The sequence below is a fragment of the Bos taurus genome, chromosome 8 (assembly GCF_002263795.3).
Source record: "Bos taurus isolate L1 Dominette 01449 registration number 42190680 breed Hereford chromosome 8, ARS-UCD2.0, whole genome shotgun sequence".
NCBI lineage: Eukaryota > Metazoa > Chordata > Mammalia > Artiodactyla > Bovidae > Bos > Bos taurus.
Window position 1 is genome coordinate 54,201,829 of NC_037335.1, and position 72,089 is coordinate 54,273,917.

The window sequence follows — 72,089 nt, forward strand, 5'->3', positions numbered from 1 at the left end:
GATTTTCAAAACAAAAACAAAGGAAGAGAGTCCCAGCACATGGGTGTCTTGTCCAAATTGCCCCTGAAGCAAATCCTTACCTTTGCCCATTTGCTCTGAAGTTTGGTTCTAGGTTCAAAGATGGATTCATCTCCCCTCTGATGGTTTGAGTGAGATTTCGGGCGGTTGCAATTAGGAGAGCCCAGGGATGCAGCTAAGCGAATTGAGCACAGGCCATCCAGTGTTCCTCTAAATATGGACTAATGACAGGACTAGGCTACTACCTTCCTCCACAAGGAAATGGAGGATAGCAGGAAATAGTCTTTTGAACACTGGTCTAAGAACAAAGAAGAGCAATCTGGTTTCTGCTTCTGCCATTAAATGTGCTGTATGATCAGCGATGATTTACTTTCTAGTCCTCTGTAAGATGAGGGGCTAGACAGCACCATCCAGAGGGGCCTTTCAACCCTTATATATTTTTAAATACATTGCCCAGAGTTCAGTTCAGTTCAGTCGCTCAATTTTGGTTGGCCCTAAAAGAGGTGCATCTCAATGTGTTTGAATAAGCAAAACGTGAACCTGGGCAGTTCTGGCTCTTAGACTGGCTCCCCTGCTCCCATCTTCTGCTGTTACCTGTCAAATGGGATCTTCTCATCCAAAACTTTTACATCAGAAAAGGAACACCAGACCTTCTTAATAGTTTATTTCTTACTAAGGCCCATAAAGAAGAGCAAGCTGAACAATTATTGACTCAGTTAATTTAGCCTGCTTCAGTCAGTCAGTTCAGTAGCTCAGTCTTGTCCGACTCTTTGCGACCCCATGAACCACAGCCTGCTACGCCTCCCTGTCCATCTCCAACTGCTGGAGTCCACCCAAACCCATGTCCATTGAGCCTATAATGCCATCCAACAATCTTATCCTCTGTCGTCCCCTTCTCCTCCTGCCCTCAATCTTCCCCAGCATCAGGGTCTTTTCAAATGAGTCAGCTCTTCACATCAGGTGGCCAAAGTATTGGAGTTTCAGCTTCAACATCAGTCCTTCCAATGAACACCCAGGACTGATCTCCTTTAGGATGGACTGGTTGGATCTCCTTGCAGTCCAAGAGACTCTCAAGAGTCTTCTCCAACACCACAATTCAGAAACATCAATTCTTCTGCGCTCAGCTTTCTTTATAGTTCACTCTCACATCCATACATGACCACAGGAAAAACCATAGCCTTGACTAGATGGACCTTTGTTGGCAAAGTAATGTCTCTGCTTTTGAATATGCTATCTAGGTTGGTCCTAACTTTCCTTCCAAGGAGTAAGCATCTTTTAATTTCATGGCTGCTTAGTTATACCAAAAAAAGAAGTGTGCACATCCATGTGTGTGTGTGTGCACATGTGTGCAAATTGCCTTTTATTTTTGATTTCTTTATGTTCTAAGCCAAATTTGCTCTGTTGTAAAATTTTAAAAGCAAGATGCAAAAATAGTGCATGTAGTTTGCTACCTTTTGTGCAAAAGAAAGGGATTGAATAAATATATATATTTGTATTTTCTTATATTTGCTAAAGAAACTCTGGAAAGATCCAAAAGCAACTTGTAGCAACTGGCTACAAGTAGAGATGCAATGGGACCTAGATGGGTGGGAAAACTAGGACACTTTCACTGTAAAACTCTTATATGTTTGACTTTTGAATCATATGAGTATATTCTCTATTTAAAAAACATACCTAAACTGAAATTGTCTTGAAGGTTGGACATTCTCTTCTACATTCTGAATATCTAGAATGCTTAAATATTTTAAAGCAGTCATGTGTAACATTTGCCTCAGGAAAACTTTAAAAAGGAGAAAATCACTTTGGAACAACAAATGCTATCCAGATTTTTCAAGATCTAAGAAAACGAAGGCAAAATACCATATGTGTCTCCAGGTACCAAAGCAGTATGTAAACAAGCCAAGTTCAAAACACAGGGAAGAAGAGAAAATCTCCCAAACACTGGGCCTTCTGTATAAACACATCTCAAAATTTATATAGCTAAAAAAATTATATTGCACACCAGCCAGAAAGCTGCTCCTCTGAGCCATCTCCCTAAGGATGGTTTAAAATGTCCCTGTGGCACTGAGCAGTTGCAGAAACATGGAGGGCCAGCAAAATGGCAGCAGTGAACTTGGAGATAAATGACTAAAAAGAGGTGAGAAGGAGCTTGGGGTGAAAAGGGATGGTAGAAAGGACAGAGAAAAAATGGACAAGTTTAACCAAGGCTGCTTGAGATACCAGGGATCAACTCTGGGGCTGGCAGACTAGAAAGCAGCATAAGTACAAAGTCACAGAAATAATGTCTGTGGCCCTACCTGCTGTTGGGAGAGGATGCAGTATTCTGTGGATGGAGTGGCAGCATCCTGAGGACATCCTGAGGACAGGGCAGCATATGCCCATGCTTGTATGACTGCTCCTGCTCACACCCTTCACTTTCTAGATCTGTGTATTGCTCAGGTTCAGCTCTTATTTCTCTGAGTTTGCTCTCTCCTCAGAGAATTTAAATGACTTGACTGACAACTTTAAATCATTTTAATAAGGGGGGATGTGTGTAGAAGAAGGGTCATAGTCTCTGGAATAGATGGATGATTTACTGTTCTCTCTTTGGTCTGATTTCTCAGATTCTTGGTGACCCTAGACAGATATATGAGCTGGGTTTCAGCTTTTCCTTCTGCAAAGTGGGGGCAGAGATTACTAGTGGGACACAGGGGATAACATCTATGAAGCCACTGATGGCAGGACTGGCCCAACCTGACACCATCCCTTCAACCCAGGACCATTTTCCTCATCAGAAAGGGAAGGAGTTACACTAAGTTCCTGAGATCTACAATTTGAATCTGATAACAGATACCCCCAAATGTGTGTAAGACACACTGAAAATCCTTCGTATTTTGATATAGATAGACAGCCTTAAAGATGATGGTAATTTCATCCCATTTCCCAGCTCTGCAAACCTCCACCCCAATCTCTGGGCAATCATCTAGGAATGGCTTTGTGCTGACTTACAAGGGAATGTATCATAATTTTCCTATCCACTGCTCCAGGACAATGCTGGGAGAGACCCACTCTCAGATTGCATGTATAGATAATTTTAGATGACATTCCAAAATTCCAGCTCTTTGAGTCTGAGAAACATCGTGCATTACCACCTGCCCCACCCCCAGCTCTGCTCCTCTAACTACCTCTTCTTTCCCCATAAAACATGTCCTTTCAACAGCTTGCAACTTGCCAAGACCTGTCATAAATTTCAGGTAGTTGTGCAAAGTCAGAGAAGTGGGATTGGATCCAGTGCCAGTTGGATAGAAGTGATTCCATCATCAGTGGAAACACTGACCTAAAGTTCTAACTAAAGGACAACATGTTAGTACTAGATGCTATGATCAGCCTTTCAGCCTCAGCAGAAACACCTGGTAGAAAGATGGGCCTCAGCAGTTATGGGCTCGCAAAAGTTGCCAAGTAGCTTCTCAGGATCACCAGGGCTTCGTGGAGGGTTTCATGCCTATCCTCACTCCACTATTTAAAAAATAACCAACTTTTTAAAAAGTTGATTAAGTTTGGAATATTCACTATGGAAAGTTCCAGAAAAATAATGTTTCAGCAACAAAGACTGTCAACAATGCCATCTATTTCATTCTTTCTGCCTTTTTTAATTCACTCTTGGAGTATCAAGCAAGCACTCATCAGTATACCTGATACTGAGGTATAGCCATGAGCAAGTTAAGCACAGTCTCAGCTCTCAGAGAATGTACTTTCTAGAATGTACTCATTCTACAGTGAGTAAGTTTTAGTATTTCATTGACTAGCAAGTTATGAGAGAAGTGTCCCAAGAAATGAGATAAGGGTGGGCAGGGGGTACTTTTGATAAGGTGGTCAGTCACAGTGTGAAAAGATGGTGCCTCAATAGACTGAGAGATGGGCAGAGCCAGCCATGAGGAGGCTGGAGGGAGGGAATTTGGTGAGGGAAGGAGCCTGAGAGAGTCCTGGGACTGAAGGAGGAGTTCGGAGATTGAGCAAGTAAAAGGCTGAGCCAAGAGGTGACCAAGGACCAGGTCAGGTGAGGTCTTGTGGGCCTTTTAGGAGTTCAGTTCTAAATGTAATGGGAAGCTGTTAGAGGATTTCAGCAGAGCAGTTATATGTTCTACTCCAGGTATGTTTTAAAATTTTTATTTATTTACTTTTTATTAATTTTTATTGGATTACTGTTGTTTTAGTTTCTTGCTATACAGCAAAGTAAATCAGCTATACATGTACACATATCCCCTCTTTTAGTTTCCTTTCTCATTTAATTCAGCACAGAGCAGAGTAGAGTTCCCTGTGCTATACAGTAGGTTCTCATTAAATAACTATTTTATAGATAGCAGCTGTATATCAGCAACAGTTCAGTTCAGTTCAGTTGCTCAGTTGTGTCCGACTCTTTGCAACCCCATGGACTGCAGCATGCTGGCCTCCCTGTCCATCACCAACTCCCCGAATTTACTCAAACTCATGTCCATTGAGTTGGTGATGCCATCCAACCATCTCATCCTCTGTCATCCCCTTCTCCTCTCGCCGTCAATCTTTCCCAGCATCAGGGTCTTTCAAATGAGTCAGTTCTTTACATCAGGTGGCAAAAGTACTGGGCTTTCAGCTTCAGCATCAGTCCTTCCAATGGATATTCAGGACTGATTTCCTTTATGATGGACTGGTTGGATCTCCTTGCAGTCCAAGGGACTCTCAAGAGTTTTCTCCAACACCACAGTTCAAAAGCATCAGTGCTTCAGCACTCAACTTTCTTTATAGTCCAACTCTCATATCCATACATGACTACTGGAAAAACCATAGCTTTGACTAGACAGACCTTTGTTGGCAAAGTAATGTCTCTACTTGTTAATATGCTGCCTAGATTAGTCATGACTTTTCTTCCAAGAAGGAAGATTCTTTTAATTTCATGGCTGTAGTCACCGTCTGCAGTGATTTTGGAGCCCCCCAAATTAAAGGCTGTCACTGTTTCCACTGTTACGCATCTATTTGCCATAAGTGATGGGGTCAGATGCCATGATCTTAGATTTCTGAATGTTGAGCTTTAAGCCAATTTTTTTCACTCTCCTCTTTCACTTTCATCAAGAGGCTCTTTAGTTCTTTTCCACTTTCTGCCATAAGGGTGTTGTCATCTGCATATCCGAGGTTATTGATATTTCTCCTGGTAATCTTGATTCCAGCTTGTGCTTCTTCCAGCCCAGCATTTCTCATGATGTACTCTGCATATAAGTTAAATAAGCAGGATGACAATATACAGCCTTGATGCACTCCTTTTCCTATTTGGAACCAGTCTGTTGTCCCATGTCCAGTTCTAACTGTTGCTTCCTGACTTGCATACAGATTTCTCAAGAGACAGGTCAGGCGGTCTGGTATTCCCATCTCTTTAAGAATTTGCCACAGTTTGTTGTGATCCACACAGTCAAAGGCTTTGGCATAGTCAATAAAGCAGAAGTCGGTGTTTTTATGGAACTCTCTTGCTTTTTTGATGATCCAGCGGATATTGACAATTTGATCTCTGGTTCCTCTGCCTTTTCTAAATCCAGCTTGAACATCTGGAAGTTCATGGTTCATGTACTGTTGAAGCTGGCTTGGAGAATTTTGAGCATTACTTTACTAGCGTGTGAGATGAGTGCAATTGTGTGGTAGTTTGAGCATTCTTTGACATTGCCTTTCTTTGGGATTGGAATGAAAACTGACCTTTTCTGGTCCTGTGGCCACTGCTGAGTTTTCCAAATTTGCTGGCATATTGAGTGTAGCACTTTCACAGCATCATCTTTTAGGATTTGAAATAGCTCAACAGGAATGCCATCACCTCCACTAGCTTTGTTCATAATGATGCTTCCTAAGGCCCACTTGACTTCACATTCCAGGATGTCTGGCTCGAGGTGAGTGACCACACCATCGTGATTATCTTGGTCATGAAGATTTTTTTTGTGTAGTTCTTCTGTGCATTCTTGCCACCTCTTCTTCTGCTTCTGTTAGGTCCATATTATTTTTGTCCTTTATTGTGCCCATCTTTGCATGAAAGGTTCCCTTGGTATCTCTAATTTTCTTGAAGAGATCTCTAGTTTTTCCCACTCTATTGTTTTCCTCTATTTCTTTGCACTGATCACTGTGGAAGGCTTTCTTGTCTCTCCTTACTATTCTTTGGAACTCTGCATTCAAATGGGTCTATCTTTCCATTTCTTCTTTGCTTTTTGCTTCTCTTCTATTCACAGCTATTTGTAAGGCCTCCTCAGACAGCCATTTTGCTTTTTTGCATTTCTTTTTCTTGGGGATGGTCTTGATCCCTGTTTCCTGGACAATGTCATGAACTTCCATCCATAGTTCTTCAGGCACTGTCTATCAGATCTAATCCCTTGAATCTATTTCTCACTTCCACTGTATAATCTTAAGGGATTTGATTTAGGTCATACCTGAATGGTCTAGTGGTTTTCCCCACTTTATTCAATTTAATTCTGAATTTGGCAATACGAAGTTCATAATCTGAGCCACAGTCAGCTCCTGGTGTTGTTTTTCCTGACTGTATAGAGCTTCTCCATCTTTGGCTGCAAAGAATATAATCAGTCTGATTTTGGTATTGACGATCTGGGGATGTCCATGTGTAGAGTCTTCTCTTGTGTTGTTGGAGGAGGGTGTTTGCTATGACCAGTGCATTGTCTTGGCAAAACTGTATTAGCCTTTTCCCTGCTTCATTCTGTACTCCAAGGCCAAATTTGCCTGGTGCTCCAGGAGAAGGCAATGGCACCCCACTCCAGTACTCTTGCCTGGAAAATCCCATGGATGGAGGAGCCTGGAAGGCTGCAGCCCATGGGGTCGCTGAGGGTTGGACATGACTGAGTGACTTCACTTTAACTTTTCACTTTCATGCATTGGAGAAGAAAATGGCAACCCACTCCAGTGTTCTTGCCTGGAGAATCCCAGGGATGGGGGAGCCTGGTGGGCTGCTGTCTATGGGGTCGCACAGAGTTGGACACGACTGAAGTGACTTAGCAGCAGCAGCAGCCAGGTGTTTCTTGACTTCCTATTTTTGCACTCCAGTCCCCTATAATGAAAAGGACATTTTTTTTTTTTTTGGCGTGTTAGTTCTAGAAGGTCTTGTAGATCTTCATAGAACTGTTGAACTTCAGCTTCTTCAGCATTACTGGTCGGGGCATAGACTTGGATTAGTGTGATATTGAATGGTTTGCCTTGGAAATGAATAGAGATCATTCTGTCATTTTTGAGATTGCATCCAAGTACTGCATTTTGGACTCTCTTGTTGACTATGATGGCTACTGCATTTCCTCTAAGGGATTCTTGCCCACAGTAGTAGACATAATGGTCATCTGAGTTAAATTCACCCATTCCAGTCCATTTTAGTTTTCTGATTCCTAAAAGATCAACGTTCACTGTTGGGGGCTTCCCTAGTGGCTTTGCTGGTAAAGAATCTGCCTGCAATGCAGGAGACCTGGGTTCAATCCCTGGTTTGGGAAGATCCCCTGGAGAAGGGAAAGGCTACCCAGTCCATGATTCTGGCCTGGAGAATTCCATGGACTATACAGTCCATGTGGTCTCAAAGAGTCAGACACAACTGAGTGACTTTTACAGTGAAGAGTGTCAACAAATGTATCAGCAACAGCCATTTTTAAAAAAACACACACAGTTTTTCCAAATTGGATGGATGTTCCTGCTCTTTGGAGAATGGATTCAAGGGGCCAAAGTGAATGCAGGGAAACCAGGTCCAGTAATTGAGAAAAATCCATGGGAGCTTGGACAGGCAGGTGATAGAGAGAAGCAGATGGACCGGAGAAAAGTCTGGAGGTAGAGCAGATTTGCTAAGAGAGTGAATAAGGCAATGAGGGAAGATAAAACCTCCTTTGATACCTTGTGGAATGAGACTTAGTTTGGAGTATGAGAAAAAGGGGGAAGGCAGGAAGACCCAAGTCCTGCACTGGCTTCCCCTGCTGCCGCCCCCAGATATCCCTGGCTTTGCTGTATCACCTTTCTTTGTATTTGCTCTGCCTCCAGAAAGAAAAGGAAAGAACAAAACTACATTCAGATTATAAAAGTACAGAAGTCATTCTAAAACTGAGATGATGGTTTCTATAATAGAGAAATATAGATTTTGAACAGATGAGTAAACAAGTGTTCTGTGGCCTGTTTTCACATTCCATGTGGGACCCTGAAATGAATGAGATATCCCAGGTGAAAAGTGGGGCTTCTCAGGTGGCACTAGTGGTAAAGAACCCACTTGCCAAGGCAAGAGATGTAAAAGACACAGCTCAATCCCTGGATCTGGAAGATCCCCTGGAGGAGGGCAGGGCAATGCACTCCAGTATTCTTGCCTCGAGAATCCCATGGATAGAGAAGCCTTGTGGGCTACAGTCCTTGGGGTCGCAAAGAGTCATGCATGACTGAAGTGACTTAGCATGCATGCAGGTGGATAGTGCTGATCCAAAAGATGCATGTATACATGACTAGGTCCAGCACGCTGGGTGTGATGAATAGTCTGTTTACAAGCTAGAGAGGTGGTGCCAGAAATGTTGTTCTTTTCCTTTTTTTTAAAAAAAAAGGCAGTGAAATACATACATTTTCAGGTTAAAAAAACGTGATGCTTTTTCTATATCATAATCATTTTAGGGTGTCAGGAGATATAAGCAGTATTGTGTTTCCTGTGTTATGTTGCCCACTTCCCCTAAAATGACCCCCTTAGATATTTTATTTGTATGAAGTTTGCAGTGGAATGCTCTCTATATCGATTATTTGAAAATGAAGCAAAAGGGGGGAACTGAGGGATAAATAGGCAGAGCACAGAGGATTTTTAGGCAGTGAAACTTCTCTGTATGATACTATAACAATGGATACATGTTACTGTAGCCTTGTCCAAACCTACAGAATGTACAATACCAAGAGTGAGCCCTAATGCAAAATGTGGACTTTTGGTGATAATGATGTGTCAATGGAGGTTCATCCGTTATAACAAATGGACCACTCTGGCGGGGGATGTTGATAATCAGAGAGGCTATGCATGTGTAGGGATGGGAAGTAGTTGGGAAATCTCTGGACCTTCCTCTCAATTTTTCCTTGAACCTCAAACTGTTCTAAATAATAAAATCTATTAAATAAAAACAGAGAGAAAAAAAAGGATGAACTGAGAAGACATTGTACTAAGTGGTATAAGCTGGTCACAAAAGGCAAATTTTATATCTTCCACTTACAAGAGATACGTTTGTTACTGAACCAAATTTGGGTTCATTTGATACCAACCCCAGGGTTCTTGGTCTTCCCAAATGAATAGAAATTGGCTAGAGGCCAGAAAGCTCAACATTCAGGAAACTAAGATCATGGCATCTGGTCCCATCACTTCATGGGAAATAGATGGGGAAACAGTGGAAACAGTGTCAGACTTTATTTTTTGGGGCTCCAAAATCACTGCCGATGGTGACTGCAGCCATGAAATTAAAAGACACTTACTCCTTGTAAAGAAAGTTAGGACCAACCTAGATAGCATATTCAAAAGCAGAGACATTGCTTTGCCAACAAAAGTCCGTCTAGTCAAGGCTATGGTTTTTCCAGTGGTCATGTATGGATGTGAGAGTTGGACTGTGAAGAAAGCTGAGCGCCAAAGAATTGATGCTTTTGAACTGTGGTGCTGGAGAAGACTCTTGAGAGTCCTTTGGACTGCAAGGAGATCCAACCAGTCCATTCTGAAGGAGATCAGTCCTGGGTGTATTTTGGAAGGACTGATGCTAAAGCTGAAACTCCAATACTTTGGCCACCTCATGTGAAGAGTTGACTTATCGGAAAAGACTCTGATGATGGGAGGGATTGGGGACAGGAGGAGAAGGGGACGACAGAGGATGAGATGGCTGGATGGCATCACTGACTCGATGGACGTGAGTCTGGGTGAACTCTGGGATGGACAGGTGATGGACAAGGAGGCCTGGCGTGCTGCGATTCATGGGGTCGCAGAGTCGGACACGACTGAGTGACTGAACTGAACTGAGAGGCCAGAAAAGAAATTCGGGTAAGGCTTTTCTGGGGCTCCTGCACTGCTTGCTGCAGGAGGGAGCTAAAACAAGTGACAAGTTCCCTTGCACACTCCTGGGGGTGGGGCTCAGGTAGTGGGAAGGAGCTCATTCCTCATATGGGATGAGGGTGGGAGTGTGTCCAGGGGCTGGGCTAGAGGGACGGGTGGTTTAGGTGGTTTGCCCATCCCTTTGTGGTGTTGAGTGCAAAGGGCATGTATAGTACCCTGCTTTCACTTCCAGCACCCAGTTTTTGCTTCTGGCTCTTCAGAAATTGCAGTTGGGCTTTTTGTTTTTTTTTTCTTCTTTGTATCTTTTGGTCCAGAACTTGCCTCAACTGCACATACACACAGTTATTTTTAGTCCCATATAGTTTCTTTGTACTTTGTTGCTGGAGGAGAGGTTTGTCCAGGTGCAAGCATTGCAGCACTGCAGCAAAGGGTCCCAGGTCCCAGCTTATCTCACACTCACCTGACAAGCAGCAAAACTGATTTACTGATACCAATCTGTGGTGAAGGAAAGTATAATATTAATTGGAAAGGGTCAAGCAAGGATAATGGGCAGCTAATGCTCAAGCCCTGAACTTCTGGATGGCTTTCAAGGAAGAGGTTTTAAAGACAACATTAGGGGTGAGCGTTAGAGGTGATTGGCTTGATTGACTAAGAGGTGACAGGATGAAGTTTCGAAATCTCAGTCATCTACTTTCTGAGTCCAACCAGTCTGGGGTCTATGTGCTGGTGGTCAGCATGCAGTTAACTTCTACCTGGTGGGGGTTCTAATATCTCCAAAACAATTCAAAGATATGACTCAGAATATTATCTATAGTCCTTGAGGAGGAACTAAAGGTCCTTGACTCTGTTTTATGGACAAACTATTAAGATTTTGTCTTGCCTTCTTTTGTTTTTGCATTTTCTTTGTTTTGCAAAGAGCATTGAACTTTGGAACTCAGGGAAGGTCTAGAGGGCTAAAGCTTTCCTACAGACAAGAGGCAGTGGACTCAGGGACCTGTTTCAGGGAAGGCCCCTTAGGGTCCTGTTCCATTTCACTTACAACAGTCAAATTTAGAGACAGAAAGTTGAATGGTGGTTTACAGGAGCTAGGTGAGGGGGAACAGGGACACTGTTTAATGGGTACAGACAGAGTTTCAGTTTGGGAAGGTGAAAAAGTTCTGGAGATGGATGGTGGTGATGATTTCACAGCCATGTGAAAGTATTAATGCCACTGAATTGTACATTTAAAAATGTTAAAATGGTACATTTCATGTTATGTGTATTTTATCACAATAAAAAAATGAAGCAAAATAGGGTGAGGACATAAACTGAGGTAATAAAGTGAGTAGGATGGATATCTTTTCCTACCAGTTGGGGTCAGAATGGAGAGTGTAATAGGATTGTGACATTTCTTTTTGCTATACAAACTCTGATGAATCCCTCTCCCTGTCCTCCATTTTCTCTGGAAATGATGAGTGAAAAGGAAAAAGATCTTCATCTCCAGTTAGAAAAAGAGTAATAGAAGTAACTTCACTCATTCCAAACAAACAGGTTTCTTTCTTCCTCAGAGTTGCCTTCTCTTCTCTTCCTGCTGCTGCTGCTAAGTCACTTCAGTCGTGTCCGACTCTGTGTGACCCCATAGACGCAGCCCACCAGGCTCCCCCGTCCCTGGGATTCTCCAGGCAAGAACACTGGAGTGGGTTGCCATTTCTTTCTCCAATGCATGAAAGTGAAAAGTGAAAGTGAAGTCAAACACTGATCTGATTGGAAATGGCAGCAAAGCTCACCATTCATTCATATTAAGGGCTCAATAAAAATATCTATGAAAATTGATATTTACAAAGTATGCATTTCATGAGAATCTACCAAGAGGGGAGCAAAGTGAAAATGAAAAGTGTTAGCAGCTCAGTCGTGTCTGACTCTTTGAGACCCCATTAACTGTAGCCCCGCCATGTTCCTCTGCCCATGGGATTCTCCAGACAAGAATACTGGAGTGGGTTACCATTCTCGTCTCCAGGGGATCTTCCCGACACAGGGACTGGGTCTCTTGCAATGCAGGAGATTTTTTGCCATCTGAGTCACCAGGAAAGCCCTAGAGGGGAAAGGCCCTCATGAAATACAGGGGTTCCCTGAGCTATCTTTATACATCTGCACTGCAAAATAGGCAAGAATGACAGAATAATATTTTAAGGTTATATTTTCCCCAGTGTCTTCCCTTCTCCAAATAGAAACAAAGATGCTCTTTGTTGAATAAGGGGAAATACATGACAGAATACTATAAATAGTCCCTAGAAGGAGAGCTGGTGATCAGCAGGCTGCATCAGGCTTCTGAGAAGCTAAGTTTGATGCCTCACAATATTGATCTGCATATTACTGTCTGAAATTTGTAAACATTTAAGAGTTAGGAAATGTCACACAAAAATCTGAGTTTTTGGTTTCTCTTTAAGTATGGGAAGATAGCTTGAACAATCTTGTTTGTTCACTTGGTGACAACAAGCTGGATCTCTGAGCTGCAGCTGTTGCATTTAGATGGTGTATAAGTTAGGATAACATAGCCCTTCAGATTTCAGTGGCATAACCTAAGAGAAGCTTATTTCTCATGTGTAACAAGCCCAGATCAGGTAGTTCAGAAGCTGGGGCTCCTTCCTTTCTGTCTCCACCATCCCCTAGGACTTTAGAGTCTTCAATTTCAGCCTGCAGAACAGGAAAAAGGAAGTGGAGGAGCATACCATTTATCAACCACCTTGGTCCGAAAGTGGTATCCTCTGTTCCCTTCCATTGGTGGGTCCCAGCCACATGACCTGCCTTGATGCAAAGGGAGCTGGGAAATATGGAGCCTGACAAAGGCTCTACTCTATGGAAGGGGAAGCATACATGTGGGGTGGGTTGGTGCAACTCTGCCATAAATGGGTGTGTGCATTTCAATTTACCACAGTCTCACCACCGTCTTTTTATACCTAAGTGGCCCTGGCTGAAGGTGTTTGTAGACAGAATGTTTGAGGATGAAGCATAGAAAGAGATAGATTATTTCTAGAGTGAAAAAGAGACTTCCTTGGGTTGGGAGAGAGACAGAGACCCAAGAAAGAGACAGAGGTCAGCAGGTCCCTGAGTAAAGGGTCTGTGTGCCTTATCCATGATGTCATCTAGGACACTACAAGCCTCTCAGAGGAATAACTGCATGGCATGTTGTGGTAGACAGGATGGCAGCCACTCTTGTGTGTGTATGCTCAGTCTCTCAGTCTTGTCCGACTCTTTGTGACCCCATGGACTGTAGCCCAAAAGGTTTCTCTGTCCATGGAATTTTCCAGGCAAGAATACTGGAGCATGCTGCCATTTCCTACTCCAGGGGATCTTCTGGACCCAGGGATCGAACCCATGTCTCTTGTGTCTCCTGCATTGGCATGCAGTTTTTACCACTGTACTACTTGAGAAGCCTGGATAGCCACCCTTTCTCCACCCAAACGAGTCATAAAAGTGGTAGACAGCTATTGAAGTAGCATATAGACTTCAACAGTGGCAACAACTCAGCTAGATTTTCTGGGGAAGGAGGACCAAATGGACGAGTGCTTTCCTCTCTACTCCATGCCACGGAACTGTGTAACTCCCTGGGATGAGCTCCCCCACTCCCATAGTAGATTAGCTGCTTGGGGTCTACAACTAAGTCATTACATGCGATAACGGATACGTGACAATTCTTGCACACTTGAGTTTATGGATAGACATTCATACCCTCTATTCAATTTTGCAATTTTCTAAATGAATGTGCAGAGGAAGGCAGTGAACCTTGTTCATTTCAGCTTTTTCTGGAAACTTTGCCCTCCACCACCCAAAGCTAAAGCAGGACCTCCTATTCTAGCTCAATCCCTCCCACATACCACACTAAAGCAAACAAAAGTCCTAACCTTGTCAGTTTACAAACCTTTTCAAACTAGCGTGGTTGACACTGGCTGGTGTGATGGCGGAAAGCCCCAGAAAAGGCATTCTGTGTATTCCTGGTGTATCACTTTTGCTCAAAGATTTGGGAAAATATTTTAATAAGAAACTGGGTTAAATTAGAGAGTAGAAGGAAAAATTCACATTTTAAACAAATGATGAAATTCCAGACTTCGAAGGAACTTTTTTCTTGCAGGAAGGGGGCCTCCCTATTTCAGAGTCCCATGTGGGTCTTCACTGGAGTTCTTCTGAGAAGAACACTTATGTGGAAAAGTTTCAGCTGTGCTGGCCCTGTGCCTGGCCCTGGCTTGGGCTGACGCTCCCCAGAGGTATCGCTTTCTTGTTAATATCTCCTCACGTTTCTAAACTCACAGTTTGTCAGCGCCTGCGAAACCCGAGAGGTAATGCCAGGTTCCAGCTCGCTCTTTTCACAAGGGGAAACGGAGAATCAGCAACTTAAAAGGACTTGCCTGGGAAGCAGCTAGACTTCCCAGGTCAAAGCTCCTCTCAGCGTCCTTGGCAACACACGTCTCTTAATCCTGCTTTAAGCCTTGGCGCCTTGATGTTTTGCAGAGAACCTCATCTCCCACCCACCCACCCCCAGCCCATTTCACCCTGCAGTTCCATCCTTGGGGGCTCTGCCTCTCCCCTGTAGTATCTGGCGCCCATGGCGGGGGTGCTTAGGAAAGTTTAGTGAGTTAATGACTGCTGACTCAAACAAATGCATCACAGTCCAGTCTACGGTCTGGTGAAGATGTAGTTGGATGGGGGTGAGGAATGATTTACTCCGCATCTCCCCATGCAGCCCACGGAGTCTGAGGTCAGGGTTGGAGGACTGGAACCGGCCTCAAGGGTGCAGAAGTGCCAACGCATGTTGGCAAGGGCAACCGCTTCTAGCCGCCCACGGTTGTCGGGCGGGCAAGCAGCCGAGCCGACAGGCTGGTGCAATCTCCCGCGTGCCTTGCATTGATCAAAAAGGGTTGAAACAGAAAACGCGAGGTGGAGCAACTGCTCATGAGCCGTGACTGCGAAGCACGACCAATGGGGGATGAGAGTCCCATTGCGCAAACCAATCAGCGCAGGGCCAGCGATAGTGCAGGCCGCTACTGGCGCCTCTCGGAACTGAAAGAGAGCGGAAAGTCTTCGCCAGACGCAAACTTGCGCTGCTCAATCGATAGGTCCTCTCCGGCTGACTCCTGCCGTCCCTGCAGCAGCACCATGGACTCCCTGATGCCGGTGGTCAACTTCGGACCCGGGCCTGCCAAGCTGCCGCGCTCCGTAAGTCCCAGGGAGCGCGCGCTAGGACGGCGCTCCAGGCGGGAGCAGGCGCGTTGGTGGCTGTGCATCCCTGCGTGGAGGGCTCGGATCCCCTCTACCCTCCCCGAGTCCCCTAAATACTCTGCATGAGTGTGCACGCCCAGTTCAGGATATGTCGCGGGTGGGCCTTTGGAAGAATACTTTGGAGAAGGAAACTTGAAGTTTGCTTGCTCAGCTGCCCCTGGCGCCGGCTACTGGTGCGCCGCGTTCTGAGTTCGGCCCGCCGGGGACGTGCTGGCTCGCTGCTCAACACACCTGCAAACTCAGGCGCTGTGCCTTCAACCGGGTCGGACTAGGGGTGCGGCGGGAAAGAAAAAGTCTCAACTGTGCATTCGCCTTGCCCAGCAGTGCTGCGAGCCAGGCAGTGTTGAGTGGATGTGTGAATGGACATGGTGAATGAGTGGTGAATAGGGATCGTGTTAATTGGAGCGAAGTGTAAACTAGAGGCCCGTGCAAAACCCCTCAGGAGCAGTGTTGGCTTCAGCTAGCACTTGGAAACGTTGCTTTTCAAAAAATGTAAGTTTGAAAGACTTCAGTACAGCCCAGGCTTTCCCGCTTTGCTTCTCAGAGACTCCACCCGTCCCTAAACCTATTTTTCTCTGCTCTGTTTCATGCATAGATTTCTCCCTGTACTGGCGTGTACCCTAAAGGCATTCTAATATTCAAGCTGTGGTAGGCACTGGGCAGCTAGCCCAGTTCGCTTCATTTTGTTCTGGAGCAAATGAATGACTGAATTCTCCCCCGGGCCATTACCAGACCTTTCAAGTGCAAGTGTAACTCATTCCCTGCCTTCCAGCCCCCAGCCGGGTTCCAGCTCCTTCCCTAACCTTCAATACCCACTCCCCCCACCCCCATTCTCCTCCCCACCCCACCAGCTGTGAAGGAGGCCTAGTCTCTAATGTGCCTTGGACGCGTTGACCAGCTGCCCCTGCTGTTACATTTTGCATTTTCTAACCGGGATAACTCTGATAATACCTTGTAGCAACATGAGACATAGCCAAGTGCTTTTCAATTATCTATTGTTAAACAGAGTGGAAATATCCCTGGGCCAGAGCCTTCTCTGTGTTGTCCTAAGAGGAGAGAATTTTTATAATTGTAGACGGTAAAGAACATTTTGCTTTTCTCAGTGCTCATAGTAGCTGAGAGTACAGGGCTTACTTTTTTCTTAGTTATTGCAGTCTGTGATAGGTGAGATTTCCTGTCACAAATATGCAAAAGTTTCTGCTACCCTCACTGGTTTTCACCCTTCGTGTTTTGGAGTCTTTTGCATATTTGTTTCCTGTGTAATTTGTTCTGCATTTATTATAAAGATAATTGTTATTAATACAATTACTTATTATTTATCTTCCTGGAGGATTTATGCCTTCATATGTGCTCTCTAACCTGTGAGGGGGCAGCTGTTTCTATTTTTGTGTTTTCTTGAGTTAGTTGAATTATAAAGATTAGAGAAGTTTTGCAAACTTTTTTTGGCTGAACCATAATGAAAAATATATTTCACGAAGTGAGCAAGTACCTGCACATAATCAAAACAAAAAGTTTATGAAGTATTTAGCCTGATGACTACAACATACACAATTTTATATTATATTCTTCTTTGGTCTATTCTAGTTCATTAAAAAAAATATTGGTTGTGATCCACAAAATTATTGCATTCTTCAGTTTGAAAAAAATAAACTTCACTTGATTAGAGGGGTATGCTTTTTGGGTAGAAGTCTTTAAAGCTTTTTATAATGATTTTGGTTATAAACCTTTATAGATGTTCTTTTCAGAGAATACTATAAGAGAATTCTATAAGAGGAAGGGAGTCTGAAAAGAAGTTCAGGGATGACTCTATCACAGATGTTTGTTTATACTAAAGAAAAGGATTCACTATAAGTTTGTTTGATCAGCCAGTGCTAATGTGTCCAACAAAAACGATGACAAATTCTTAAGCCTCCTTTTTTTTTTGTATAATTCTTTCTTTATTGCTGAAATGTTTTTTCATACAAAGTTGCGATCTAGTTTAGGTTATGTTATATGAGATCTTTAGCTGGTATTTTTTAAGGCAACCTCCTTCGATGGCAAGATGCTTCTACAAAGTGTTTGTCTCACCTATTTTGTATACATTTTTAGAGCTTTTCTTTCTGATATTTTTACTTTATGGCAGTTCACTCATACTCAAAGATAGAGAGGGAATAATATAATGAAATTTATAGACCCAGCCAAGATTTAACAACTAAGGACACTTTGCTAATCTTGTTTCAGCACTCCCTCCCCTATACTCTCTTTCTCCCCTTCTGCTTCTAGGTAAATTTTAAGCTAGTTCCAAATATTATGTCATTTCACTCCTGTAAACGCTGCAGCATGCATCTCTGATAAGGGCTTTCTATTCTTCTTACTGAAATGTGTATGAAATATGTAGACGAAATAAGTACATATATGTGTGCGTGTGTGCATGCTAAGTTGCTTCAGTCGTGTCCAACTCTTTGAGACTCCATGGACTGTAACCTGCCAGGTTCCTCTGTCCATGGAATTCTCCAGGCCAGAATACTGGAGTGGGTTGCCATTTCATTCTCCAGCAAATGTTCCCCAACCCAGGGATTGAACCTGGATCTCCTGCATTGCAGGCAGATTCTTTACCATCTGAGTCACCAGGGAGGCCCGTATTAAAGTGTGTGTGTGTGTGTATACATACATATATAAATGAAATAGGTGTTTTTCTTTTCAGTGTGTAGTAATTTGCCTTTTACTTGCCTTTGGGAAAAATAACGATGAGGCACCTCTCTAGCAAGTGAGCTGTGTATTTGGGGGCAGTGGGTGGAGAATGAGCTTTGCCCTTCCCCCCTTTCCTGGCACTGAACTATTGGCCATAAGATGGGTCCCACCTATCCAGTTGCTCTTGTGAGGAAGAATGTGCTTATGGGATTGCAGTGATCTTACAAGATAGGTCAAAGGGCTGGATAGGGACATGCAGTTAAGTTCTTTTGTCGACTCAGCTGAGATTCTTCACCTACACACTGGGGATGAGACTATCACCTTCAGCGCTGTTGTTGAGGGGGCGATCAGTACCCCCATGGGTGTATGTGTGTGTGCTAAGTCATTTGAGTTGTGCCTGACTCTCTGCAGCCCTATGGACTGTAGCCTGCCAGGTTCCTCTGTCCATAGGATTCTCCAGGCAAGAATACTGGATTGGGTCTCCTCCTCCAGGGGATCTTCCCGACCCAGGGATTGAATCCATGCTTCTTGCATCTCCTGCCTTGGCAGGCTGGTTCTTTACTACCAGCGCCACCTGGGAAGCATCCCAGCCTTGTCTTAATTCACAGCAAGTGCTTCCTACTTCCTGCCCAACCCACCCATTCCAGTGGACCAAAAAGATGGAAAATTGAGTTATCAGTTTAATTTGGACATAAATTATTTTTTGTTGTCCTCTATACCCAGAAATTTTTGTGCTTTTGCTTTCAGAGAATGGCAAATGCAGTTGTGAGAGTCGCAAATGCAATTGTGAAGGGGACATTTTCTAGGGAATCAGATTTTTCCCAAAGTTATTCTTTAACTGATATTGACAGGTAAAGAATTGTTATTAGAAAACTTCCTACTTGATTTTTATTTTACTTTCAAGTGAGATTTTATCTCTAAATTTGTGCCTTTGGAAAAACTGTATCTTAGAATTGGTCATATTGCATAGTTTCATACTCAACTTGAATGTAAGTTGCATCATCGGGGTTTGGTGGGAACAGGCAGAGAGAAGGGACTGGCTGTGGCAGGGACAGATGCTTCCTCACAGACCCAGCGGGTGGAGCTTCTCCTTGCCCCTCCTCTTTTGCAGTTTGTGTGTCCAGAGAGAGTTGTGCATAGCATACTGAAATCATCTTATTTTCTTTTATTTTTTTTCCTAGGTGTTGCTAGAGATGCAAAAAGAATTATTAGACTACAAAGGAATTGGGATTAGTGTTCTTGGTAAGATTTACTTTTGGATGTTGTGAATGTCCAGGATTTAAAGGGAACTAACTAAAATGCATCATCAAACCTAAAATTTCTACTGGGTCTTCCCATAGGCATTTGTAGATGTATTTTTAAATTTTAATAACTTCTGTGGCATGTTTGATCAAAGCAATTTTGAAATCAACATAAATGCTGGTGAGGGGTTTATACATCTCAGCTTACAATTTCATAATCGGTTTTTGCTATACATAGGATCTGAGATCAAAAGATCCTATGTATTTGCATAATAGTGCCCAAACATTTATAATATTGTTTCACATTCTTTTTAGTTTTTGCTGTTCTTAGACATGAACTCATTGAATGTATAGAAGTATACAAGCCTTTTTTGGAAGATCTTGCATGTTAATAATTCCATTGTTTCTCTCCCCTCTGTTATTAGGAAAGATGACTTTTGAGTTCTAAAATGTACGTTTTAAAACCTTTAATTTTCTTTTTCTTTTTTGGTAGTTCCAGAGGCTACAGAGTATTAAAGAGATCGTAGGGTTAACTTTGTGTGCTATTGCTATTGAATTTTGTTCCTTAATTTGAATTAAGTGACATGTGCTTAAATTTCTGTGAAGGGACAGCACAGTATGGCATTTTGTGCTGTTGTCCTAAAGGGCAGCCTTTGCAAACAATTCTTGTTTGTGAGAAAGTGATGAGAAATCAGAGATTGAAGAATAAATTAGCAAATGGCTCAGTCAGTGACTATCGCCACTTGAAAAAAAATCATTCTGCTGTGACAATAAAGTTAAAATGTTTGCAGTTTGAAAATCAGTTTGGATTTTCTCTTAAAATGTGTGGTCCATCATTTGTATGCAATATAACTGACATTTCACTTTATTATTTTACTTGCAAATTTTGTAGTTACATCTTCAATAACTTTTGTTCCTTTGGTTTTGAACTGGAATATTTTTCTTGTTTATTTTTCCTTCCACAGAAATGAGCCACAGGTCATCAGATTTCTCTAAGATTATCAATAAGACAGAGACCCTTGTACGGGAATTGTTGTAAGTATAAAATTTTAAAGACAAAGTTGTGTTATTCTTGTTTGGTAATCCATATACGTAGGTGTATGTTGCATTACTACATTCTGCTATGTGTTCAGAATATTTCATTCTTAAAAGTCATCTTTTTAAGATTCTTTTAAAAGATCTTTTTAAAGATTCTCCCAGATTCACTAGATCAGTACATAATGCTTTTAATGTGATCCTCATCCTGCATTTGTGTGTTTATTTTTATTTTATGTGGTTTTTCCAAAGATTTGAAATCATTATATCTGGGATTTTTCAGCACTGTAGAAGTTAAATTGGATTAGAAGGGATTTAAATGACAAGTGGTCAGCATAATTAATTGTAATTTAGTTCACTGGCTTTTAAATTATGGGCCTCATACAATCTGTCAGAATCACCTCTTAGGAGAGATATAAAAAAAATTCAAGTGCTGGGCCCCACCCAGACTTGTCGAATCATAGCCTGTTTAGAAACTTCATTCTTAACAGGCTCTTTGGGCAATTTTAAGGGTTATGAACTCTGGGAACTGTTCCTCAAATGAACTCTCTTAGTTATCTGCACTGCTTTTCTTACCTAGAGGAAACTATATTCTTAAATAGATTGCTGCTTTAAGCTACAGTTTTATGCATTACATACTCACACAGACATACAAATATGGTCACCTTAGAAACACAATACTTATTTGTTTTCTGCTCATAACACTGGTGCATGTTCATGGTGGGAAGCTTAGGGAAAAAACTCACAAATTTAACTGGAATTGTCCATAACCCTACCAGTCAAGAATAATCATTGTTAAAGTTTTAGGGTTCATCCTTGCATTATTTCATTAACAAAATTGGGTTTGTACTAATTGTGTAATAACTTGCTCTTTAAATTGCCTTAATAAAATGCCTGAGATGGGGCTGACTTAGTGACATTTTCTGAGGAGCGTTAGAAGCCACCACAACGTGCAGGTCAGAGGCGCTCATCATCTGTTTGGCAGCACGCGGGGCTGCCTGCTGGGTTCCCAGTATGTTCGTGGAGCGATCTTGTCCTTCATGAATGCTTGGAATGTGGCCTGAGAGGCGTGCCATTTGACTCGCAGGGCTGTGAGCCTCCCCAGCCTGGACTTCTGGCTCAGCGTATGGGCCGGTCCCTTTGGAGCCCTGTACCCAGACCTCTGGTGTCCTTCCATCCAGTTCTTGGCCTTGTTAACTGCATCTGAATAACATAAACCTGGAATCCTGCTTTGGGTTGCTGTCCTCCCAGCTGCCAAGAACCTGATAGTTAGCGCCCCCAAGGCCTGTCTGCTCTGCTATTCTCTGGAGCCCTGGAGATAGGCAGCCATGGCTCAGAACCAGATACATGCACACCATACCACCTGCTGGTGAGCCCAAGACCCTCTCACATTGCCCAGCTCTTTGCTGCTTTCCTTAAGCCTCTTTTCTGGAGCTCTGTCGCCTGGCTGTTTGCCTTCTGCATAATCTGTTCCTAAGCTCTGACATTGCTCAAAAGCTCGGGTCCAGTTTCCATGGCCTGTGGCTATCCCAATCATCATCTTAATTTTCCATGCTGGAATCAAATCATTTCGCTCTTAATCTCAATATATATGGAGTAGGTGAAACATGCTTAGGTCTAAAGGGTTATGGAAGATCCTTCTCCACTGTTCACCTGATTCGTAGCATGGACCAGCACATATATACTTTTAGGACTTTTGGTTGCAAGTGAGAAACCCAACTCTTGGCTTAAGTAAATAAATAAATGTATTACTTCATAGGACAGAAAAGTGCAGGAGCTCACATGATGTAAAGAAGGTCTTTTCCTCTGTCTCCTGGATCTGCTTTTTTGTGTGTTTGCTTTATCAGATGGCCACCAGTGGCTGCAGATTTAGCTCCTATAAGTTCTTTCCCTCAATAGAAACAGCTTCTCTTTTCTAGAAGTTTGGATCCAAGATTTCAGAACCAAACCCCACTGACCGGTGTGGGTCATGTGCTCATCCCCTGGAGCTGGGATTGGGCACCCTTGAACCAGCTGGACTGAGAGTGGTATCCAATGCTTCCCTAAAGGAACAGCAGGGTGTTGCTAAGATTCTGTCAAAACAGTAACCATAGGCTTTCAACATGAAAAGTGAGTGAAGGTGTTAGTCACTCAGTCATGTCCGACTCTTTGCGACCCCATGCACTGTACCCTGCCAGGCTCCCCTTCCATGAAGTTCTCCAGGCAAGAATACTCGAGTGGGTAGCCATTCCCTTGTCCAGAGAATCTTCCCAACCCAGGGATCAAACCCAGGTCTCCTGCGTTGCGGGCAGATTCTTTACCGTCTGAGCCACCAGGGAAGCCCAGACTTTCACTGTGGGGCCCAGTAAATATCTGTGCAAGAAATTGAGTAGATAAATGACTGATTTGGGGAAGGCAGAGGTGGGGCTTTACCATTGTGCTTATGGTGTGTCCACCCCAGGGTGAAGTGCTGGAAGAGCATCACTCACTCTCAATCTTTGACCCTGTTTACTGTCACCTCTGCTTCTGCCCAGAGCCATTCCAGACAACTACAAAGTGATTTTTGTACAAGGAGGTGGGTGTGGTCAGTTCAGTGCTGTCCCCTTAAACCTGATTGGCCTGAAAGCAGGAAGATGTGCTGACTATGTGGTGACAGGATCCTGGTCAGCTAAGGCTGCAGAAGAAGCCAAGAAGTTTGGAACTGTGAATATCGTCCACCCCAAACTTGGGAGTTACACGAGTAAGTGCTGGTAGCTGAGCTGGTCTGTGAAATGCTGGCCAGTGGGTGATCCCTCCTTAGCTAGCAGGTTACCCCTGCCCTGGGCAATTCTTTCTTCCCCTGTTTGATACCATTTAGATTGGCTGCCTGTTCCTGTTAAGATTACTAACTGGCTGCTGCAGAAAGAGTGATCCTAGGCTGTTGTGTGCGTGCCTGCTCAGTGGCTTCAGTTGTGTCCGACTCTTTGCAACCCCATGGACTATAGCCCACTAGGCTCTCTGTCTATTGGATTCTCCTGGCAGGAATACTGGCATGGGTTGCCATTTGCCTCTCCACCTGGGCTGCTAACTTAGTTGCAAAACCCAGGGGCTGGGTTGGCTTTAGGTATGGCTTAATCAAGGGCCCCCCTACAGTGAGGGGACTTCTCCTGGTCCTGGCGTCTCCCTCTGTCTCCTTCACAGTCAGGAAGGCTGCCCCCTCATTTTTAGAAGATGGCTGCAGCTGCTCATTGCCTTATATTCTCCCAAGTTTCAATGCCTCTGCTCAAACATTCCCAGTAACAGTCTCATGTCTCCTGTGTCCCATTCCAAATCAGTCAAGTGGCCTTGCCTGAACTGCATTCACCCTTCAGGGCTGTGGGTAGAATTGGTTCTATTGGAATCACATGAGCTGAGAGTGAGGGAGACTGGCACCCAAAGGACACTGTCCGTGGACCTAGGATGTTGGAAGCTGGGTGACAAGGAAAAACCCAAATACCTACCACACCATTCTCAAAGATTATTTGCCCCCAGTAGAAGTCAAAGGAATAAGATGGAGCATCCTTTTAGGACACTGGTGGTGATTGTAATACTAGATGAATAGGATGCCTTTTACTTGTGAATGCTCTGGGATCAGTCCTCCCCTGCTAGGCGAGGGGTGTCGTACCTGGTGGACTCCCGTCTCCCTAAGGGAAGAGGGGAGGAAACGTGGAGTCCCTAACTTGTCTCCTGTGATAGAAATTCCAGATCCGAGCACCTGGACCCTCAACCCGGATGCCTCCTATGTGTATTACTGCGCCAATGAGACTGTGCACGGAGTGGAGTTTGACTTTATCCCTGATGTCAAGGGAGCAGTGCTGGTCTGCGACATGTCCTCAAACTTCCTGTCCAGGCCAGTGGATGTTTCCAAGGTAAAGCCTGAAAGAGGCCTGGGTCAGGGGGAACCCCTGTTTGGTTTTTCTAAGGACATTTTAACATATACTAGGACGGAGAAAGGCCGACCTTGGTTGTCAGAATATTTACATCCGGACATTCACAGCGCTTTGTTGACAGTTGCCTCACAGGATCCTACTTGATTCCTTGGGGAATTCACCTGCCTTTGAGGGTGGCTTTTAGAAATTTTTTTCATTGACACCTTGGGAATTTCTTGCTGTTGTCAAGGGAAGATATGCATTATCCAAACTTGGGGGGCTATGAAGGAGCCCTGCCTTACCTCGTTAGCCACCCCAGCATCAAGAGCATCCATAGGACATGAGATTCCCAGGTGGATCTCCAGGGTGGGCAATGGGAGAGGCACCCACCATTGCACAACATGGGGAGCACGGGTTAGGAGGGTGATATCTGTAAGGAAGTTAAAACAAACTAAGTGGTAGTGTGCCTTTAAAAAAAAATTCTGGTAAAATATACTTATTATAAAATTGACAGTTTTAACGATTTATAAGCATACCGTTCAGTGTCATTAAGTACATATACATGATTGTACAATCCTCATCACCATCCGTCTCCAGGACTTTTTCTTCCCACTGAAACTCTGTCCCCATTAAACAGTAACCCCAGTCCTTCCTCCCCCTAGTCACTGGCAACCACTATTCTCTATATAATTTTTTTAGTCTCTGTGAATTTGACTGGTCTAGATAACCTCACATCAGTGGAGTCATGTGATATTTGTCCTTTCATGTCTAGCTTGTTTTCACTGAGCATAATGTTCTCAGGGTTCACCCTGTGGTAGCATGTCAGAACTCCATTTCTTTTTAGGCCAAGTAATATTCTGTTGTGTGAATATATACATTTTGTTTATAGCCTACTTTTTATTTTCACTTACCATACACTGGCAATTCTAAACAATGCCAATTGTAAAAATACCTCTTCCTGTTGGGCCAGGCTATCCCCCTCCTCCCATGTGGGATGCTACTGAATTTTCCTAAAGGTTTCATGGGGAGACATGGAAGAAGGTTCTATATCTTACATGGAAATTGTCCCAAAGTACATTAAAACATCTCTTTTTCTGAATTTTTTTCTCCCTTGGGCAGCTTGTTTCATTTCTCAGTGTCTTCTGATTGTCCCTTTATACAAATATAAATAGATTAAAAAATTGGTTTCTTTAGGTCACCAAGGACAGCAGCCTTATTTTAAAGATGGGTTTGGAGGTAGAAAAGAGATGTAATAGAGTGAATAGGAATAGATACAAGGTCTTCACAGTGGTGGGCTTGGGCTGGCCTCTTCCTGGGGAGAAGGACCAGGCAGATTCATAATCTGCAGGCTCTAAACTCACAAGTATTGATTTGCTGTCCAGATAGAGATTCCTTTAGAAAAGGGAATTTGCTCTGAACAGGATTAAAATTGAGTTACTTCCTCATAAAAACTGTGTTTTAGAAAGAGATTGGGGAATTTGACATACATTTATGAAAGATGACCAAGTACGTTTAAAATAGCACGTTTTCTCTTTGGCAGTTTGGTGTGATTTTTGCTGGTGCCCAGAAGAATGTTGGCTCTGCAGGGGTCACGGTGGTGATCATCCGAGATGACCTGCTGGGGTTTGCCCTCAAAGAGTGCCCCTCGGTCCTGGATTACAAAGTGCAGGCTGGAAATAACTCCCTGTACAACACACCTCCCTGTTTCAGGTAACTCCAGGGTCTGGCCTGGGGACCAGGGAAGGAGGGGGGTCTCAGCATTTCCCATCAATACTAGGTGACTTTCTGAAGCTGGACATGATTCTGTGAATTGGTAACCTAATCGCCCAGATGTCCTTCAGGATTCTCTGCCCAGCTCACCTCTTCCTCATCCTCCTCTGTGCACTGTCTGATCAGCTTTCCTTGCCTTTCTTTTTTGGGGTGTTTCTGTTTGGTCTTGGTAGCCTTGGTGGTTCACCGTTAGCCCAAAAGCTTTCTGCACATGAAGTGTCATGCCTGCATCTCAAACAAGCAGTGCAACTTTAGAGAAGAACTTTCAAAGGCTGGGCTACCTGCCTTTTTCATTCCCTAGCTGGGCCTGCTTGAAGCCCACTGCTTGGCATTGGACACACTGGCTGGAACAAACACTTCTCTGTTTTTCACCCAGTCTGCAGGGGACCTGTTAGCCTGGCTTCCTGTTAATCCTAGTCAGAGTCTGCATTATAGCACTTTTGGGGAAAGTAAGGCTATTCCACCTTATGGTCTTTTAACTCTCAGACTCAGGCAGTTGGTGAAAATCTTTGTGACACCTAAAATTTAGCCAGATAAATTTTATTACTAGCAATCTGTGTGAGTTTAGGCAAGTTGCTTAATCTATCTGTGCATCTGGTGTCTCCAAGAGTAATTAGTTGCTGATAAAGATTGGATGATTAAAATATGTGTCTAAAATGTGCTTGGGGGCTTCCCTTGTAGCTCTCAGTAAAGTATCTGCCTGCAATGCAGAAGACCTGGGTTCAATCCCTGGGTCGGGAAGATCCCCTGGAGAAGGACATGGCAACCCATTCCAGCATTCTTGCCTGGAGAATCCCATGGACAGAGGAGCCTGTAGTGTCTAAACCTCTACCACCAAACTGTGCTTAGTGAATGCCTGGCTCTCAGTGGCTTATAAATGTTAGTGCTGTATTATTATTTACCAGCAGGGATAAGAGCCAGAGTTTATAGACTATCTTATCTTTCCAGGGCATCTGTGATGTAAATAGTGATGCGTATGACCCACTTAATCTCCCAAGCACCCTAGGAGATAGGTACTCTAATTGTTATTCCCGTTTTGCAAGTGAAGAAGCCAAAGCCATACTTCTAGGAAGTGGCGTGGATTTGAACCCAGGCGGTCTGACTTGAAAGCCTGGATAAGTACAGCTGGTGCCTTCATGCTCTTCAACAGCAAAATGACCAGGGTGGGTTTGTGTCGGAAGGGTCCCATCTCTGGAGAATAGATGGCTGTTGGAGTCCTGCTCTTTGAAGTTTTTCAGTGATGGTGGATGCTCTCATAACAGAGCATATGAAGAGGGGCTTGGGCCAGTATAGGCCTCAGTTACATGGGGGCTGGGGCTTTGTTAGCGGTCTCCTTCTGAGGCGCTGCCTGTGGGAAAGACACTTCTTCCATATAATTTACCACAGGAAGAAAAGAGCTTTTTCCACAGCTGGAATGCTGATGGAAATTGTTGCTGGTTTTCTGCGTAGCTCACGTAGGCTGCAGCAGCTCTTCTCTTTTGTGTCCCCTGCTTCCCTCAGGCAACGGAGGTGTCTGGTATTTTCTCCCGGTCACCTGTCAATCCCACTCTGTCTCACTCCGGTTGAAAGTGCTTCTGAAGTGCCTGGTGGGGATTGCGGGGCAGGGCTGAACCTGTCTTGCCCACTTGTCTTGTCTCTGGGGTTTCTGGTAGTGGACAAGCCAGTAACCACTGGCCAGCTGGGAAAGGAGCCCTGCTGTGCTGAGCAGTGCTGGACAGCTGGGTCCCCTGGGGAAGGGGCTCTGCAGCCAGGCCACACCATGGCAGGAGGTGCTGGGAGGCGTTTAGTCCTTACCTGTTAGAACAAACAGCCAGGGTCTGGTCTCGGGCGCGTGAGTCTTTCAGGCAGAGGCAGAGACCACTGAGGCTCTGGGAGCAAGAAAGTGTGCGGGGCCGGGAAAGCCCTGGCCCTGGATGTGCCCCGAAGGCCAGCAGTTCTGATCAGAGCATAGACTGGGGGAGCAGGATGAGCTGTCTTACCCTCTGGCACCTTCTCTATGTGAGTGAGTGACCTTGAAATCAATTTTTTTTTAATGTAATGAATATGTTAAAATGCAGCCTGTTAATATTAAAAGTCAGCAGAAATAGTGAGTTAGCAGGTGAGTCTGTCTAATGGGAAATAAAAATGTCTGGAGTCAGACCTGGGGGAGGCACTGAGAGAAAGTCCTTCTTGAATGACTCACAGAGGGTCATTCCCCTGCCAGCGCCTGTGCAGGCCTCCGCCCCGGGCCTTGACCAGTCAGGCGTGCAGGGTCAACCTGGTTACCTGGGGGCAGGGGCACAGGGTGGGGGAGGCAGACACTCCCTGCCTGGAGCCTTTCTGCCTAAGGAGGGAGCTGAGCCAGACACACAGAAACAAGGGGAGAAAAAGACCAAGGTTTCTTTTCCAGACAGATCAGGAAAGTGAAAACTGAGACCATCTCAGGGCAGGACTGACAATAAGATTTGATCAGAATTGCATATAGCTGATTCACTTTGTTGTACAACAGAAACTAACACAACACTGTAAAGCAGTTACACGCCAATTCAAAAAAGAGAGAATCATATAAATGTGGAGGTCAAAAGAGATTGGGTTAAATTCTGACCCAGGACACCCCTTGGAGTCTTGGATTCTTTTACTCTAAAAGAAGAGAAAAGGAAAAACAGTAAACATCTGTGTGACTGAGCAGTTACTTACAGTCTATGACTTGAAAAACTAATATTTCATTTGGTGTATTTTTAAGATTAGAAAATTGTAGTTCTCCCAGTGAGAATAAGCATTGAATGGAGAGAGGAGGATTTGTGCATGACACCCTCCCCAGGCCTGGCTGTGAGCTGATAAGGCACCCAGAACAGTTCAGAACTTTGTATCACGTGGAAGTCCTTGAAAATGTCCCAAGTTAAAAAAGAAGCTCTTTTTTTTTCTAATAAAATTAGAGCCAAGTGACCAGAGGCCCTGGGCAGTTTGTTTGAACTGAACTGGACGACTGGCCTTCACATAATTGCCTGTAACCCTGAGCAGTGAATTGGGGTGGAATAAAGGACCATGTGGACATTCTGTTTAACACTAAGCCCAGTTTATGGACAAACAAACAGATTCCTAAACTTCCCTTCTAACTCTATAAGGCAGATTTACTTCCCATGACTAACGGGACCTGTAAGTATAAATTCGTTTTATCTATCGTATGAAGTAGCTAATGAGAAACAAAATATTCCCCACTAACCCAGGCCATCCTTCTTATCAGAATGGGAATGTGGGCCTGCCCAGGAGGCTTAGTCCTTCAGAACAGCCAGGGAGAGTTTCCAGGGCTTTCTGGGGTGCTTTTCTAATCCCTAGTGCCCAAAAAGCATTTTGTATTGCTTAGAAAAGTTAACACAAGATCTTGGCAAAGACTTCTGAGGTGAAACTACTGCTAACTGCTTGCTGTGCAGGGCAGATGCAAATAGAGCCATATATTTAATTATGCAAATGAAATGTTACCATACAGGCTGCTTTGTGAATTCTTTTTCCACCCAGCAATGTACTGTGAACACGGCTGTGTCAGGACAAATGCTTGCCTTTTTTCCTCTTTGAATTGTGGTGTGATATTCCAGAGAATGGATCTGCTGTGATTTATATAGTCATTTAACGCACAGGCTTAGACAGTACACTTAACACTGTGTGAAAAGAAAGTAAAAATGTTAGTCACTCGGTGGTGTCCAACTCTGCAACCCCATGGACTGACTATAGCTCTCCAGGCTCCTCTGTCCATGGATTTTTTCCAGGCAAGAATATTGGAGTGGGTTGCCATTCCCTTCTCCAGGGGATCTTCCCAACCCAGAGATCAAACCTGGGTTTCCTGCGTTGCAGTTGGATTCTTTACCATCTGAGCCACCAGGGAAGCCCCAAGCTGGTGGCATTTTAGAAGTGAAGACAATATAACAGTTAAAAGTGATACCCTGGTTAGTGGGGAGAATGGAGACCAAGTTGCAAGGCTGCATAAGCATCTTAGGACCCCTGTGTTTTGAAGATTTCGGATGGTATGGGAGTGGAAGCGTGTGTTAGCTATGCATTAGAAGTTCCGGCTGAGTCATGAGGCCAGACATCCTTCCACTTCTGGGGCATCTGGTCTCCAGGAGAACTCGCTTCCTTCCAAGCCATCTGCCTTACACTGAGGCTTTGTAGACGGAAGCTAAGGGCGCCAGTTCTGGGCAGCTTGTAAAACGGGAGGGTTCTCTGCTGACTGTGCTGCTCAGATCTGATTAGGATTAGCCAGGAGCATGGGCAGTGAGTCTGGATATGGGGCTGAGTCACACACCAAGAGGGAAGTGTGTGGGTGCTGAGGTCTGGCTGGGACCATGAACCTGGTCTGAGCCTTTGCTGCAGCCATGATTTGATGACTGAAATAGCAGCTTGGGAACCCTGGGAAAACAGCTGCTGTGAGAAGGGAAGCCCAGTCACCAAAATGTACTGTTGAACAGGCAGGATTCACACGTGACTCTGCTGGGATCATGTGGCAGGGTGGGTTTATGTCGTTCCTGGGGGATCGAGCAGTTTGGGGTTAGATGGAAATTCTAGAGCATCTTACGGTAAAGTGGGAGAACACCTTATCTGGAACACACGTGTGAGCTGTTATGCCCCTGCAGCCGCTGCTCTTGGCACCCGTGTCGGAGCTGTGGTGCCAGCCTGACCGCCCCACTGGCAGGTGAGATAGTGGCTGAGGGTCTAGAGCCCTTTTGTTATTGTGCAAAGAGCTGGGCCTTTGGGATCAGACCAGCTGGGGTTGGAATCTTGCTTTATCAGCTACTTGTTGGATGTAAAAGTCATGCAGAGTCAAGCTCTCTGAGCCTGTTTCCTCATCTGTAAAATAAGATAATGGCAGCTCTGGCCTCAGACTTTTTTTGATCAGTAAAAGGGCGCCTAGCCTGCTGAATGGTGCTTGCCTCCCCTTGCTTTCTTCTGTCTCCTCTGCCCCTCTGATTTCTCAGTCTTTACCCAGAGAGCTTCAGCTGAGGCTGTAAACACCCAGCGGATGATTTCTGCTTTGAGCTCCCTCCCCTCTGGCCCCGGACACCATTTCTCCTTCCTTCCAGGGCCATCTGGGGAGCCCGCTGGAGAAGCTTCCAGAGGAGCCATCGCATGGTTCTGGGTACAGGCCATTCTCTGCCCAGTGGCCCTGGGCAGCCCCACATGGGCTTCTGCTACCTTCTGGGGGTAGAAATACCAGAGTTCTCCAGCCACCTGGAGGCAATGAAGGAGCCAGTCAGTATCTTGGGCTTCCCTGGGACCAGCTTCTTATATGTCTTCTCCTCCCCACCCTGTTACAGTGTTAATAAACGAGGCAGCAGCTAAGTTGGGGGGATCCCCCCCCCAGACCTTCACTGGACCTAGACACCCAGCAACTAAGTCTACACAAATTCCTCTGGGGAACCTTTGTTCCCCCTCGTAGAGAGGGCATAGCTGGCCTTCTCCATATGCCCAGCTCGAGCTGTGTCTTTTCCACAGAAGACCTCTGTTCCTGTGGGCTTTCAGGGAGGTGCACACGGAGCCCTCAGCACCATTTTATTTTCCATTTTTTGGTTGTGCCATGTACCATATGGGATCTTAGTTCCCCAGCCAGGGAGCCAACCGGTGCCCCCTGGGCTGGAAGCTTGGAGGCTTAACCACTGGACCACCAGGGAAGTCCCCTCAGCAGTTTTTTTTTTTTTCTTTTTAAAGAAATTTTTTCTCTTTTAAAACTAATTTGTCTAATGGTGTCTTTAAGTCTATTTTAGTACAGCTTTAGTTTGCTCAGATGTCTTGTTATTTGTGCAAAGCTGATCTAAATGGATATGTGTATTTTTTTTACTCTATTTTAGCATCTATGTCATGGGCTTGGTCCTGGAGTGGATTAAGAACAACGGCGGGGCAGCAGCCATGGAGAAGCTTAGCTCCATCAAATCGCAAATGATTTATGATATTATTGATAATTCACAAGGATTCTATGTGTAAGTGGATGGTTTTTATCTCACATTTTGCCTCTTGTGACTTGAAAAATGTGTCTATGCTGTGTTGGTTTTGGAACATGGATGCAGCCATCTTTCTGTGAGACACTGAAGTCCCCAGGAGCGTGATGCACGTGAATTTTCCCTCCTGCATCTCCACCCCAGGAATACCAGGCTTTGGGACCTGTCTCCCACTGGTGGTGAAATTACTCACACTGCACACCCCTGTCTCCCCACCACCTCCTCTCTGTCCCTGGGGACAAAACATGAACATGCTAGAAGGTCTCAGCTTTGTCTCAGGACTCCACTGGAGACCCTTGGTATAAGCACCCACTCCTGACCTCGCTGGGATATTTACCCTTTTAGAAAAGTTTACTCTTTCCCTTTCAGATCAGATCAATTGCTCAGTCGTGTCCGACTCTTTGTGACCCCATGAATCGCAGCACGCCAGGCCTCCCTGTCCATCACCAACTCCCGGAGTTCACTGAGACTCAGGTCCATCGAGTCAGTCCAGCCATCTCATCCTCTGTCGTCCCCTTCTCCTCTTGCCCTCAATCCCTCCCAGCATCAGAGTCTTTTCCAATGAGTCAACTCTTCACATGAGGTGGCCAAAGTACTGGAGTTTCAGCTTTAGCATCATTCCTTCCAAAGAAATCCCAGGGCTGATCTCCTTCAGAATGGACTGGTTGGATCTCCTTGCAGTCCAAGGGACTCTTAAGAGTCTTCTCCAACACCACAGTTCAAAAGCATCAATTTTTCGGCGCTCAGTCTTCTTCACAGTCCAACTCTCACATCCATACATGACCACTGGAAAAACCATAGCCTTGACTAGACGAACCTTTGTTGGCAAAGTAATGTCTCTGCTTTTGAATATGCTATCTAGGTTGGTCATAACTTTCCTTCCAAGGAGCAAGCGTCTTTTAATTTCATGGCTGCAGTCACCATCTGCAGTGATGTTGGAGCCCAGAAAAATAAAGTCTGACACTGTTTCCACTGTTTCCCCATCTATTTCCCATGAAGTGATGGGACCAGATGCCATGATCTTCATTTTCTGAATGTTGAGCTTTAAGCCAACTTTTTCACTCCCCACTTTCACTTTCATCAAGAGGCTTTTTAGTTCCTCTTCACTTTCTGCCATAAGGGTGGTGTCATCTGCATATCTGAGGTTATTGATATTTCTCCCGGCAATCTTGATTCCAGCTTGTGTTTCTTCCAGCCCAGCATTTCTCATGATGTACTCTGCATATAAGTTAAATAAGCAGGGTGACAATATACAGCCTTGATGTACTCCTTTTCCTATTTGGAACCAGTCTGTTGTTCCATGTCCAGTTCTAACTGTTGCTTCCTGACCTGCATATAGGTTTCTCAAGAGGCAGGTCAAGTGGTCTGGTATTCCCATCTCTTTCAGAATTTTCCACAGTTTATTGTGATCCACACAGTCAAAGGCTTTGGCATAGTCAATAAAGCAGAAATAGTTGTTTTTCTGGACTCTCTTGCTTTTTCCATGATCCAGTGGATGTTGGCAATTTGATCTCTGCTTCCTCTGCCTTTTCTAAAACCGGCTTGGACATCAGGAAATTCACGGTTCACATATTGCTGAAGCCTGGCTTGGAGAATTTTGAGGCCTGTAGTCAGTGAATGGAATTGGCTCTGGTATAGTTGACTCCTAGTTAAATGTCTTTGTGACTAACTGATTCATGAACATGTGTTGACCCCTGGACCAGCACCAGAAAACCCATGAGCCTTGTATTGATCTCTTAGGGATGCTAGAGCAAAAGTACCATTAACTTGGTGCCTTAAAACAAGAGAAATTTATTTTCAGTTATCAGGAGTCCAGGAGTTCAAAGTCAAGCTGTCAGCAAGGCTTTGCTCCCTGCAGAAACTCCCGAGAAGAGTCCATTCCTGGCCCCTTCCAGCTTCTGGGGGCTTTGGGCATTCCTGCCTCACCCCAGTCTCTGCCTCTGCTTCACGTGGCCTTCTCCTTCTTTGTGTGTCTTCTCTTCTGTCTCTCACAAGGTGGTCATTGGATATAGGACCTACTCAGATAATCCAGGATGATTTATCTCATCTAGAAATCCTTAGCTTAATTGCACCAGCATAGATCCTTTTTCTTTTCTTTTGCAGTAATTACTTTAATTATTTGGCTGCCCTAGGTCTTAGTTGCAGCATGTGGGATCTAGTTCCCCGACCAGGGATTGAACCCTGGCCCCCTGCATGGGGAGCACGGAGTCCCAGCCACTGGACCACCAGGAAAGTCCCGACCCTTTTTCTTACTAGGTCACATTCACAGGTGAATGTGGAGGTGAGCACATGGGTAAACCTTTGCAGAGGCCACCATTCAACCCCCTACAACAGGCCTCTCACCAAAATGCCACATATGGTGCCTGGTACACAAAGAGCTTAACAGGCGATGCTTTCATTTGCTTTCCCTTCCTTCACAGTGGGGACTCCTGCGGGAGGATCTGACTTTATGCTGTGTATGCACACCCATTTCTACACACATATGCATAGATACTCTCATTGACCAAGCCAGGACCCCCTTCTTAGTGGTATTTACTCTTTGGAGTTCAGTCTGTTATAACAAAAACATCTAGCTGACAATAACAAAGGAATTTTCACTCTTTTTTGAGAACTCAGTGGGCCACATATCAAAAAAAAAAAAAAAGCCTCAAACCTGACTTCGAGTTGTATGTTTTACCCAGGACTTGCTAACACATCTCATAACCAACCATGGGTGAAGGGTTGGGGTGTACTGATGGGGCAGCCATAACTGGTGGTGTCGTCTCTGCCCTTAACTGATTGCCTGCTCCTATGAGTTCTTGGCCTGCAGCCACAAGCCCTCAGGGAGTCCAGCTTGGCTGAATGACTTAAGCTTTAGGGTCCTCTTCCATACGCCATCTGGGGGAAGGGATTCCCCACTATGCATTCCTGCCTTCTCTGTGGTTCTGTGGCTTGGCCCTTGGGAATCTTCCATTTTAGATCCTGATATATGAGAAGGGAAGCCAGAGTACTCCACTAGCACTTACTAGAGCCATTTTAACACGCGTGATTGGCCATAGATGGTCCAAGGAGTTCATAGCCAAGGGCTAAATGATGAGTCGGGAGCTGAGGACAGGAGGATTCTGCTTTGGCTGGAGGAGAAGGGAGAGCCTTTAGATGAGCTTCAGCCTTGGGCGGGAGTAGAATTAGGCAGAGAAGAAGGCAGAAATTCTTCTATAAATTTTTAGGAAGGCAAAGAATGGCCCCTGTAAAGCACTGAGGGAAGAAAGCAGTATGTTTGGAGAGCAGAGAGTGGGCCGCCTAGAGGGATGGCTTGTGCTGGGATTGAAAAGATAGTGTGGAAAGGTCTGAAGACATGTTTAATTCATCAGTTCATTTACCCATTTGTCTGCTTACCCATCCACCCACCCTCCATCTACCCATCCATCTACCATCCATCTGCCCATCCGTCCATCCATCCATCCACCCCTCCAGTAAATGGTGCCTGAGCACTCCTCTGGGCTAGCCTGGTTTTAGGCTCTGGTGTTACCAAGAAGAATAAGTCTCCTTATTCTTCCTGGCTTCCTTAGAGTGCACAGAATATGAATGTGAGTGAGAGCACGTGGCAGCTATTGTGAAGGGGAGACCAATGTTTCTGTTAGCATTTGACTTCATGTATTTCTTGGGAAATGTATAGGCACAAAATGAGAGGACAGAAAGAATGGTGATGCCCCTGGAAGAAATCCAGGGCATTAGAAAGAAAATAAAGTATAGAAGGAACACCAAAAGTCCCAGAAATTCTTCCCTCCACTCGAGATCCTTTAACTACAAGCACCCCTCAGCATCTTCCAGAAAGCAACCTGCCAAAGCCAACATGGCAGGTGGGTTGTCTCCTGGGCAATCTGATCACTTCCCCATGCAAAACTCCTCATTCACTTATGAACAGGCTTTTGAGCCCGAACTTACATCCTTTTCTGAATAAACCACTTTCTGGGAACTCCCATTCACTCCTGGGCCGCCTGCCCAGAAAATGTCATCCTGGCTCATGAAATTACTGTGGAACCTTGTTACCATAGTCAGGAGCACACTCTGCTCCCCTCACCCCTGTTCAGCAGTTGGACACTCACGAGCTGTCTCTGTGTGCATCTGGATTTTCAGGAAATGCTTCGCTATGGAAATATGGCCCTGAAGGGGAGGTGAGCAGTTTCTAAGAGGAATACCAAGGAACCTAGAGTTGGAATTTACTGTTCACCATCACTTTCGCTCCTCATTTTTGTCCCGCCTTTGGTGCTCCCCTGCCTGGTAGAGCAGCCCCTTCATGGAACACAGTTTTGGGCAGTTTGCTGGGGGTTGGACCAGCTCTGCCAGTGTTCCTGGCCGGGGACTCAGAGACTTGAGAGGGCCACTACTGAAGTCCCTGTTCATTCTATAGCCTGACCACCACAGTTGCTGGCTGGCTGTGAGTTGAGCCCACGTGGGCAGTGTAGCATCTTGGCCGTAGAAGCCCCGCATTGCCACTTACCAGCGTGTGGCCTTGGGCAGGTGTCCTGACCACTCTAGACTCAATTTCCTCATCTGCACAATGGACATAAGTCCATAGAATATTATGACCATCATGAGGGTTAAATGAAAATGCATATGAATCAAGAGTATATAATGGAGGGGTTTAAGGGCTCTTGCTCTGGGTCATTTGTGTAAAGCATGAGAAACCCTACTTGGTAGGTAGGGAGCATCCATGAAAGTTGGCTCTTAATATTATTTGTGGTTATTATGGAAAGCACCTGGGATGTTCCTGACACATAGTGTTTAGTATGTATTAGATACTAAGTTTTTAGAATTTGTTTATTTTAATTGAAGGATAATTACTTTACAGTATTGTGACGGTTTTTGCCATACATCAATGTGAATTGGCCATAGGCATACGTGTGTCCGCTCCATCTTGAAACCACTCCCCTACCCACCTCCCTCCCCACCCCATCCCTCCAGGTTGTGAGAGAGCACTGGCTTTGGGTGCCCTGCATCATATATCAAATTAAAATGTTTTAGATATTAACTTTAACATGCTAAGTTAATATCTAACTTAACTTAGATATTAACTTAGATATTAGTCCAAGTGGTAGAATCCATTTCAGATCAGAGGTCACCTTTTCTCATCAACTTCCTATGGGAACCAGGCCTTAGGAAAGAGGGAAGCACCTGACGAGTCCAGAAACAACCCCAAAATAAAGCAGGCAGAGCTCTTGGTGTTTTACAGATATTAATACATTTTATTGTTGTCACTTCCTTGTGAGCAGTGTTTTACAGCAGCAGAGACAGGTTATGGTCAGGTGCAAAGGGCAGGTGGGATCAGACAGGGTATGAACATGGGGAGAGTCGGTGGGGCTGGTTTCAGAGCCTTTAACTACTACACTAAGGAAACAACAGAAATCACAGATGATGTGACTTTCTATTAAAACTGCAGGAATCAGTGGAAAAGATTAGAAATGATTATGTTCAGAATTGTGATTGGTTCCATCGAAATGTATAAAAGTCAATTACTTTCCCAAATTCCAGTGATAACAATAAAAAATGAGGAAAGATCCCATTCACAATAATCACAAACATTAGTAAATATTAGTTCAGTGTTTAACTAGGAAAGTTAGTGCAAGAGGATAGCTGAAAAATATTTAACATATGTGGACATTAGTAAAATGTAATGTTAGCATATGATCTATTAAAATACAAAGCCACTGGCAGAAGGAAAGACAGATAACTGGAAAAGTTCAGAAACTTTTGTTTACTTGAGAATTGCATTTTGGTTTTTGTTGTTGTTTATTTTTTGGCCACATGTGGGATCTTAGTTCCCTGAACAGGGATTGACTCCACACCTCCTGCATTGGAAGCAGGAAGTCCTAACTACTAGACCACCTGAGAAGTCCCTGCATTTTAAATTAGACAAAAAACCATGTTTACAATTGATTGAAGCATTGATAATTCATTTAAACAAAAATTAGAGTTATATATTTTCAGCATGCCATACATAAATTCTAATCAATCAAAAAGATGTAAATGCATTGAAATGCAAGACATACATATAAAATCCAGCAAAGAATTTCTGTTTAAGTATAGAGTGTACAGAGACCTTCCAAAATAAGCCATAAAACTCAAAAGCCATAAAGTAAAAGACATTTAATTACATGAAAAATTTGAAACTTTGCTACAGTTCAAGACATCATAAACAAAACAAAATGATAGATATGAGAAAAACTTCGTAGCATAGAACTTATAAGGGTTACTTTTGCTATAGGGAAGAATCCACAAATTAAAAAGGATAAACCAAAAAAAAAAAAAAAAAAAACCAGGCAGGAGGTGGTCTCTAACTGTATGAGCAAATGACAGGGAAGAAACAGCTGGCTAATAGATGAAAGGGGTTAATTTCTTCAGGAAATGCAGATTAAAACCATGAGGTGTTTTCCTTCTGATCAACAGAAATTCTGAAGATTGATAACAGCTGGTGTTGGCAAGGGACCACACTTTGGTTATGTCGAGTGTAAATGTGTTCAATTTTGGAGTGAGGTTGCTGCTGCTGCTGCTGCTATAAGTCGCTTCAGTCGTGTCCGACTCTGTGCGACCCCATAGATGGCAGCCCACCAGGCTCTCCCATCCCTGGGATTCTCTAGGCAAGAATACTGGAGTGGGTTGCCATTTCCTTCTCCAATGCATGAAAGTGAAAAGTGAAAGTGAAGTCGCTCAGTCGTGTCCGACTCTTAGCGACCCCATGGACCACAGCCCACCAGGCTCCTCCATCCATGGGATTTTCCAGGCAAGAGTACTGGAGTGGGGTGCCATCGCCTTCTCCAATGAGGTTGCAACACCCATCAAAGTTCACAACTCTTGTACTTTGACCAAAGACTTACCTTAGGCACCTGCCCTCTGCCAGTACTCTGCCTGGCATGGAAGTGTGCACAAAATCAGGTGCCCCCAAGTCCAATGTGGGATGCTTACATAATGGGGAAAATCTGGAGTCAACCCAGGTGTCCTTCAGGAGGGGTCTGATGAAGGAAATTAGGGTCCACCAATAGTTTGAGTGGGGCTTGCCAGGCACCCGGCACCCTATTTGCTACAAGAACTTGCTGAGGTCTCCAGGGCTTGACGGACACACACGCCATTCCTTCCCCTCACCCTGTCCTAACCCCTCCCTCATACCTTCCTCTGAAACCTTTCAACCTTCTCTGGGGAGAATTACTTGCTCAGCTCTGTGCTTCCACAGGGCTTGTCCCGTGGAATTTTAATTCCCTACGTAGCCGTCTTGCTAGGTTGGAAGCAACTAATTCCCCTTAATCTATTTCTTCTTTCCCTCAGCCCCACATCAGAGACACTGTTGGGCACTGTGCAGGTATCTGCTGCATGCTAATTTAATCTTCAGTTTCTAGGTTTTATGACATTGTTGCTGTTATGGTACCATCTACTTTCACAATAGGTTGGGTAAATTTGTAGGGGAGGACTGTAAATACAGATTTGTATTTACAGATTTGTAAACCCAGGTTCTTAATTCTTCCCCCTTTTAATATTTTTTACCCTTAAACCACATGTCCTTTTTGCTGCTCCGGCTCTATAATTGGACTCTTGCATGAGGAGCCTGAGGCAGCAGAATATCAAAGGAGGTAGACATTAAAATTTTAATTTAAATGTCAACCAGGAAACCTACTACCTGTGAAAAGGTGGGGGCCAGAATTCAAGCTCAAAGCCTATTGCCAGAGACCTGATTTCCCTTCTTGGGTCTCTTTTGTCTGTTAATGTGGACTTGACTCCTGTTAACTTTAACAAGAACTGTGTGTGCACCCTCAGGGGTGAGCATAGCTGTTAATGGGGGGCTTCCTCACACTGCTTTTTTTGCTGTTTAATTTTAATGAATCCTACCCTGTAGAAATGGAAGGATAAAACAGGATGTGCTTGAGAAGATGGGGAAAGAGAGTTATGACATATTTTTCCTTGTATTTCAGAGTAGCATGTCAGCTCTCCTTCTGTTTGTCTCATTTGGTTGTCAATGAAAAATAATTTTGGCTTGCTTGCTTTCCAAACCAGAAACTGAAGTCATATACTAACCTATGAAATTTGACTCATTTATTTTTGAGAGTCTGTGTGAGCCTCGTGCAAGGTGCTGGGAATAAAAAGACAAATTTATTTGATTTTAACAGATACTTATATAGCATTGAATGTGATCCAGGCACTCTTCTAAATTGTATCAGTTGTCTGCTTTTGTATCATACACAGAAAACTTCAAGACTGGCTTAAAACCACAGCCATTTTCATTACTCAGGATTCTTTTCCATCAGCAGGTTGAGCTGAACTCAGCTGGGTGGTTTCTTCTGCTGGTCTCTTCTGAGATCACTTATTCAACCAAATTCATCTGGTGGTTCACCCGGAGTCTAAAATGGCCATGCTCCCCTGTCTGGCAGCTAGTGCTGGCTGTTGGCTGGGGCTGTTGTTTCCTGCAGGCTAGCTTGGGCTTGCTTACATAGCAGCAATGTTTGAGCAAGACAGGTATAGAAGCTGCATGTGCCTTGGCTTGGAAGTTGCATGGCATCATTTCTGTTGCAGTCTGTCTCTTTTAAAAAAATTATTTATTTTAATTGGAGGATAATTACTTTACAATATTGTGATAGTTTTTACCACACATCAGTATGAATCAGCCATAGGTATTCACGTGTCCCCTCCATCCTGAACCTCCCTACCCACCCTAACCCTTCAGATTGTTTCTTGGTCAAAGCAAATCCACAAGGCCAGCCCAGATTCAAAAGCTGTGAACACTAGGCCCCACCTCTTGCTGGGAAGGCTATGGAGAATTTGTGGCCATTTTCAAATGTACCACAGAAATTCTCTGCAAATACTTTGTTTAGTTCTCATATCAGAGAGGTACAATAGGGAGAGTCAGTAAGTTTCAAGGTCACATGGTTTGGGACAGTACAGTGTTGTAAGTGCTTTGAAAGTTGCTGCTCATTGTTTTTAAGTCTTACAGCCACTATTCAGAACAACTTTTCCTTCTCTGCAGCCTTGTAGAGAAAGGGTCATTTCATTCATGTTGCTCTGTGGCTGCCATGTGTTGGAAGCTTCATATACATTGTGTCATTGAACTGTCAAAACTTGTCTGAAATGGTGATTTTATTAATATTCCCAATATTTGGATGAGGAAACTGAGGCTCTTAGAAATTAAGTAGTACCAGTTGTATAAGAGAATGCTAACTCCCTTTTCCAAATGGAAAAGTTGTCTCCTTAAGTAAATTGTAAATGTCCTGGGCAGATTTGTAACCTCTTGTTTGCGTCTAGAAAATGGTTTTTAAAAAATTTTCTGTTGACTTGTTAAAGTTGTACATTGCAGAAAATTATCTACAACAATAAATGTGTTTTTCAGATGTCCAGTGGAGCCCCAGAATAGAAGCAAGATGAATATTCCATTCCGCATTGGCAACACCAAAGGAGACGATGCTTTAGAAAAAAGATTTCTTGACAAAGCTCTTGAACTCAATATGATCTCCTTGAAAGGGCATAGGTGAGTACATGTCACATCCAGAAGCTTGTCAGAGAATTGGTTTGGTTTTCAGATGCAGTGAAAGTGTTAGTTGCTAAGTCATACTGGACTCTTTGTGACCCCACGGACTGTAGACCACCAGGTTCCTCTGTCCATGGAACTCTCCAGGCAAGAATACTAGAGTGGGTAGTCATTCCCTTCTCCAGGGGATCTTCCCGACCCAGGGATCAAACCCATGTCTCCTGCATTGGCAGGCAAGTTGTTTACTATCTGAAGCACCAGGGAAGCCTCTTCAGATGCAGAGTAAAACACATCCAGGAGCCTGCCCAGCTTGAAGTAGCGGTTACTGTAACTAGTTGAAAAAGACCAGTTATTATGGGATAATCTTCTTATTGCTTTTAGAACCCTTAGCATGATTTCTCAGCTGAGAGCGTGATGGAGCCCCATCTTCTAGGAGCTTTGGTCAAAATTACCTTTGAGGCTGTCTGCTGTGACAGCTCAGAGGTTGCCATCCGATCCATGGTGCAACTGACACAACCCTGTCCAATGTAAGAAAAAGCCGCTATTGCTCCCGCTGGACATTAGGAAGAGGAGTTAATTAATCCTTCAGGCTCCATGAAAAATGTATGTCCTCACGCGCAAGAGTACCTGCCAGATCCCTGCCCCCTGTACAGCAGGCTCATCGAAGAGTTGAGTTAACCTAGGTCACATGTAAGCATGACGCTCACTGTGTTGGTAAGAATTCCTAAGGACTGAGATGTCTGAAGCTTTTGGCCTCCTATGGGTATTTTCAGGTGAGAAGTTGGACATGATGATCTCAGGTGCCATGACTCTTAAAGGAGTGGGTGACTGGAAGGAGGGTGGTCTTGATGTTAAACTGGATGCTCCTGTTCTTAATGGCCGCATCTGTGGTCCTTCCAGGTCCGTGGGAGGCATCCGGGTCTCTCTGTACAATGCTGTCACTGTCGAAGACGTCCAGAAGCTGGCAGCCTTCATGAAGAATTTTTTGGAGATGCACCAGCTATGAGCGCATCCTGACCAGTATATACTCTGCCCTTGAACAATGAACGAAGCTGAAAGTCACTTGGGAATGGTTACAAAAATATTAACAAATATGGCATTTTCTCGAGTGATATGGTAGATTCTTCTTTTTTAGAGAAAAACAGCGACACATCCGCAGCTCTGCCAAACTGTTGGGACTTAATTCTGACTTTAACTGGAAGCCTTTAAAAAAATCTTCCCTCTCTTTTTTCTAGAAACTCTTAACTAATACTGTCTTTACTGCTACTCTTTCTGCTTAGATCTCATATTCAAAGCTGCCTATGGCCTTAATTATGCAAATTGGCAGGTTATTATTTTTAGAAACAAACAGCATGGAGAGTGGGGTGGGGTCCTCTGGGTGCTGAATTTTGATCCTGTGCAAGATGACAGCAGTGGGGGGGTCTCCTGGGGTTCTGCAGCTATTAATTCAGGTCACAACCGTCCATGCGGTGAGTTGAACTGGAAATCTTTCCAGTTTGCCTTTTAGTTCAGACTAAAAGGCAAACTGGAAATCTTTCCTTATTCTCATAAAGAGATGAAAGTGACATACTGTATGTTTATATAACAAGGTCTGTTTTTAACACTAAATAGTTTATATCTCCATGCACTTATGTTTTCTAATAATACAGTTCATGTGGGTGTATGTTCAGACTTTGAGAATTTGATAGTATCCGTAACCATTGAAGTGTTACGTTTTCAACGGCTGTGTTCCTCCCCTACCCCTTCCTTTTTAAAGCTACTTCACAAGGGTTGGAAGCTCCCTGGTTCACTTTTTCATTCCTCTCAGTGGGTAGAAGAAAGGTTGGTTGGTTGTTTCCTTGTTTTTTTTTTGCCGTTTTTTTATGCCGTTAAACTAAAAATCTCTGTTAAACTCTTCTTTCCTTTGTTCACATGACTGTTTCTTTATGGTGTTTGGCCAGTGATGCTGTGAGTTTGGGAAGATCTTTGCTGAAGACTCTTTTCCCCTGTTATTCACCCATTGTCAGTTTTTTATGCTGAATATATGAAGGACATTAAAGTCCTAAAACATCTAAGTCTTTGTCAGTGAATTTCTTTACCTGCTTTTTAGACAGATTATTCTTTTACAAACTTTCTGTTGGGCAAACTTGAGTCTAAAAATAGCATCTGTGAACTGTATTTTGTTAAACTAAAGTTGCAAGACCTACATTCTCTGCATCCATGTTTGTGATGATTCAGCACACTGGTAACTTTCCATTGGCTCTTGGAATGGACAATATCAACAAATGACCTTATAACACAGCTCACAGTATAAAGTTCTACGAAGCTTGCCCCAGTTCAGCTGAAAACATGCCAACAGGACAGTACTGAGCTATCTTCATGTTTTGTTGGATTATGTAACGAGGCTTGTGCTGATCTTTCGTCTGAGCCCTACACAAATCAGTTGGGTTAGTTGTGTTTCTCTGCTTAGGGCTAAGCCTTTACAGGCTTGATTCTCTCATCTTTAAAGTGAAGTGAAAGTCTCTCAGTCATGTCCAACTCTCTGTGACCCCACGGACTGTATAGTCCATGGAATTCTCCAGGCCCTGGAGTGGGTAGTCTTTCCCTTCTCCAGGGGATCTTCCCAACCCAGGGATTGAATCTAGGTCTCCTGCATTGCAGGTGGATTCTTTACCAGCTAAGCCACCAGGAAGCCCTTTCTTTGAAAAGGAGGATAGAAATAACTCCTTAACTTTGCTCAGGGATATTTAAAGCATAAAACAAGGGCTCAATGCTGGATGAGACTAATAACCACAGTAAATATTTAAATAGCAAGAACTGCCCAGTCCATGGACTCCAACCAAGTGTTTACATATCATAGCATTCAGAGTCTATTTCACCTCCTTCCTCACCCATTCACGTGATGGTTGCAAGTCCCTGTGGTTTGTACCAACCCCAAAGCTCTTGAATCTCCACTTATTTCCATTCCCCTTGCCACAACCAGCTCTGCCAGCCTTCAGAGGGTCATTTCAGCAGCCTCATCTGCCCACACCATCCCCTACAGCACAGCTGGTTGGATGATCACTTCATGCTCCTCTTTGGTTTTTAAAAAGGCCCGGGCTTCTTAGCCTAGCAGTCACAGCATTGTAGCATCTAGTCTGCCCTTTTCTTTTTTTTAATTTTTAATTGGAGGATAATTGCTTTACAGTGTTGTGTTGGTTTCTGCCATACATCAGCATGAGTCAGCCATAGGTATACATATGTCCCCTCTCTCTTCAACCTCCCTCCACCCCCACCTCACCCCACCCGCTAGGTTGTCACAGAGCACGGAGGAGTTGAGCTTCCTGTGTCATACAGAGACTTCCCATTAGCTAGTTTACATATGGTAGTGCCTGGAAAATCCCAGGGACAGGGGAGCCTGGTGGGCTGCTGTCTATGGGGTCGCACAGAGTCTGACACGACTGAAGCGACTTAGCAGCAGCAGCAGCAGCAATGTATGTGTTTGGCCTGTTCTTTCTTGTGTTTCTTGTTCTTGGAATGTCATGCATAAGCCCATGCTTCCACAGGTAAGCCTGGAGTTCCTGCCCCAACTTGGCAAGACCAGCCTTCCTTCAAGACACCTGCCAACCTCCTGACCTTGTTTGTGTCTCCTCCATTGCAAGCATGCTCTTTTCCTTTGTTCTTACAAGGGTGACCCTTTTATCCTATCACAGCTCCTCCATTCTGTTCTTTACTGTGCTGAGTGTGTCTGTTTACCTGCCTTCCCCACTAGAGCAAGGAGCAAGTCCTGTTTCTTCACCTATATCACCTGACATCCTGCTTTGCCTTTAGGGGATGCTCAGCAATTGTCTAATGAATGGAAAGGCGGGTCTTCCTGAATTTCGCAAACGGCCTGCAGTAAGGGCAGAGGTACAGTCTCACATAGGATTTTTAATTTTCAAAAGCTTAGTATAAATTTAATTTTTCACAAAAACTTAAAATCTTGGATGGCTCCCAGGCTCTTCTTTATGTATCCGTGAAAGTGTTTGAAAAATAGTCAGTACCTGCTGCATGCGTACCGGTCCAAAGGGTGGACACTGTTGTCTGGACAAAGGAAGGTTCTGGAGCACAGATTGCTGGAATACACTCATTGAATGAAAACCTTGACCTTTGTGTGTCTCAAGTGAACGAACTGACGTCAGGCTGCTGACCACGTGAAAAGAGGGGGAAGAGGAAATAAGGATGCAGCCTCTGGGTCAGCAGGCTGTGGGAGCCATGACCGGCCAGTCTTGATTAAAAGCCAAGTGGACAGAAAAGTGTCTTTCAGGCCTTGGGAAATCTGTGTAAGGCTTGGGGGCCTTATGCTCCTTTAGATTCTCCAAACTGTACCTCTTCCCCCAAACTGATTTTGAAGTTTTATTTTTCTCTTTCAAAATTTGACAACACATAATCACGTTAATACCACCGAAGTGAGAAAAAGCAGATATATTTTCACATTACATGTTTACCTTCTGACACTGCGTTGTGCGTAGCACTGCAGTTCTTTGTGTGCATGAGAAATAATACTGTGCTCTGTTCCCTGCTAGTCTATGTTTATCTAAATATCTGATGCTGTCTCATCACAGCTTAGCAGGTCTGGGAGGCTTGGCAAACTCTTAGGTAAACTATGTGATACAGCAAATAATTATTCCCTTCTCCCTTTTGAGCTTAAGGAGCCAATAAGACCTGTAAAATGGACAAGCTCCACTGACAGAGGTCTAATTTGGCTGAAGGCACTTGCAGGTACAACCTTGAATCACTCTATGATTAATGTTTGTTGTGTCATGTTCTTTGGAAGGAAAATAAAATGAGGAAGACTTTCTTCACTTTTGATCAGAAGGCACATAATTAAAAAGTAAAATGCTACTGCATCTGCAAAGAAATCAGTCACTTTAATTGGAAGGAAGATTCCTTCCCTCTGTTAGTAATTGGGCTTTTGGTAATTTAGAATCAGAATCCATGACAGTTTGTGATAAATTGGCTCCTTTTGGGCTAAAGAAGGTAAGAAGTTCTAATTACCCTTGGATCATTCCAGAGTAGATGGAAAAAGCTTGATCAAAGAGATGTTGGGAGAGAGATAGAAGAGCTAGCAGTGAGCAAAGATTTATTGAATTTCTTTTTAAGAAGATAAAGAATAAAATAGTTCATTTGATGTGACAAAAACTATAGCTTGTGGTATTTGAAATCCCAGAGATGTAAATTTGATTTTCTAAGAACTGGGTATATTAGAAAAAGTTTATGGACAAAGAGGTTCTATAGTTAAGTTATAGAAATTTGCCTTGTTTACTTGTTAGCACATGAGAATATTGATGACATTGGCCTTCACTTGGGGAAAGTATGGAATTTGTACTTTGAGTGTTTAAACATATAAGTAATTGGCACTAAGTATAAGGAAGTATACATTATTTTATTCAAATGAAAGCATACTTTAAGTTGGTAGAAATATCCTCAGAATACAAATGTATGAATCTACTGACTCAGTGCCTGTTGATATTCTAGCCTTTGTTTCTCTTCAGATTGCCTAACAATACCTGAAGGATAGTCTGGATCTTAGGTTGATGCATTTATTTTGAATTCTGTGTATTTATTTTATATCAGTTCACTTCAGTCACTCAGTCATGTCCGACTCCTTGTGACCCCATGAACCGCAGCATGCCAGGCCTCCCTGTCCATCACCAATTCCTGGAGTCCGCCCAAACCCATGTCCATTGAGTTGGTGATGCCATCCAACCATCTCATCCTCTGTCGTCCCCTTCTCCTCCTGCCCTCAATCTTTCCCAGCATCAGGGTCTTTTAAAATGAGTCAGGTCTTTGCATCAGGTGGCCAAAGTATTAGAGTTTCAGCTTCAACATCAGTCCTTCCAATGAACATTCAGGACTGATTTCCTTTAGGATGAACTGGTTGGATCTCCTTGCAGTCCAAGGGACTCTCAAGAGTCTCCTCCAACACCACAGCTCAAAAGCATCGATTCTTCGGCTCTCAGCTTTCTTTATAGTCCAACTCTCACATCTATACATGACTACTGGAAAAACCATAGCCTTGACTAGAATCTGAAGGTATAATGGGTATTAATCAAGAAAAGAGGTTATGGGGACTTCCCTGGAGATCCAGTGGTTAAGATTCTGAGCTTCCAGTACAGGGGGCGCAGGTTTAATTCCTGGCTGGGGAACTAAGATCCCACATGCCACTTGACAGGGTATATAAATAAATAATAAAAAAATCAATCATTAAAAAAAGGAAAGAGATTACCTTTCTTAGTTTCCAAGAAACCTTGGTTACCAAGATTACCTGTGGTTACCAAGGGGGAAGAGAGGGTGGGATCAATTGGGAGATTGGGACTGATATATATATATACAATTGGTTCTATATATAAAACAGATAACTAATGAGAACCTACTCAATAGCACAAGGAACTCTACTCAATCCTCTGTGGTGACCAAACTGGGAAGGAAATCTAAAAGAGGGGATGTGTATATATATAACTGACTGACTTTGCTGTATAGTGGAAACTAACACAATATTGTAAAGCAGCTATACTCCAATAAAAATTAACTTAAAAAAACAAAAGGGATTAGGGAGAGATGAGTGATGTGAGCATTTGGGGGACATTTATTATTTTACTCTGTCTTAGGAGAGTTACTGTGAGATCTTCAAGACATTGTTCAGAGGCCAAAGTTACAAGCGGCTAAAGGAGGATGACTATAGGAAGGCACCAGCTGACTGGCTGCTACTGCTGCTGCTAAGTTGCGTCAGTCCTGTCCGGCTCTATGAGACCCCATAGATGGCAGCCCACCAGGCTCCTCTGTTCCTGGGATTCTCCAGGCAAGAATACTGGAGTGGGCTGCCATTTCCTTCTCCAGTGCATGAAAGTGAAAAGTGAAGTCGCTCAGTCGTGTCCGACTCTTAGCGACCCCATGGACTGCAGCCCACCAGGCTCCTCTGTCCATGGGATTTTCCAGGCAAGAGTGCTGGAGTGGGGTTCCATTGCCTTCTCCCAGCTGACTGGAGGTGGACGCAAATGAGTATCCACCATTGGCCCACTTCTGGGGCCTGAGGTCCACAGGGCTAGAACTGGGGTAGAGAAAGTTCATCACTAGGATGGAAGAAGTAGATAAATATATAAATAACTGGTATGGCAGCAGAAGTGTGTACTTGCTGGATTTCTACTGAATGTACCCCATTCCTCTGGGCCTCTTTCCACTATCTACTGACCACCTAACCTTCCTAAGTGATACTCAATAAACATCGACTAAACGTATAGATGACTATGTTGATAGCAAGGGAAAATCATCTCATTCATGCTTGGTTGGTACTGACAGACAGTTTTGCCCCAGAGCAAATTGGCAAATGGTTTCCCAGATTCTGCAGAGCATCTGAGACATTGATTCTCAACTAGAGGCTTCTGGAATTTGAATCAGCATCTGCCTGGAGTTTGAAAATTGTGGGGACTCTCAGCCTGGAGATACATACTGATTCCATTGTAGAATATTGGAAGACTATACGGAGTAATAAACTCACAGCTGTGTTTTGTTTGAACCATTTAATACCTATTAACTCAATGGCCACATTAAAAAATCATGAGATGAGGCATTAATATTTTGAGTCTTTTTCTTGAAGGGGAAGAACATCTGGACCTGCACTTCAGTGTGGACATTTGTCTGGAGCCAGTAGAGGCTGCCTGTTCAGATCATGTGCTCTCATTTGCCTTTCTTCTACCTTGCCTTCTTTTTCACATTTGTTACCCCTTGGTCTTTGGGTGTTGGGTCTGAAAATAGCACAATTTATGCTTTCTATTAGAAAACCTTCCCAAGGTAAAAAGAGTAAGAAGATTCTTGCCATCACCCTTCTTGCCCTTTCTACCATTTTAACCCCAGTGGCAGGAGCACAAATTTTCCAGCTGTGTGAAGGACTCAGAACTGAGTCAGAGCAATCCTCAAACTGGCTGAAGTTAGTCTGTTAGCTCTGTGCAGGCTGAAAGCATTAAATAATCATTTCTAGTTACACCTTCTGTTATTTCCCTTTGGTATACAGCTTCCTCCTCCAAGTTCCTCTCCTACAGTCTGAAAGCCTGGCCCAGAGCTAACCTAGGCGCCTCCACTTGGATGAGTAATTGTCATTAGCCTCCTTTTAATCTCTTAAGCATCTCTCCTGTTTAGGGCTGAAGTTAAGTCCCATATGATTTCAAATAAAAACTCCCATCCTTAAGTCACTTATCCATTCATCCAAGTTTACCTATTTATTTAGCAAATTGGGGAATCTTACTGAAAAGATCATTCTCCTCAAGTGATTTGGAGCCTAGTAGGGAAATTAAAATGTGAATATATAGGGACTTCTTCCCTGGTGGTCCATTGGTTAAAACTCTGTGCTTCCAATGCAGGGGACACAGGTTTGATCCATGGTGGGGTAACTAAGATCTATATGCCATGCATTATGACCAAGAAATAAATAAGAATTAAAAAGTAATGAATTAATTTTAAAAATGTGAACATGAATTGCCATACTCTGATAGGTAGGTTTGCAGATAAAATACAGGATGGCCAATTTAATTTGTATGGTTTATTTGTTAAATCTGATAACCCCGCTGCTGCAGCTGTTTAGTCACTCAGTCAGGTCCAACTCTTTGGACCCCATGGACTGTAGCCTGCCAGGCTTCTCTGTCCATGGGATTTCCCAGGCAAGAATGCTGGAGTGGATGGCCATTTCCTTCTCTGGGGGATCTTCCTGACCCAGAGATTGAACCCAAGTCTGGTTGGCAAGTGAATTCTTTATCACTGAACCACCTGAGAAACTCTAGCTAACCCTATCACTGGGGAAAGCGTTGGGCACAAGGGGATACATGTAAGGAGATCAGGGAAAGCTTCCCGGAAGCACTTCCATCGAGGCCAACATGAAAGGGGTTAAGTCAAAAGAGGTGGAAGACAGGGGAGTGTTCTGTGAAGAGAGAATAGCATGTGTTAATTTCTGGACTTGAGGGCTGCCCCAGGAAATTCTGGGGCGGGTGGTTTAGGATGTGGGAGTGGTTCAGGATGTGGGTGTGTGGAGGGTTTAGGACCGTGTCAGGGAGGGGAGATCAGAGATGCAGCAAAGTCCTGCCGTGGAATCTGGACTGGATCCTAAGCACAATAGGCCAGCCTCTGTAGGACTTGAAGCAGCAGAGTGAAGTAAAATGTTCATTCAAGAAAAATCCTTCTGGCTGGAGTGTAGTGACTAATTAGAAGAGGGAGTCTGGAGATGGGAGAAAGGAGAGCTGTGCCCAGTGCAATAACAATTGTGAGTGAGGGTAGCTGTGAGGGACAGAGGACTGGATAAGCTACTTAGAGGAAGGGATGTGGGAGGTGGAGGGGAAGAGAGGGGTCAAGTATGAAGATGGTTCCACCAGTGGGACAGGAGAGGCAGGGAGATTGAGGATTGTGCTGCCATCTTTCTGTTTGTCTCAGACCTGCTCCCTGCCTTTCCACTGCTCTGCTCCATGTCACAGGGCTAATCCTGCAAACCCCACCTTCCAGACTTTCTCGCCAACTCTTGTCCAGGTAGGTTCAGCCAGTGGAAAGCATTGGCTGGAGGGTGGAGAGCCTGGGGATGGGAGAAGCCAATGTATTTTCCCCTCCCCATCCTGCTGTCTATTCTGGCACCTGCAGCAGGGCTGGTGGGTGGCTGCTCAGTTCTGAGGCCCTCTGTCTCCCAGGCAGCCACTCCCTCTGTCTCCCAGCTTCTACCTCATAGATGGCAACACCACTTCTTTCTCTGTCCCCAAGCTCAGCAGAGGGGTGGCTGAGGCTTCCTCTGGTGTGACTCTCTGGATGGTCCCACCATCCTGTTTGGCCTTTTAGCTTTCTCATCACCATATGAATTTTCCCGTATTGAACCGATTGTCCTGGGTTGTTTTTCTGAGTGTACATTTGACAGACTTATGAGCCACTTAAATGGAGATGTTTAACAGGATGCAGTATGTGGATTTAAAGCTGCAGAGAGAGAATGGTCTTTGATGGAGACAGACTTAGATGGTAATTGAAACTAGGGGAAAGGATGAGCTTCCCTGGGAAGATATAGCATAGAGGATGAAGAGCAGAGAGCCTGGTGCAGAGCCCCAGAAAGACCCCCAAAAAGCTCAGCTCAGAAAGAGACTGAAAAGGTGCAGAGAAGGGGAAACCTATTGGAAGGGTTGGGTGGCACAGAAACTAAGGAAAGAGACTGTGAAGTAAGAGATATTGTAGAAGGGAAGGTGGGGTCAATTGGGAGATTGGGGTTAACATTTTATATATATATATATATATATATACACATACTACCATGTGTGAAATGGGTAACTAATGACCAGGGAGCTCAGCTTGGTGCTCTGCGGTAACCTAGAGGGCATGAGATGGGGGGCAGTGAGGAGAAGATCCAAGAAGGATGGGATATATGTATACATATAGCTGAGTTACTTCGTTGTACAGCAGAAACCAACACAACATTGTAAAGAAAGTATCCCCCATCCACTCTCCCCCAAAGAGACATGGTTTAAGATATAACTTGGCTTGGAGGTCACAGAGGTAAGGATTGAAAATAGTCCCTGGGCTTGTCAATGAAAAAAATCATTGGGGACTTCAAGGAGAGCAGTTTCATGAGTAGTGGGGCAGAAACCAGATTGCAGTGGGCAGAAGTGAAGATGGGAGGGGAACAACGGGGGGCAAGTGAAGAAATCCAGTGGCAAAGGGAAAGAGGAGAGGGTGGATAGAAGGATATGAGAACAGGTTGGAGAAAAGTGTTCCCTTGTGGCTTTTTAGCTCTGGATGGGCGGGGCTAACAGAGCAAGAGAGCATTAAGATGTAGGAAGAGGGGCTCACTCCTGAATCCAAGGAGGTTGCTATCTTCAGCTCCCACCAGCTGGGTGTCCCCTTTCTCTAGCATTCCATGTAGGCTGTGGAGGTTCCCCCTGGACTCTTTGGATCAGCCCTTCTTGATCCATTCATTCTTTTCTTACTTCTCAGCACATCTGGGTCATACATTATGTGAAGACAAATAAATCATTACTGATGGTCAATTTTCTTGAAAAATCCCCCAGGAGTGTAGCATTTTGGAGAACTACATATTGTTTCACAAAAAGCCAAAGAAGCCCATTTTTGCCTCTACCATTGAGAGAGATTGCTATTTCTTGGGGAACCTGATGAAGAAGGTGACTCACACTTAGGAATAATCTTGCTTGAAAAGTGCAAAAGGTGAGCGACTTTGGCTATGAGAGGGCTCCGAGGTCTGAGTCTTCCTGAGAGATGGCAGTTCCACAGCTCCCATTTCCCTCTGACCCTGGGCTATGAGCTCATCAAGTGAGATGTAATTAAAATCACTGACATGGTTTAAATGGTAATTCTGTTCTCTCTCTTTCATTCAGAGCAAGTTTAATGGAATTTGTATAAAATATATGGGTGAAATATCCATACAATAGAGCTTGGCTATATCCTCACAGTTCTCCTTCCCTTTTGCATTTTCTGCATCTGCCCTCACCAGCCGTTCAGACCTAACCACACAGAATCAATCCACCCAGGTGGTCCACTGAGCATGTCTTCCCCCTTCTCATCTGGTCATTATTGTCAACTTGCTCTCCACCACTGCCTCCTGCTGCTGCTGCTGCTAAGTCACATCAGTCGTGTCCGACTCTGTGCGACCCCGTAGACGGCAGCCCAGCTGTTAGTTCTAGGGAAGTTGGTTCACTTTGAGCAAGTAACTGTTAGCTCCATGGACAGTTTGGAAGTGACTTGGGAGCCTGAATGGGCCTGCCCTGGGTTAATTATACCAATGAGGTTTCAAGGAGAAGGGAGGAGCAGTTGGTCTGCAGAGACCCAGCAGTTCTGAGACACATGCTCTTAGCTCCACAGGTAACTCCATATGCAGTCTTACTTTTTGGTTCTCTCTTGACTCCATTCAGGTTTCTGCTCTTTTTTTTCATTTGGGGAGAAAAATGAAAAGTACCAGCCCGGGGGTAGCCCCCAAATGCCTCCTACTTCTGAGCCCTACATATGCTTATATATCCATTTGCTCGGTTGCCCAGGCATTCGTGATAACAAGTTGAGTGGTTTCTTCTCTAGGCCATCTTTCCTGGCATCCTTCCTTGGTGACATGTTGGAGGAGGTCACTGAGGGGATGTGACCACCAGCTGACCAGAGAGCTTGACCTGGGCGATCAAGGACTCCTTACCCCCTCCCCTGACCTTGGATTATACATACTGCCTACCACTGCTACAGTGGGAGTGGGAACCATTTTGAAGGATGCAGCCATTTGTTTTTAATGAATTAATTAAGGTGGCTGTGTTGGGTCTTACTTGTGGCACATGGGCTTTAGTTGCCTGTGGTACGTGGGATCTTACTTTCCTGACCAAGGATCAAGCTGTGTCCCCTGAAATGGAAGGTGGAATCTCAACCAGTGGACCACCGGGGAAGTTCCAAGAACACTGCCTTGAGACAGTAATGTGTTATTGAGGCCATCTGGCCAGTAAACGTGACTGAACCCTGGTAAAGTCTGTATGTAAACTCAAAATTCTGGCAGGTGGGTGGTGAAATCTATTTGTCTTTTGGCTGACAAAAACAAGTCTTGTTGACTGAATCTGGATCCCCTGCATTGTAGGCAGATTCTTTAAAATTCTCAATCGGTTTCAGTGAGGGAACACTTGGTAACAAGTGCTGTCTTTCCAGGGCTTCCCAGGTGGTGCAGTGTAAAGAATCTGCCTGCCGATGCAGGAGACATAAGAAATGTGAATTTGATCCTTGGGTTGGAAGATTCCAAGAGATGCGGGTTCAGAACCTGGGAAGATCCCCTGGAATAGGAAATGGCAACTCCAGTATTCTTGCCTGGAAAATTCCCTGGACAGAGGAGCCTGGTGGGCTGCAGTCACCAAGAGTCAGACACAACTGAGCACTCATATACTTTGTCTTTCTAAAGGAGTCGCTCCTTTACTGACATTGCTCCTCATGCAAAATTTATAAGGTTTGCCTATATGTATATGCAAAATAATATTGTGTATATTTTGAGAAATAAATTGACAAGCCTCTTTTTATCTTTCACACACCTTAAAGATTTTATAGAGGAAGTAAAAGTGTCCAAATTTGTGAGAAATTGGAATAATCAAGAGTTACCTATATGGAATGCTGCTAATGATGGCAATTCACACTAGAGTACTTTTCATCTGAGACACTTAGGGTCTGTTAACAGATTAAAAGTACTAAAAGACACTGATGTAGAGAATTTTTATTATCTTGTGCTCTGAAAACTTGGATTTTCATTGGTTTGAATGGGCCTGAAAATACATTTTTATTACTAGAGGCATAGAAGCCTCTAGCAGTGTTCTTAATAAAGCAAGGAGAGTTATAAGCAATCATCTGATGGCGGGTAAATGTACCATACTCCATTTTAAGAAAAATACAATATAAAAGTCTCAACATGGAAGAAAATCTTTATATGATCTTTTAAAAAAAAACTTCAAGAAAAATAAAGAGATGACACTATATTAAATTTAAAGCCAGTGACTTATAAGCAAGCAAAGCAAAGACAGTCTGATTAAAGCTGTTGCATTGTTCTGGTATTTTTTTATGTCTCACCCATTTCTGTGACCTTTTTAGAACTGAAGCTTTTAGGACACAGAGAACAACTTCATCTTGATGTAGGACTGAGCAAATGCACAGAGAGGTTCTCAATAAATAGGCATTAAATTCTAAGTCCAGAAGGGGCTTTGAGAGGCCTGCTCTTTACTCCTTGATAGAACTTTTTAACCAGCCCAGAAAAGTAGATTTTTTTTCTTTAAACCTCAGAATTCAGAGATTCCACAGTGAGAACTTCTCACATTTTCCTTGTGGTCTGCTGTGGCCATCTATGGAACTGTGTGACCTCTGCGTGGGGACCCTGACTGCCCCACTGATCCACAATCTGAATTGCTGTGCTCAGGGACCTACGTCTTTGGGGCTATGTCTTTTGGGGCTACGTCTTTTGGACCTACGTCTCTTGGTTCAAGTGAGGCTTGGTCACTTTCTTTTATGGAATCTTGGGTGCTTGACTCTCTGACTCTCAGTCTCACTTGCAGGTTCTGGGAGGATTAAATAAACTTGTGTGATAACCAAGTGACTGAGGAAGAATAGGCACAGAATGAATCTTCACTTCCTTTTAATTGACTGCAGAGAAGAACATAACCCAGGGGATGAGACTCCAGTTTCGCGCCTCTCAAACTTTAACATGGGTATGCCTCTCCCGTGGATCTTGTTAAATGAAGGTTCTTATGCAGTAGTTCTGGAGTGGGGACTGGATTCTGTATTTCTAACAAGCTCCTAGGTGATGGTGACACTGCTGGCTTTCTCCACCTCTGTGTGATCTTAGGCATATTATTGAACCTCTCTGGGCCTGTTTCTCCATCAGAAGCATGAGGATACTCAGAATCCCTCTTTTAGGGGCTGTGATGGGGGTTCAGTGACATATAGATGGACGCACGGACATATGGTGGACACCCAGTGTGTGCTACCCTAGCTCGTACATGTATTAGGAGATAGGTATTGTTAGAAAGATAAGCTGTCAACAGGACTGAAAAGTCACTAAAACAAAAGCTTCTACAAAAATGTCAGCTTCCTTCCCTCCTGCATCTTGGACACACAAGAGAGAAATGGGTGGAGTAAAATCTCCACGAGGGGCCTGTTGCCTCCTCCAGGAAACAGGGCCAAGGGACTGCTTCAAGGGTCAGTATGTTGGTCCCTGTCACTCCAGTCCTTTCTTTGATTTCTTCCCCTTACCCTCTGTGGGTGGATTCACCTCTTATTGCAAGAAGAGAGAGATGGGAACATGCATGAAAACAAATCTATGCATACTTGGAAACTTCACCACTTTTTAAATCGAAAAACTCCCAACCAAGAGGAAAGAGCCTATTCAGGATGGACTTTAATTGGCCATTAATGTGCTTATCGGGTGGTGGAAATCGCTTGGCCTTTGGCTTCGGACCATGCCGGGCACCCATGGCAGGCATTAATAGCCCATTAATGCACACCCTGTCACTGCTTTATTTCCTAATTAATACTGCCTGCTTTAGGGATAGGGGAACACAGCTATAAAATTGTTTTATCTATTCCTTCAACAGAGAGAAAAAAATGTTATCAACACCTCATGCCTTGTCACATCAGTGGCTGAACTAGAAAATCAGAAGGATCAGCATAGGTTTTGTTTTCTTAGTCCTTACCTCAGGGAGGAGAAAGGTCAGTCTCAAACCCAACCCTGAACTTAGGTCCGGAAGCCCTCAGGTTGCTTATAGTATCTCAGAAATATGGAAAGTAGAAAGGAATGATAAAGTGTAGGGCTCGTTAGCCTCATTTTCCTGTGACACTTGAAGAGAGGGAGGGAGGAGAAGGATGACCATGGGCAGTTGGGCAGGTTGTGCACTATACAACACCATAAATGTAGAATGTTCACATATATTATGACAACTTCCTGACAGAGGGAAATAGTGTCTTGAGGAAGTATCTTTTTCTGTTTCTCATAGATAGAGAAGTGCTTCTCAGTGGGAGTGATTTTTGTCTCTAAGAGGATATTTGGCAACGTCTGGAGACATTTCTGGTGGTCATAAGTGACTGATGTCTTACTGGCATCTAGTGGATAGAGGACAGGGATGCTACTAAGCATCCTTCAGTGCCCATGGCAGAACTGCATGACAAAGAATGACCTAGCTCAAAATGTCACTAGAGCCAGGGCTAAGAAACCCTGGTCTGGAGGATGAAGGTGAACCTCCCTGACTCCAGCATTTTTTCTTTGCTTACCATGGAGAAATGACCACAGGAGAGGGAATGAGCCAATTCTGATTCTGCCTCCAACATGCTCCAGCAGCTTATATGTAGTACACCACTTACGCACATGGCCAACATGCCTGGAGGAGCCCGGGGATATCGGATGGCAAAGCTGTGGATCAGGGTGACAGCCATCGTGGGAAAAGTCTTCCTGCCTCCACGCCCTCAGTTCACCAGGCCCAGGTATCTCTTCCTTCTGTCCAGGGGTCTCTGGGATGAACCAGCTTTCCTTGTCTCTCCAAAGCTCCCCAAGTAAGTCTTGAGTCCTTGTCTCTCAAGAGTGGGGCACAGTATCCTCAGATTTACCTTCCATACGGGACAGTGGAGCCTAGTGGGCTTCTGTCTATGGGGTCTCACAGAGTCGGACACAACTGAAGCGACTTAGCAGCAGCAGCAGCAGCAGCTGCCTCCAAAACCAGTTTTGGAAGGATGGTCCTTCCAAAGTGGATGATCAATTGGGGAACATAGGCAGAAAATTGGGACAAAACAGAGCATTCCTATACTGGTGACTGGGTTCAAATTCCAGCTTTTCCATATGCCAGGTGGATGACCTTAGGCTTTCACTGAACCTCTTTGTGCCTCAGTTTTCTTATCTGTAAAATGGGGATGAAAATGACAGTGCTATGGCCCCTCACAGGGCTATGGTGAGGATCGAGTTAGTGTTTGGCAACTATTTGCATGTGGTAAAATCCATGTATTTGGTAGATATTCTGGCCTCTTTCTATATCCATTTTTTAAGTATCTGTATTAGTTTGCTAGGGCTGCCATAACAAAATACCACAGTCTGGGGAGTTTAAAAAACAGAAATGTATTTTCTAACAGTTCTGGAGGCTGGAAATCCAAGGTCAAAGTGTCAGCAGCATTGGTTTCCTAAGGCCTGTGAGGGACCAGGCTTCTCTCCTTTGCTGGCTGAGGGCTGCATTCTCCTCCTGTTCTCACATGGCCTTTAGACTCTGGGCAGGCCTGGGGGTCTCTGGATGTCCTAATCTCCATTTCTTACAAGGACACCAGTCAGATTGGATTGGGACCCATATTAATTACCCCTTTGAAGGCCTTATCTTCCAGTATAGTCATATTCTGAGGTACTGTAGTTTAGGGCTTCATCATATGAATTTGAGGGGACACAAATCAGTCCATAATAAGGTCCTGAAAAGGACCTTGTAAAAAGACTAACATGATTCTGAATGTTTAACTGTGATACTGAGTGAAAAGAAAGCCAGGAAGGGCCTTGGGGCCATTATGCTAAGCAAAATTAGTTAGACAAAGACAAATACCCTATGATCTTACATATATGTAGAATCATGAGAGCTGAGCTCATAGAAACAGAGACCAGATTGGTGGGTGTTGGGAGGGGTGAAGGTGGTCACAAGGTACAAACCTGCAGTTATAATGTGAATATGTACTGGGCATTTAAAATACACACAATGACTACAGTTAATAATACTGTTTTTTAGTTTGAAAGTTGCTAAGAGAGTACATCTTAGAAGTTCTCAACACAAGAAAAAAATTTTAACTCTGTGAGGTGGTACATGTTAACTAAACACATTGTAGTAATTATTTTGCAATTTGTAACATGTAAGTTACTATGTTGTATACCTAAAACTGATTCAATATTATATGACAACCATATCTCAGTAAAATGGGGGTGATCATATATCTCAGATTTTTCTGGAAAATCATGGTTTCAAAAATTATGTCTTCCTGTCCACTTAAGGACATTTGTATTTTTCATAAGTCAACTTCCAAAATTTGGTTCAGAAATCATGGTCATGGTGCCTACCAGGCTAAGATGGCAGCTGAGAGGGGTGAGAAAGACATAGCAGGTGACAAGTGGGCAAAGTCAGAAACCTGGAGGAGGAAAAAGAAAAGAAAAAGGCCCAGAAGATCCATAACTTTAGAGCAAATTCCCTAATAATAATAGTTTACTGTGGCAGCAAGGCCTAGCCTCTGGTTTACTGCTAAATCTATTCTCCAAGTAGCACAGCAGTTGGAACACTTAATACAAAATTTCCTAGTTGTAAAATGGAAACATTAATACCTGCTTTTTCCTGTTTGAAGGTTATTTCAAAAAGTAATGTTAATATCAATAAAGCCCTTTATAAATGAACTCAAGAAACTTGGAAAGTATTACTTTTTTTTTTCCCAATCACTCTTTATAGCTACTAGGCAGTAATGACTTTGTTTGTACTGAATCCTGAATGTGTCTGCATCATGGAAATATTGCAGTGATCATCTTCACATCTGCAAAATATTCCTGCACTAGGTAGGTGACTGCTTATGGCTCAGCTCTCGGGCCTCCTCTAGGAGCTACTACCTGTGAGGGCACATTGATACACATGAGGGCATCTACAACAGTCTTTGTGCTGCTGTGCTTAGTTGCTTTCACTTTTCACTTTCATGCATTGGAGAAGGAAATAGCAGCCCACTCCAGTGTTCTTGCCTGGAGAATCCCAGGGACGGCGGAGCTTGGTGGGTTGCCGTCGATGGGGTTGCACAGAGTCGGATACGACTGAAGCGACTTAGCAGCAGCAGCAGCAGCAGCAGCAGCAGCAGCTTAGTCGCTCAGTCGTGTCCGACTCTTTACGACCTCATGGACTGTAGCCCGCCAGGCTCCTCTCTCCATAAGGATTCTCCAGGCAAGAATACTGGAGTGGGTGCCATCCCCTCCTCCAGGGGATCTTCCCAACCTAGGGATCGAACCCAGGTCTCCTGCACTGCAGGCAGATTCTTAACTGTCTGAGCCACCAGGGAAGCCCTTTGGCAAAGGCCTATTTAGGTTACTTCACTGAAGGCCTAAGTCTAATTGGACAGCAGACCCTGAGTAGAAAGAACAATGCACTCGTCATTTGGCAAAAACTCCTCCAAATATAAACAGATACAAGCAAGCAATCTCAGTGTGAAGGGTGATTAGAACGTGACTTGTATTTTGGACAATAAACTATATTTATGATAGTCTCCAGGTTATTAAGTATCTCTGCTGTCAAGGAAAACTGGGGCTATTAACTTCTTCAGATAGAACCAGAGGGAAGAGCAATCATTTCTTTTATAAGCAGAAGGGAAGGTTCTGCTCAATAAAGATCAATTAAACATCTCTGTTAAAAGACTGCTTGGAGCTGGTGCCAGTAGAAATTCCACTGTATTAACCAGTACTCCCTCCAGGCTTCCCACCTCTGGGGAAAATTTTAAGAGGACACTGGCTACTGTAAGCTCTATAAGGTGACAGGCACTCTCACATCTGTGGCTGAATGATCTCTCATGTGAGTGACTTTTCATGCATTTAGCAGGGGTACTCCCAGAGGATGGCAGGCAAATCAAGCACTCCTCTGAATTCAGATGAGCCCCAGTCATCCTCATGAGGGAGTGAAAAAAGAATATAACAATAGGTACCTTAAAAATGATGTGGCAGTCCAAACTCATAATTCCCAGGGTATAGGAAGAGTTTTGGGGGCCCTCAGGGAATATCCATTAAATAAAGAAAACCCTCCACAATCTCCACCAACATCTCACACTTACCACCTCATTCTTGTCCTTTAAAATACAGCCTGCTTCTTATGCTTTGGCTTAGACTGCATCCTCTCATGTAAATTCCATCATTTCTTGCTTTCTGAGCTCCCATATGGTTTTCTTACACTTCAGTTATAATACCTGCCTGACAGTTAATTTTCCAAACATCTGTCCCTCATCCAAGATGTAAACTTATCTATCTTTTCATCCCTGATCACTAATTGACCCCCGAATATGCAGTTTAATGCTTTGCATATGGCAGGCATGTTGAAATAAGCCTGCAAGTTGGTCTTGGATAAACATTATTGCATTCAGTATCTTGATAATCATAGTCCTCAAAGGTGAGCTGTATGCACTGGCCTGAGCCACATGAGAATTCAGACAGAATGAATGAATATGGATCTAGAGGGACACATCTATCTACATTTAAACCCAGAAGTTATTGGACTTACTGGGTTCATAAAAAACTTTGTCTGGGTTTTCCCATAACATGTTATGGAAAAGCCTGAATGAACTTGTTGGCCAATCCAATAAACATCCCCAGCAGTAATTCCGACATCAAAGTCTTGGACCTCCCTAGAATAGTTTTCTATTGCTGTGTAACAAATTAGTACAAACTTAGCAGTTTTCCATATATAACCTTATCAACTCATAGTTTCCATAGGTCAGAAGTCCAGACATGATATGACTGAATTCTCTGCTGAGCTGGGAGTCTCACCTGATGATGTCAAGGCCTTGCTCAGGGCTCCAGTTCTAATCTAGTGTTCAATGTCTGCTTCCAAGCTCACACTTCTTGGAAGAACTTATTTCTTTATGGTTGTAGAATGGAGAACCCTTTTCTTTTCTGGCTGTCAGTGAGGGTGCTCTCTCAGCTTCTAGAGGTTAACCATTACCCTTGCCCCATGCCCCCTTCCAAAACTACCACCAGCAATGGAGACTCTTCCTTTATGCTGAATCCTCCTCTCACAGTAATTCTCTCTGACTTCTCTACTTCAGAATTCTAGACTCAGGCTTAAAGGGCTCACTTGATTTGATCAGGGCCATCAGGGTGATTTTGATCAACTAATTTGGGATCTTAATTTCCATCTGCAAAGTCCCTGCAAAGTGACACTTAAATGGAGATGCAGATGTAGGGATCGAATTTGTGGGCACAGAGGGGGAAGGAGAGGGTGGGATGAATTGAGAAAGAAGCATTGAGCTACATACACTACCATGTGTAAAATAGATAGCCAGTGGGAAGCTGCTATGTAATACAGGGAGCCTGGCCTGGTGTTCTGTGACAATTTAGGGGTGGGATGGGGAGTGGTGGGAGGGAGGTTCAAGAGGGTGGGGATATATTCAAACATATAGTTATGACTGATTCGTGTTGCTGTAAGGCAGAAACCAACCCAACATTGTAAAGCAATTATCCTCCAATTAAAAAATAAAAAAAAATTAGGGTAATTGAATCTTTAGAGGAAGGTGTGTATTCAGCATGGGATGACCAACCCAGAGGCCATCTTAGAATTCTGCCTTCTGGACACACCAACATGCTGAAGTGAAAGCTTTGCTTTATCTGCATGTATCTGACTTAAGTCTTCCACTGTGTCATAAATTATGCAGACAGAGGAAGTCACAAACCTGCATCTGACATTAAAAGTGTTGCTCCCTGAAGAGGGCAGGAAGACACAGCTTTGACTTTATCCCTTGATGAGAGCCATGTTTCATGCAGTTGGGGAGATTTGCATTGGGTCAATTGCCTGATTGAGACAGTCTTAATGAGCTGACAAATAGCAAGCATTAATGTCTCATTTTTAATGCTATGATGAATGGTCTACGGGAGGGGTCAGCAAACTGTAGCCAGTCACTCGTCTTTGTAACTAAATTATTGGACCACAGTCAGTCCTGATCGTTCATGAATCCTCTCCGGCTGCTTTTGCCTTGAGTAGTCGTGACGGAGAGCTAATGGCCCACAAAGCCAAAAATGCTCCCCGGCCACGGCCGACTCCCGGTCTAAAACCATTGGCACAATCTTCTGATGATAAGAAACACTTGGATCATTTGTTAAAGCGGTGATTTCCGGGGCCATCTTGGAACCGCTGAAGAAGAATCTCGAGGGTAGAGGCTTTGGGAAGGTAGAGCTAACGAGTTTCCCAGGTGATTCTGATCACCAGGTCTCAGGTGTGCCTGCCTACCAGGCAAGGAAAGAGGCTTTACAGAAGCGGGGCTTGGGCGGAGGCGCGCTGCCTTCGAGAGCGCGGATCCGGCGTTCCACCAGGTAAGTTACTTTTTGGTCTTTTTCCTCCGCTGAGAAATGAGGGTAATGGTGCCTGGTTGGCAGCGTGTGTATATATGTACATTGAGAGCCTAATTCAATGCTCAGTAGTGGTCACCCTCACTTAGAGGAGGGGCACCGTGTAAACCCAGAAGACTGTGGAAACAGCTCCTAAACGAGACAGGCCCGGCAGGGCTTTTCAGTAGTCCACGGGTGTGTAGTCATCTTCCTCAGAAAGAAAAACTCCCTTAAAGGAATCTCCCATTACCTTCACGACAGTGTAAGGTCCTTTAGAACTCAATTGTCCTCAGAATAGAGTATAATGAGAGGTGATCACTGGCTGTTTTAGGATATAGCTGAGTTTGCAAAGGAATGTTATAATTGAAAACTCTGGTACTTAGCAGAACACACACACACACACACATATAATTTTTTTCTGTTTCTGAGGTTAATGTTTTTTAAAAAAAATCTTTGCCTGATGAGATCATGCAAATTCAGCTACCCGTGTAGCTGTTGAAAGATGGTTTTTCGATAAACTGCCCAGAAATCCCTGCAAGATACAGGACTCCAATAATAGTTCAGGTTACCAGGGAGTTTCATACTTTGCTAAAAGGGGGAAAAAGTCAATCTTGAATCTTTTAGTCCAGTGACTAAAGAATTGCTCCATTGATTTTGTTCAGCTACTCAGGTGGGTGTGCAATTGATCCTGATTTGATATTTAAAGTTTACTTTTTCTGGGAAGTATTAATTCGAACCTGGTAAGAGGGTAATACTGTAATACTAGATGCTGTTTAAAGCCACTTTGCACAGCTTGTGTAAGCATCCAAGATAGTTTCCATTTAACCTTTTCTTAAATATAGAACTTGAGTTTGTGTGTTTTTCCTCTTTTTAACAGAAGAGGGAGGCAAAGGCTTGGTTAAACAGTGTACCTAAAACCCAGGCTAAAGGGAACTGAATCCATATTTTTAGAGGAACAGGTAAACAAGAAGAGGATGAATTCTACCAAATATGATTTAGGACTTTTTTGTGAAAGAAAGGGGAGAAAAAGCACAATTCGCAAATGAGTGTGCTTTGCTGATTAATTTTGAAACTTTTTAAAAAAGAAAGTACCAGTGGGAACTGAGAAAAACAAACCTTCAGAAGGCAGGGGGAGTTATTCTTCATTTTTACTAAATGCAGTGTTGGGATCATGCTGTGCCCTAAAATACAACTGGATGAACAGGGTAGTTCAAAGTCTGCCCAAATTAACTCCCTAAGCAAATTTCTAGGTCTCCAGGCCACCTGGCTGAGCTCCAGGCTAACACCTAGTGATGCCATGTGATTTCCTTCTGCTCCTCTCAAGCAGAAAAGCTGGAAGTGGTAACCACCAATAGTTGCATGTATTCTTGCTGGGATGTCCAATTCTGAAAGATTCTCAGGCCAATGTCTCTTGGGCAGATGCCCTCCCCCCACCCCAAACTCCAGAAGAGTTCCTATGGCTCATACCTGGTACCAACCAGCAGCCAGGGACACTCCCGTGCTCAACGACCCCCGACCCCCCTCTCCCACCCTACAGTCCCTCCTGAAAACCTGCTGCTAATAGAGAATTCAGAGGAGCTTTTCCTGCTGGGGTGGCCGTCTTGGTTAGAGGCTGCCTCTATCTTCTGTGGGTTCTGCCTCCTGTGGTTTCCAAGGGGGCAGAAGGGAGATGCAGGGCCTTATTTGATGGGAGATATGAATATGTGGACTAGGTTCACTTCCCAGATTCATTTTTTCCCCTGATAAATATGAGTGATTTTTTTTTTTTTTTTTGCTTGTTTTGCCGTGTTTTCTGTGTGGGTGGTATCATGGAAATACTTGGGGATGGTGATCACTGGAGTCAGCTGAACTGAGTTTAGTTTGCTGTCACTTAGCAGTGTGACCTTGGACAAGATTCTTAACCTTCCTGGTCTCCATTGGTAGAATGGAATTAACCCCTTCTCATTTTCCTCTGAGATTGTCATGAAGAGCCAGTGAAATATGTATATGAAAGTGCTTTTGGAATGGCAAGGTACTCTGTATACAGTCTGTGTGGCAGGTAACATCCCAGTTTGAATTTAAATGAGATTCAGAACTATGATTAACACAGTAAGCAGAGACAGGAAGGGCTGAGGCAGGCAGGTGGCTAGAGTGCTCAGTTAAGGAGGCACTCCCTCACGGGGAATTTAATATGTGGGCTCTGAACCAGCAAGATGCTGAGAGTCAGTGTCTCCTTAAGTTTTGCACCCTAGTCACCTCGCTTCCCTCACCCAAATCCCCCGTCCTGAGTGAAGGTAAAATATCTACCTATTACAATTATAAGTGTAATACACTCTCATTATAACTGGTGGACTTCTGTTATAACAAAGCCCACCAGTACCTAATTAAACTTGGCAGAGGTTAATGCTGGGACAACTTCTGGGATGTTCTTCCTTGCAATTTTTCAGACTGCTACAACCCTAAACTAGGCTTTTGTTTTCACCTCATGGGCAGCACAGAAATATGGGAAAGAAACACCAATCTGATCTCAAAACCTCATGCGTGTTTTAGACCTTTGCCATGGCTGTATTTGCAGACTCTGTGGAGGTCACATAGAATATGACACGTTAAAACATTCTTGAGCCCTACTTCACCTAGCTTTCTCTCCCATAAACCAAATCTTTAGTCACTGCTCCAGGATCTCCATCTCCCCACTGCTTCTAAAAACCCTAGGTACTTCTTTTCTTCCATCTTCTGGTTGGCTGCCTGCTTGCCTTCATTCACTACTTCCTCTTTTGTCTCTTCTTATGAAGATGAATATGGCCATTTGAAGACTCTTAACACTTGGATCTCTCTTACTGTTTCCCAGATCAGTTTCATAAAGGCTCTGAGTGTTCAGAGAATGGGGGTGAGGGAGAAAGATTTTCAATAGTTCCATGGGTTTTGTTCCTGACATATAATATCAATATGTACACCTCCCTTGCCTTCCCCACACATTTTGGAAATTTGATCACACTGTCCCTAATGTTTTCTGACTGGCTTGTTTCACTTAAAGATGCATCACAGAGGGACTTCTTGGTGGTCCAGTAGATAAGACTCTGTGCTCCCAATGTAGGGGACCTGGGTTTGATCCCTGGTCAGGGAACTAGAACTTGCATGCCACAACTAAGACCCAGAGCTGCCAAATAAATAAATATTTTTTTTAAAAGGGATACATTGCAGAGATCTCCAGCAGTACTTACAAGTTGACATCATTTTTGTTTCAACAGCTGCCTATATTCTACCTTGTCCGTGTGTCATAATTTAACCCTTTCTGTACTGTACTAGGAGATGTGTGTTTCTCCTTTTTCACTTTTGCAAATAATCCGCAGTCAAAATCCTTTTACACCTTTTACTTCCTTGTGCACTTACAGGTTTAATTTGCTGGGTCAAACAGAATGTGCATTTTGACAGCAGATTATGGAAAGGGTGATTGTGAGCACATCTTAGACTCTGTCCCTGGTGTATTTCTTCCTGATAAGCCTCAACTGGATTCACATTCACATACAGTTTTCATTTATAGCTTAGGGGCTGTAAGTAAAAACTGAAAGAGTTGTTTTCCTAAAAAACTTTCAGTAAAATATTGTGTGTGGTGCTAAGATGACTGCTCTGGGAATAGCAACTGGAAGGAAGAATGAGATATTCCCCATCTACCTGGTGACTCAGATGGTAAAGAATCTGCCTACAGTGCAGGAGACCCAGGTTTGATTTCTGGGTAGGGAAAACCCCTGGAGACAGAAATGGCAACCCACTCCAGTATTCTTGCCTAGAGAATCCTATGGACAAAGGAGTCTGGCGGGCTACAGTCCACGGGGTTGCAAAGAGTCAGCCACGACTGAGCAACTAATATATACTCTGTATAAAACATCCTGCAGTTTTGGCCTGGCTGGAGTTAGAGGCCGTGGGGTGCTTGAAGGCTCAAGAGAGGAAGTCGTGCAAACGCAGTGCTGCCCAGTGGCCGGCTGGAGAAGAGGATGGCTTTGTTTGCAGGTGCAGACCCCAAATCCTTGAGATCGCCTAGAAATGCTTAGGGTGTATTTTACTGGAGGCTGATGTCCTGCATGAACAGCAGCGAGACTGGAGCCAGTGACATTTGGGTTATTGTTAAAGTGACTCCATGTGAAGCCATAGACTGGCGCCTGGGGCAGCGTAGGTTACTGTTGCTTTCCAGTGAATTTGCATTTTATGTCTCATGCAGTATCTACTCATATTAGAAAGGGATCGTGGCAATATACCAGGAGCAAGTCATTTCTAGGCAGTGTTTATTTGACTGCAGGGACCTCTGCCGTAACTCTGTGGTCCAAAAGTTGGGAACTACTGAGATGAGATATTGAAAAGCTGAGTGCGAATGAAATCATTAACTCAATGTCAAGGGGAGTGTGTTCTTTAAAGGAATCCTGGGGTGAATTCTCACCATACTGAAGGAACACCCTGTTACTCCAACTAAAGATGCTAAAATGACTCCCTGATATAATAAATCAACTTCTCCAGGCAGCTTATTTCCCCTTCATAACGAGTAGCCACCCTATAATGATCCCTGTTTCCTGTGGCTCTGATCAGGGCAGGTGCTGTCACCTCAATCAGCAAACAGAAGCCTTATTTTTGTTCCTAAATCATTTCTTCTGCTTTTGTATCTCCCTGAGATACCTGTTTAGCCAACTAAAACCTACCATCTTTCCTGTCCTTAACACCCACTCTCTAAGTCTTCTCAGCCAAACCGGGCCTGAAGTGACTTTGGAAGCTTTTACACTTGGTGTCAGATATTTGATGTGGTCTGTTTCGAGTCTGTCATGCATCTTCTCAGATAGACTATGAATTCTGACTTCTGTGGTGCTTCATGTCTTCATAGCTCCTTGAAGGGAGATGCTAGACACAAAATAGTGTAATATTTCAGTGACTTGCTGCATGATGAAAAAAAGGAAAGCCTTTTTGTAAACATAGATCTTCATATATTAGATGTGCTTCATGTAGATATAAAGAACTTCATTCATTTACCCATTCATTTAGTCACGCATATGTATGCATACACCCACATGCGTGCACATGTGTACATACACACACACGCGCATACAGGCTGGTCACAGGTGTAGGTGCACAACCTTTTTTTAAAAAACGGAGATGTGTTTTTGCACAAAGTATGCCCACCAGCATGGAAAACGAGCTTGTGGCTTATAAAAATGAAGTCTGAGAATCCTGACCCCGTGGATCACGTGTCCTGCTTCCCTGGGCCTGGCGCACTGCTCAGGAAACACTGTTGGTGAGTCGTGGTCACATATCTATTGGGTTCAGCTCTGCTGCTTCTTGGTCTGCTTTGTGTTGACTTCTTCTCTGTGAACAATGTGTTGCTGGTCTCTGGGTTAAGAGAAGTTAAGGCACACAGGCCAATGACCAACCACTAACTGGTGAGTTCAGGGGATCTAGTATCTTGGGAGGATTTATACCAATTAATTAACTGCCTGAATACCAAGTTCCTTCCTATTAGCTTTGTAATAAGCAGAGCCTAGGTCTCACATTTATCCCAAGAAGACAGCTTTATCCAAATCATCTATATTTTAACAGGCAGTACCAAACTTCAGGCCCCAGAAACACATTTTAAATAATTCTTGCCATGCCATATATTTTAAGTATCATTAAAAAGCCATTTTCTTACTTTAAAAAAAGTGTGCAGTAGATTTTGTGAAACCTATAACAAGTCTATAAAAAATTGATAATTTTTCCACAGGGATATATTCAGATGATTTTTATTCTGCTTGCTAAATGAAAAAAATCTAGTGTGCATGGGTCCTTTATCTTATTTCTACCCCCTGAGTATAATCACCATGTTCCCAAACAAAGAGAAATGGGTTACATGGTTTGAGCAGCCAAATCCCTTCCTGTGGTGGGCAAAGGAGTTGGTGTAGTTCTGAACTAGGAAGCTTGGATTTCCCTTTCAAATGCCTCACTTTCTTATTCACTGCCTTTCAGTCAGCTCCATGTAAAATGGAGAATATAATATGGGTGTTGAGATGAATTTTGGCTGCTGGTGGAATGAACATGTGGTGGAAATAGGTCACTTTAGGGCCCAAGGACAATGTAGAGAGAGGTTTACAGTCAAGGATAATAATTATTCTGTCCTTTACCTAGCATTTCTTTTTCTGTCTTTTTAGCTGAAAATATGTGCCATTGTCCCTACAGTGGCACATATTTGTCTTAGTTCTCTGGCCTTCATTGCTTCAATCTGGTTATGACGTTGCTGCCTTCCCAGCATTCATTCTCTCCCTGATCATGAAACAGGTTAAGGGATAGGGAGAGATGGTGTATCATCATGCTCTTGTGAATTACTCCTCACCCTCCCTTCCATCTGGGACAGGATGGGGAACTGGGCATCTTGTGCAGGTGCCAGTGGAATAGAGGAAGCACTGCCACCGTAACTAAGGTGGGAATAGAAACAGTTCTAAGCTGGGGCAGTGGGTGAGCACACACTCTCGCTTCACAAAAAGGATGAAATAGGCAATACGTAGAGGCTCGAGAGACTGTTGTAATTCTGAGTACAGGGGGCCTCAGTGGTGCTCTCTAAGCTTGGACTCTTACACTGGGGCTACATCGTGGCTGATCTCAAGGACCATGGTAGTGAATGTGAACTGAACCGATTCTGCAATGAGGGGCCATAAGGGTTTTTAAGCTGGAGAATTTTGAGAGTATGATTTAACCTGAAGCCTTTGAAACTGTCTTAAAGAGAATTTAGAAGTTGTCTTGTCTAGTGGTTTTAAACCTTTGCTTTGATGATCTCCTTGCAGGGCTGTTCTGGAGGGAGGGGCTGGGAAAAGAAGCTGAGAGGCTGGGACCTTAGGTGCCTATTCCCACTGAATCAGCAGTTCCACCTCTGTTTTACTTTCTGCCAGGCAAGAGTCCTTTCATTTCTTCTTTCCTCCTTTCCTGTGGTTAAGCACATAGCAAAAAATTCCATCTTTACTGAGTAGTACATTTAAAAACAGTTGTGTTAAGTGTGTTTGTATGTGCGTGCATGCTCAGTCACATCTAATTCTTTGCGACCCCAGGGACTGTAGCCCACCAGGATCCTCTATCCATGTAATTTTCCAGGCAAGAATACTGGAGTGAGTTGCCATTCCTTCTCCAGAGGATCTTCCCGACCCAGTGAACTCATTGTTAAACAGATCTCCAGACTTCTTCCTCTTGCAAACGCAACTCTGTTCTCTTTAAAAAGCAATTCTCCCTTTCCTCTCCTTCTACATTTTCTATGAATTTGACTAGCCAAGTAAGATTTCTTTTCAAAAAGCAATCAAGCAGCTGAAAAGGTTTGATAGCCCCCTAGTATATCCATCATTCCTCACTGTCTGCCCCTGGAACCCCAGACAGTGAGCAAACTGAAATCCTAGAGGTCCTGGGAGGCCAAGGTGGTCATGCAGGGCAGATGTTATACACACAACTACTTAAGCTGGATTGTCAGGTTCAAATTTTTGTTCTGATGCTGTGTATGTGACACTGGGCAAGTGGTTTAACACATTGCCTCAGTTTGCTCATCGGTTAAAGGGACATGATGGTAATAGACCGGCTTTGTAGCCTTGTTGAGAAGATTAAGTGAGGTACTCTATACAAAGCACTTGGAACAGGGCCTCACATTTATGTAAATGTCCGTGGTTATTGTTAAGTGACTTCTAGCATGACACAGTTCCTTTAAGGAGAGCTGTAACTTTGGGCCTATGATCAGCTCCCTTGGTGTGTGTCTTTTGAGTTTCCACTTAAGACTGAATAGATAGATAGTTTTGACTTGCAACATTTCCTCCTACACATCCCTATCTCTCATCTAGGGCACACCATTGATCTTGCAGGATGCTCCATCAGTATCTTAATCTCCAAGGGAGAAGTCATGCAGCTCATCTCAGACAGTGCAAGAAGGATGGTCATCCGATGGCATTAATTCAGCAAATATTTATTGAATACTTCGATGTAAGGACACCTCAGGTGGATACTGGGGACACTGAGAAAACCAGCCCCAAGTCCTTACTCTTGAAGAGTTTGTGTTTTCTTGGGGCAAAGCTTTGTAATGCAGCCCTCTTAAATGAAATGTTTTTCTTGAGCTCATCTAGCCAAGGAAGATGAAAAGTTTGCCTAAAAATGTTCAAGTCTGGAATGCTCCAGACTTCTTGTTAGTTGTGCTTTTGAACACTGGTTCATAAAAATAGATACTAAATACTGTGTGGAAATACTGGTGGTTTCAGATTTGAGGTGATTTTTCAGATACAAAGTTTCCAGATCGATTTATTTCCAGTTCTTACTCTGGGGTTGTGGGTATAGTACAGTTCATTACACTTAGAACTTGGTAAGGACAACATAAGGCTCACCTTACCTGTGCTTCAATCGGATATCAGAAGGAATGTGGGATTCCGTCTGCCTATGCCTCTCCTGGGCTTCATCCTTTCCTCCTCAATGTGAGCAGTTGACATTCAGAGGAAGCGGAAGCAGGTGTAGTGGGGTTGGGATTAATCTTCTAGGGGAAAGAAAACAGGAATTGACAGCATAAGCTACAGCTATGCAGCTGTGAGAAAAGACCTGCATTATAGATACCATGCTACTTGCTACCCGCCTGTGCCATGTGGGTCACGGCCACTGTTGTAAAGCACAGCACTTCTTCTCTGGGATCCTATAAGTACTTCATTGGTAGGTGCTTCCCAACACAGCATTTCCAGGATGCCGCTGCTATCAGTCAAGATCATTGGGTGATAAGCATACCATGTACAATTTGGAACTACTGGGACTGATGTGGTGGCCTTAAAGCCAACAGGCTCAATCATCAGCAGCTGTGGCCCATTGTTCATAGCCCATTCCCCCACTTCTTTCCCTTTAAGTGGCTGCTGTTTTGTTCAGGTAGAGTGAAGATGCTTTGATCTTAGGAAACAGAGACCCCCTCCTCTAACCCTAAGGGATGAAGCATGGAGGTCTGAGCTACTTGTAGTAAACCTGTTCAGTTCAGTTCAGTTGCTCAGTCATGTCCGACTCTTTGCAACCCCATGAATCACAGCACGCCAGGCCTCCCTGTCCATCACCAACTCCCGGAGTTCACTCAATCTCATGTCCATCGAGTTGGTGATGCCATCCAGCCATCTCATCCTCTGTCGTTCCCTTCTCCTCCTGCCCCCATTCCCTCCCAGCATTAGAGTCTTTTCCAATGAGTCAACTCTTCGCATGAGGTGGCCAAAGTATTGGAGTTTCAGCTTTAGCATCAGTCCTTC

General features: G+C 43.9%; 1 protein-coding gene across 1 annotated transcript; it reads left to right on the forward strand.

Moving 5' to 3' along the window:
• Positions 1-15,083: 15,083 nt before the first annotated feature.
• Positions 15,084-43,378, forward strand: PSAT1 (phosphoserine aminotransferase 1). Its single transcript, NM_001102150.1, has 9 exons — positions 15,084-15,229; positions 19,144-19,204; positions 20,169-20,238; positions 22,752-22,957; positions 23,932-24,104; positions 25,645-25,814; positions 31,691-31,819; positions 41,187-41,324; positions 42,225-43,378. The coding sequence occupies exons 1-9, from the start codon at positions 15,170-15,172 to the stop codon at positions 42,328-42,330; spliced, it is 1,113 nt and encodes a 370-aa protein (NP_001095620.1). The 5' UTR covers positions 15,084-15,169; the 3' UTR covers positions 42,331-43,378.
• The last annotated feature ends 28,711 nt before the right edge of the window (positions 43,379-72,089 follow it).

Bases quoted from the DNA above. Each gene is read 5' to 3' on its own strand.
- PSAT1 (NM_001102150.1), top strand. From the start codon at position 15,170: ATGGACTCCCTGATGCCGGTGGTCAACTTCGGACCCGGGCCTGCCAAG. The intron at 19,205-20,168 runs GTAAGATTTACT...TTCCTTCCACAG, and splicing joins AATTGGGATTAGTGTTCTTG to AAATGAGCCACAGGTCATCA. The intron at 22,958-23,931 runs GTAAGTGCTGGT...CTCCTGTGATAG, and splicing joins CAAACTTGGGAGTTACACGA to AAATTCCAGATCCGAGCACC.